This window comes from Lactuca serriola, chromosome 6, assembly GCF_051521515.1.
Source record: "Lactuca serriola cultivar US96UC23 chromosome 6, Lser_US96UC23_V15, whole genome shotgun sequence".
Lineage (NCBI taxonomy): Eukaryota > Viridiplantae > Streptophyta > Magnoliopsida > Asterales > Asteraceae > Lactuca > Lactuca serriola.
This window is the reverse complement of record NC_136413.1, coordinates 29,783,889-29,855,977: the sequence shown is the minus strand read 5'-3', so window position 1 is coordinate 29,855,977 and position 72,089 is coordinate 29,783,889. Positions and strand designations below refer to the sequence as shown.

Sequence of the window (72,089 nt, the reverse complement as noted above, 5' to 3'; positions counted from 1 at the left end):
GAAGTAAAAAAGGGGGAGAAATTTGAAATGGGCATTCAAAACTTTTTGGATATTCTTTTTCAAAGTGGATTTGAAGATTTATGTTACTTTGATTGGGAGTTGGTATTGATCACTTGGAGCTCATTTGGATATTGAAGTCGGGACATCCAATCCTAACTTTGAGAGTGAGAATGTTATGATGCAAAGTTTTTCTTGGATGTGACGTAGGATTAGCCTTTTAGATTGTGTAATGGGTTGAGGATTCCCTATAAATAGGAAGTAATGGGTTGAGGTTTTCCTATAAATAGGAAGTAAGTAGCTCTCACTTATGTAAGAACCCGTATGTGTGAGATTTAGTCTAGAGGGAGAAATCATTACAAGACCCATTTTATAAACATTTTCTAGTCTAATTGAGTTTAAACCGTTTTATTTACATTGTGTGTTCTTCCATTATGTTTGATTCACATTAATCATTACTATTCCTCATTCTTCATCATAATCGGGTCACTACAAATAAAAGTAGTCTAAAGAAGGCGTTTAGATTATTATATTGTTTTTGTTTGATTTTGAAAATTTTCCAGGATTTGGATTGAGATTAATTTTAAATATAGTATGTTTGATTGGAAAAATGTTGATCGTAGTAAAAAATCTATTGTTTTGTTTGGTTTGCAAATGATTTAGAATGTATTCATGCTAAAAGACACAAATACATTTTTTTAGTTTTCCTATAAAATAGTAAGTGAACCCGTGGTGAACCACGGGCCGGGTTTTTTTTTCCTATTTTGAATTGGACTTTGTTTTTAGGCTCGTATTATTATTGTTGATATTGGTAAATGTTCTATCATTTTTTTTCGGTTTTCTGTTGTCTGAAGCGAGTTGGGACATATTTAAAATTCTACTCCAAAAAGCGTGTATTGTTATTGTTGATGTTGGTAAATGTTCTTTTAGTTTTTAAAAGTTAGGCTTAGTAAGAAAAACTGCATCAAGTATTAAAGAGAAACAATCATATATATATATATATATATATATATATATATATATATATATATATATATATATATATATATATATATATATATATATATATATATATAGGCTTAGTTTATTCTATTCAAAGTAATTATTGTGTTATTGTATGCATAAATGTGGGTCAATCAATTTTACTTATTTTAAGCAAGTGATTATTACATATTATTGAATTAAATATAATTAAAAAAATACCATCTATTCTAACTAGAATGGTATTTTAGTCAATTAATATATATTTAATAAATGAAATTTGCATATTTTAAGGGATCATATATTCTATTAATTTTAAAAATCCGATTTTACGAATTATAAGGTTTTTAATTCGGATATTCTGACAGAATATGTTTGAGTGTGTTCAACATAAAAATATTCTTGAACATATTTCTTGATCATAACTTTAAAAATTTCTTGTAGAAAAACAAAAACTTTCGAACCATCAATTGAAGAATTAAAATAAAAATTACATTAATTCTTATGGAATACATGTCATAATTGCTAAGAATTACATCTATTTTTAAAGAATAAAACTAAAAAACTTTCAAATCGGGAAAAAAATATCATAATCTAACAAATACATTAATACATTCTAAAAGAATAATGTTGCTAAGAAATACTTTCAATTTTGTTGTTGGATCTTCAAGCATCAACTTCTTCAAGCTTCAACTTTTTCAAGCATCAACTTCTGTAAAAACAAATCCAATTGTAGTTTAGAATCCAATAACGCATTAGCAAATAATAAATAAAAAACTATATTCGTTTGGAAAAATATGTGGACTTGTTAATTGCACCAAAGTCAATAACCAAAAATTGTAGAACATGTATAATCAATGAGAAAATATCCATATTCCATTCAAATAGAATTAGAATTCGTGTTTCCATTCCGATAGAATTTGAATTCGTGATTCCTTTCCGATAGAATTGGAATTGTATAAATACACTAACCACTAGGGGATTACTAGAAGATTGATTTAGTACTTAGTAGTAGCAAATAGTTACATAATCGAATTAGTTACTCATGTGTTCTAACAAAAACATAGTATAACAACAAAAATGCCAACAAAAAAATTTCATAGAGTGTAAAGATTAAAAAATACATCACAATATATGGAACACATAATAAGAATTAAAAAAAATATATGTAGATATTTAGTAAGTAGGATAGTAGTACCAGGATCCGTTTACAGGTGGAGCTCCATAAGGCATCATGGGTGGTTGACCCGGTGCAACATACCCACCATTATTGATTTTAGCCAAACTAACTTAACATTGCATTCCATCTTTCGCATACTGATTCCAAACCATATGTTCTTGAACAAGCAAGTGTTGTTTCTTTTCAATTTCCGCCATTTAGACATAAGCAGGTAGTGGGACACTTAACGAAGCAGCAAACGAGTTACCACCCACGTGTTGAACTGGCCCGTCAGGAGCCAAGAGAGCCAACACCGGTGTGGCGGACGACTTCCCCGGTAAAGCCACACTACTTTCACTTCTGTCACTCAAATTAGTGGTACTCACATGTTTCCTCACTATTCCCTGGTCATACATTGCGTTCAACAACAACGGATCAATGGTGGATATTGTGCACACTAACAAGAAATCGAGAAAAAGAAAAAAGGGGAAATAGAGAGGGGCGATGTTGGTTTCTTTTTTTTTTTTGGGTGTTTCTTGAATTCTTGTTTCCTGATACATATTCTTGAATTAGGCTTAAGCTCGATAAAGCAAGATGATGAAGCTGAGACACCTGGTTCGAGGAAAAGGAAAAACCAGTATAGAGGAATCCATCAACGACCTTGGGGTATTGATTTGCCTCACTATTCCCTGGTTATACATTCTGTTCAAAAACCCTAGAAAGAAAAAGAGGAATTGAGGTGAATCAGAAGGGAACTCAATAAATGGACACAAAAGGGGAATTCATCAACTCCTTTCTTCTTCATTTATGCCTTCAATCTTCTCGGACCTCTCGCACTCGTTCTAGAATCTCCTGATGATCCATCTTTCGTTGCTGATTGGGACGAATTCGGCGAATCATAAGCCGATTGAGGGTGGAGATGTTTTACCGGCGGCCATAACAGTGAATGGCGGCTGGAGATCGGCGGCAACAACAAACAATGGTGTTGACGGCAATACCAAACGATGGTGGTGGCGATCTTCTGTGGGCATTGGTCGATGGAGTGACTTCAAGGTTTTATAAACCTGGAGAAATTAGGTTAAAACTCAATACCATGATTATAGGGATTAATTTTGGAAGTTACTAAACAAATTACTAAATTACCCTTATTTATTTATTTAATTATTTCATTTTTTATTTAATTTTGATTGGCCCACATTTATGCATACAATAACACAATAATTATTTTGAACACCTGAACCTATCTCTCTCTCTCTCTCTCTCTCTATATATATATATATATATATATATATATATATATATATATATATATATATATATATGTGTGTGTGTGTGTGTGTGTGTGTGTACTTATAAAGAAAGCATTTTTCCTTTCACCATATTCATTTGAAACTCCCATGTATTTTTCCTTTCACCACATTCATTTGAAACTCCCATGACTTTTCAATTTCTTTCTAATAATAATTATAATTTGGTTAATTAGGTTAAATAAATATCAATCCTAAAGTGTAATCATGTATAAACTAAATTTCAATATTAAAGTATTATAGTTACTTCTACTTATAAAATTATTTTTTTAACTTTTAACATATTATACTTAATTTATTAGTTTTAATATATTGTTAGATGTAAACTATTATCATTTTAAAGATAAATTTTGGAACAATTTGTATAAAATACTTAAATTATTAATTTAAACATAACATTACATGGTCAACTTAAATATAAATTTTAGTTTAAATCAAACAACCCAAATAATATTTTGTAAATAGTTAAAAGTGATAAATTGTAGCGTCTTTCTAATAATGATTATAAGTTAGTTAATAAGGTTAAAGAAATATCAAACCTAAAGTGTAATCATAAATAAATTAATTTTCAATTTTAAAATAATATATTTACTTCTACTTATAAAGTTATGTGTTTAACTTCTAACATATTATACTTAATTTATTAGATTTAATATGTCGTTATATGTAAACTATTGTCAATTTAAAGCTACAACTTTTGAACAGTTTTGACAAAATACTTAAATTATTAACTTAAATATAACATTACAATGTCAACTTAAATATAAATTTCAGTTCCCTTTAAAAACCAAAGAATATTTTGTAAATAGTTAAAATTGATAAATTGTAGTGATAAATGCAAAAAAGTAAAATGTAATCTCGATTTAACTAAAATATTTCCTAAATATATTTTTATAATCGTTAAAAATTTTTAAATAAGTAGCTTTAAATAACTTACAATAACAATAGTTAAAAATAACTCTATAATAAATGATTATATTGTTACCTTTAAAATTAAAAATTAATGTGTGATGCTTAATAAATTTTAATGTTAGAAATTAAAACATTAAGCAAATAAATTTTAAAAAACTAATTAATAATAACAACAACTATAAATAACATTAAATCATATATTATATTTAGTTTTATTCATGTGTAACTCGCGGGTAGAAGTCATTCAAACGATTGAGATTATGAAGTTATAATACATGTATATATTATCATATAATTCAAAATAATGAATATATTATATCAATTTAGTATAAAAATTATTATATCAAATTTAAAAACTATTGTTATATTAAAAAAAAAAAGACATATATGTGTAAAGACTTCAACTATATAGGTGTTTCTACGCAACGCGCGGGCATTCGCCTAGTATGTGTGTGTGTGTGTGTGTATATATATATATATATATATATATATATATATATATAGGGAGTGGTTCAATTGAGAACCATAAAAGATTAAGAACCCTAAAAACACCATTAGTTATTAAATATTTACATGATATTCTTATTAAACATGTGAAAATCCTATTTTTTTTCTCTTTTCAATACAAAAAGGGCAAAATTGTAATTTTTGCAGTATAATATTTTCATTCTTATATGATCTCATATTTGAACACAAAACTTATGTAAATTACAAGTTTATACAGTCCATTCATAGTTTAATTCCCAAAATTCACAGCTTAATACAAACCATTTTATAATAATTCACAAACTTTAAAAAAAAAAATCAAAGTTTCGAACTCTACTACTACCACCACCACACGTTTCCACCAACCACCTGCACCAGCATCGCAGCCATTATTTTCTTCTAAATTAGATCTGTAAACAAAGTCATGCATTAATAACATAAATACTACATTCATAGTCTAATAAAACCATTTATTTCACTCATTTTGAATTCAATGCAAAAATATAATTAAAACTAATGTATTCTTACATAGTTATACAATACAAAAAATAAATATATTCAGAAAAAAAATTAACAAAAAATACATAAATCATTCATATTTTAAATTGTGAATTTAATATATTAAGTGGTGAATAAAATTTACATTATTTCAAAAGAAAACAAAAAATATATATATAATAATCACAACTTAATGCCAATTCATTCACAACTTAATACAATCAACTCATAATTTAATACACAAAATTCACAGCTTAATATAGTCAATTCATAGTCTAGGAAGAAAATACACAGTTTAATGCTGTCAATTCACAGTTTAAAATACAAAATTCACAGTTTAATACACAAAAAGTATGCATCCATAACCATATTTTCAACTTAACACTCTTTATATAGTCAATTCAAAGTTTATGCACAAAATTCATAGCTTAATATAAGTAACTTCATAGTTTCATACACATAATTCACAACTTAATCTAGTCAATTTATAGTTTAAACAGAAAATTCACAGCTTAATACAGTCAATTCGTAGTTTAAAAAGAAAATTCAAAGCTTAATGCAATCAATTCACAGTTTAAAACACAAAAATGACAGCTTAGTACACTAAATTAACATTTTAATACACAAAAAGTAGTATTCACATCCATTAAACACTTATTACAATTAATACACAATTTAATATAGAAAATTCACAAACTAGTATAATAAATTTAAAGTTTAATTCAAAAAAATTATACATTCACAACTTAATAGCAGTTAAAACTAAGATTAACAAATTTATATGACAAATAAGAGATTAAAACATCAAATTCACACATTAACAGAAAAAAAACCAAAATATAATAGAGATCTACAACAAATGCAAGTAGAAAAACATATTATCAACTTAAAACTTTTAACTCATAGTTAAATACAGAAAATACACTGTTTAATACAAAAAAAAATATGCATTCAAAAGAATATTATCAACTTAAAATTTTAATACAATCAATTCACAGTTTAATACAATTAATTCATACTTAAATATACAAAACTCACGACTTAATATAGTCAATTTACAGTTTAAACAACAAATTCACAGCTTAATGCATTCAATTCGCAATTTTAAACACAAATATCACAGCTAAATACACAAACTTCATATTTTAATATACAAAAAATATGCATTCACAACTTAATAACTTACCAAATTTCATTGAGGCATTTCATCAAACACCTTGTGTGCATCTTTTTATCAGAACTTCCTTTTGTAAACACAATCAATGTAAACACCATACACACACCAGATCTAACCTGAAAATGGACAAAAACATCATATCAAATGTCAATTTGTTGGTGTTTTGACCAAAAATAAGAGAGACAGAGATGAAAACGAGTAATAGAGGGGAAGGAGGCGACACATAACAGATCTGGAGGTGTAAATCATAGATTTCTAAGCGAAAATCAGAGATATGTCGTCAAAGATCATAGATCTACAACTAGAGATCATAGATCTATAAAGAATCAACACAAATCTAATGAAAACGAAAGCTTTTGGAGGTCGAAGACACGTATCAATGGTAGGTGGAGGTGGTGGTGCACCAGATCTGAACAAATTTGGTGGTGTTTCAAGGAGATTGAGAAAAAAAGGCGGATGGAGATATGTAACCGGAGCAACGTCATAAGAGTGGTTGGGTTGCTGTGGTAGATGTTTCTTCCGCCGAAAGTAGGTGGTGACAGTGGTTAGTGGCGGCACCGGAGGTAGCAGGTGGTGGTGGAAAGTCACCGGAGGTAGGAGGGAGAGGAAGAGATGTTTGGTGAGAGAGAGGGAGAATGAGCTTTTTTTTCAGATCTGATGTTTTGATCTAGTATTTTAAATTTTAGATGAAATAATGTGTTTGTGACAAAAATACTCTTTATAAGTTAAAATTAGAGGTTCTTAGAGTTCTTATTATTTTTTTTGTTCTCATTTGAACCTTTACCTATATATATATATATATATATATATATATATATATATATATATATATATATATATATATATATATATATATATATATATATATATATATATATATATATATATATATATATATATATATATATATATATATATAGGTTGAACAAATTACTTATACCCTAATAAGTTTATCTTATCAACATAAAAAACTTATCCCTTGATGTTTCTTCAAACAGCCCCACAAAAGCAGATGGGTCGTAAGTTTCTACTTCGGCTGCACCTTCTCCATTTCCTCAAACTCTTGTTATTTTCTATTGAAACTTGAGATTTTGCAAGCTGTAAGAAGAAAAATCAAGTGTTAAATGCGACAAATAGAACATAATTTTTGTAATAGGTTGTTATTCTAATACTATAGTTTTTGTAATCACACTTAACATATTAATTTATTTAATAATTCCTAAAAAAATAGGTTATTACTTAAGGGCGTGTGGATTTTGACGAAGTTGGAATTAAATAATCCATCCCACAGAATCCTTTAAATTATGTGTTCGATGGATCTCAACATTCCTAAGGGAGGATGGAACAAGTCAAAATTCATGCATCCTTTCTATGAAAAAAATCAATATACACTAATTATATGTTATGATATTGTAAGCAAATATGTGGGTTCAACTTTAAATTTTTACCAAAGAGGGAAAAGAAAGTACTTTTAATAGAGAAAGTCTATTAATTTGGATGATGATTTACTGTATTTTGCCCCTTTTCTACACAATATCATTCCAAATTCATCACAAATCTTCCCAATAACATAGCATGTAAACAATATAAATGGCCTATCAATGAAGTGAAATTGTCGGTTGGTTTTTGAAATTATCTGTTTAATCAAGAAAAAATAAATAATAGAAAGAAAGAGATACATTATTGACATGAGAAATTACGAAGAAAACAAGAAATAAAGAATTTTTTAATCAATCATTACAATTTTTTTCAATTCTTGAGTTATTTTGATCCATGAAAGCTCTTGATCTTATGAAAGCAACACCCATATCCTTCATCAAAGACTAACTCCATGAATGAAGATCTTGTGTCCACTATAAACAACTGATCTCTTCTCACACCCTAACCACCATACACGACCTTGAAACTCCAAAATCTCCTTCATTTCTGCCATTTCATATACAAACTTAACAACCCTAAGAGCCCTAACTTCACGCCTTAACATTTTCTCTTCATCATACATCAAAATCTTCCAAATACACAAATAACACGTGTCCCCAACATCACCCTCAGAAAACCAACAACAAATATCAAGCTCAATATCTCTAATATTTCCAAAAAGATAATACAATAAAAGTGTGAACAAACATTTAGATGAATGTCCCAAAGATGTACTCACATTCTTCTGAAGAAGAAACTCGTCATTGATAGTGCATTTGTCGTGGAGATTAACCAATTTTCCATTGATTAGGTCTAAATTCTTTAGCAATTGGGTGAATTTGATTAGTTTTGGGAGGGCTTTTTGACGCCATTCGGAAGATTCAGGATCCAAGTGGGATTCAGTGTAGGATTGCTAAGAGATTGTGTTTAGATGCACAACGACAGTTAACTACTTGGTTCTGAGAGGACTTGGGACATGGAAATGGCTCTGTAAGTGTTTAAATGCCTTCATCGGAATACAAGGAGTTCACCGCATCACGTTAACTCTAGTTGGGTAATTTCATCGAACAGTTGGTGGGCATTTGGTTCGGAGTATGCTTCAGAACTTCAGGAAACAAGAATCTACCCACTTATCCCAGATCGACGTACGAAGATTAGTTTGGATATCAGATAATCCAACCTAAATTTATTTGGATTTGAGCAAGGAAAAATGGAACCGGTATCTTCAAATTATGATAGATTTAGAACAAGGTATCTGATTTTGTATTTTTTTTAAACAATTAAATTTATCTCCAATCAAATAAATATTTGTATTTTAGTATATTTTAACTAAAATAACATAAACCTTAAACTTAGGGGTGTCAATTGATGACATGGCACGACAAAAATACACGATACGAAATGAAATTGGAACGAAACTGAAATTTAAATTCGTGTCCGTGTCGTGTTCGTGTCAAGTGTAAAAAACACGACGTCGTGTCGTGTCGTGTTCGTGTTCAAAATTCGACACGAAATTGACACGATTTGTCATTTGTCTGTCGTGTTTTTCGTATTCGTCGTGTTATATATGATTAAGTATTAATTAACTAAACTAATTTTTATTTTATTTTATATTTTTCATGTCGTGTCGTGTTTGTCGTTTTTTAATCTGTTCGATTTCGTGTTAGTTAAAAAAACACGACATCGTGTCGTGTTCGTGTTACTTAAAACCTTGTCGTGTCGTGTCATGTCAGACAAAAACACAACACGATGGCCCGATTTGCCACCCCTACTTAAACTTTCTAGGCCAAATGGTGGACAACATCAAATTGGATGTTATCTAATCCGAAAATTCTTAACACCTCTACTTTAGTCGTTGGAGGTGTAATCACGACTTATTAAACAAAAACATAATTTGGTTTCTAAAACATTTATAACATATCATCAATTTATCAAAACATAGTCCCAAATAAAAATAAATTATGTTTGTTTCAAAAGATAACAACATAGGTGTTACGTATGATAAATAACAAAACCATAGTAAAGCAGAAAATATATACATATGAACTCTGTCTAACTTCTATCCTTTAAAATCATATTGTTCAAAGGCACAATCTTCTAACCATTTATACATTTATACATGAACTTGAGATACATGACATTTAAACAAAACACACATAAGACAAACATGTATCGTGAGTTACATGGTTTAGAATAAAAACATAATCATACATTTGATATAAATCTTTACTTTATGAAACTTCAACAAAACATTGACTATGTAATTCATGACCACACACAATGCATCTTATTATCGTTTTCCATGCTTACGATTACATACCGAATCATGGTTCCAAGTAGGACCAAGTGGCCTTGCGCGACCATTAACAATTTACGATATTATGAGAAAAAATCATCTTATCATAGTGTCATGCTTATATGCATTTATTTCGGGCGGGAAATACCATCCCAATAGAGTCTTGTTTATCCTCATGTGGGATATCGTGGGCTTGCCAATTATTTGGTTTATCTACTACACAATTTACTTTTAATATGCATGATCACCGTTTTTCTTCTCTTCACTTAATTATATACAAATGTTATGCTCTAAATAGAATAAAAAAATCAATTTGCTTACCATATCATAACATTAATAAGTTTAAAGTACGTTAAACATAGTTAAACATAAGCTTATTTCATACTTTGTCTTTTTAAATATGTGTAAAGAGTTTATTTCACACACTTACTTTGTAAGGTATGGATGTTAATGTTTTTCTTCAAAACTGTAACGGAAATTGGAGATATTATCCGTTCATTTAATAACCAAGTCAACATCGAGAAAAGCAATGCGAGCAAAGACATAATGGAGACGATAGGGAAGACGAATAGTATTTTCTTATATGTTATGGATGATTTTTTATGTAAGATATTATGGATTTATTGCATCGTTTGTGGATTAAAACGTTAAAACCGTACAATTATGGATTAGATTGTTTATTTAATGTAGTATATTTTGTGACATCTTCAAATTTCTTGGCCAGAAAAGACCGATTTAGTTTATGCTTTTAAAATAAAATCAAAGTAATCTTCCAAAAAGGTATTGCAAAATTTGTTCCCTAAACAAAATATAATAAAATTTTATCAAAGCATTTCTTAAAGAAATGTATTTTCATTATATAACAAAACTCAGGATGTCATGTTCCGATACAGACCAAAAACATAAACAGTCCATTATAAGCCTTATAACAGTTATTTACAACTACTAACCTATAATCCAAAAATCTCTCGTTATCATCCATCTATGCTCTGAGTCTACTACCTGTAATATAAAAAGTTGAGTAGGTCAGGCTTTGGAGTCTGGTGAGCATATAGGGTTTTTAACCGATAAATAATAAATTTATTAATTTCATCAACCATAATAAATTTATTTATTATGTTTAAACATCAAACAATCAACCCAATTTCCCACCCCCATTATCGTTTTTACTCTTAAGGATCCACCCTAAGAAATCAGCTATTCCTCGTTAATTCATTTCCTAAGGAGTAACCTAAGAAATAAGCACGAAGTCCATCTTTGCCTATGGCGCAGCTACCAATGTTATTTATTAGGCGCGGCTGCCAACAACATCATTTATTCTCTAATTGGCACAACTGTCAATGTTGTTTATTAGGCGCAGCTGCCAGCAACATCATTTATTCTTCATTAGGCACAGTTGTCAATATCATCTATTAGGCGCAACTGTCGATATTATCCTTTAGGCGCAGCTGCCAGGATTATGTTCTATCTATTAGGCACAGCTGCAAAAATTATCCATTAGGCGTAGCTGCCAAGATAGTTAGATTACAAGTGGTGAACACTTAAATCAAGAACACCTAAGGGTTATGGCACAGTTGTCAATATTCATCTATATCATCTTTCATCCCTCATTTTTTATCTACCCATGTTTTACCCAACATATTTGTATATATAAAATACATATACAGTTTAAAACCTGTATAAAACATTCTTTTAACATCCATCTCAAATAAACAAACAACATATTTACACATAACACGTATTTTATATAAAATACGTCATATCTATGTGTAAGATGAAAGTGACTATACACTCACTTGTTAAGACGATAATTGGGCACGACCTCATCTCTTAAAATAATCTTCTTCGATGAAACCGGGATGTTTTCCCAAAAACCGGGCTTCACATGGGTAGAGTTTCGACTCGAAAATTATTTTTCTCGGGATCTTCGGGCTCTCCGTGGTTTGCTTATGATGCTAGGATAATATAATAGGGTTAGGGGTAATTTTTGCAATATTGAAGAAAGTTTAGGGGTAAGAGGATGAAAGTTGTAACCTAAAATCGGATGGCATCGTGATCTATTTATAGGGGTTGAATACTGGAGTTACCCTGGGCATAACTCTTTGGTACGCGGGGCGTACTCCCTCTTCACACAGTACAATGGGCATACATAGAGTACGCTGGGCGTACATAGAGTATGCTTGGCGTACTAAGGGATAACTCCTGACGCGTCAAGGCTATGACATGTGTCCATCATGCGAAAGAGTAGGGCTACATGGCCAATCTCGAACCGTGAACACGAGTACACTGGGCGTACTCCGAATTTTCAAACTTCAAAAAGTCGTAACTTTCGCATACGAGCTCCATTTTTGACATTCATTATACCCACGCATAGGTGGGACTATGCTCTACAACTTTCGTTTAGACTCCATCGACTAATTTTGACTTTATTTTTAAAGTTATATTTTTAACAGACCGGTTTTGTCTATCTTTTAACCATTGAACTAATATCAACAAGATATTCGATTCTTGTTTAGGTTGTTTCAGCTAAAAATCACCCGATCTAAATTTCGAGTTTCAAGCTGCATACTGCTATGCCAAATCTTAGAAAATTCATAACTTCCTCATACGAAGTCAAATTTGGACATTCTTTTTATGCACGCTCTCGTTTTAACGAACACTACGACTTTCGTTTAGATCACTAATGTTAAAAAGCACTTTATCGTAAATTCACTTTTTACGTCATACATCGTTGTACCAGTTCTGTCGCGAAACTTCGATATGTTATAACTTCTTCGTTATAACTCGGATTTCGGTATTCTTTATATCTCCGGAATCCTAATTTCAACCACTACAACTTTCTTCATAGATATCGATTTTATCTAATATTTATTTTCGACGCTTATTTTTATCCTTAATTTATTAGATCATGATAATTAAGCAATAAACACATAATTCATTCTTAATACTTCAAAACGAGTTCCAATGGTTGACCTAGACTGTTACACCATCATTAATGTTTAGCCCAGAAACACAGGCGTTACATATTTTATTTTATGTTATTGGATGGTTTATGTAAAGAAGTTTTGTAGATTATAATTTCGGCATTTTTATTTATACAAGATATAAATTTTATATTAAAAAAATTGCATTAGTGTCGACATCATTTGCGACGACAAGCCACATTTGCGACGCATCATGACTCCGACAGCTTAGCCAGAAAAACTTTGATTGGTGTACCAGAAAACTAATAGCGATGTACCCTTTTGTGACGACAATTTCCTTTTAGCGACAACAAAAATTTGCAACTACACAACTAGGACGCTTTTTGAGCAATTAGACATGAACTAATAGCGATGATGAATTTGCGACGATTTCTAGTACCAATTGCGATGCTTTTTGTCGTTGCTAAAGTGAGTTTTTTTTTTTTTTTTTTTGTGAATGTTCTCTATTGAACATCAACCTAAGGCAAACAATTTCATATGCCAATATTTTAATTAATTTATTATGCAGAAAACTATGAAAACCAAGACTAATAAATTTGAAATAAGTAATGGCACAATCCAAGCTAAACAAAAGCAAATTTTTAACATTCACTTTAAAATGTCAACCTCTTCTCCCTTGGCAGTAATTTGTACACGGCCTATTTCCGACGTTGTATAGTTTATCTCTAGACCCTTCACAGTAGCCATTTATGCTAGCGTTACAGGCTAGCCGGTTCCTTGTTCCCATATGGCTAGTTGGGTGTGGGGGTGCCACCATTTTTGGTGGATTGTGTGATACAGGCGGGTTTGCATTTCGATAATTGGGAGCTGGTTCCCCATCTGATTAAGAGAGAATGTTATACATTTTATTTGATAAATGAAACATTATATGTATGTATGTATGTATGTTTACTTACATGGTGAGACCAATACGAAGAAAGAAATCAACATGAGAATCACCACACCTGTCTTCTTTCCCATATTTATGTTGGAGAATTTCCCAATTAATAACAATGAATAGTTATTTAATCTAGGAATCAAGAATTTTATAACCTTATATCGTCAACTATGGTAGCTTCTACTAAAATTCAAGAGTTCAAGTCTATGCAGTCTTTGCAAAATAACTCAAGCGACGACCAAGTCGTGGAGTATGATATACTCCCAAAAGACTAGATGAGGTTCATATATATGTATAGGCATAGCTAGCTAAAGCTGGGAAAGTACAAGCTACAATAGCACATATATATATTCCGGTTCGTTAATCTTTATGGAAGGCAAAATGTAGTTAGGTTAACTACTAAAAGTAAAAAATAAATATATATTATATACCGGTTCGTCACCATCCAAAAAAGGTAGTTGGCTTAGTTTGTTGTCGGTCTATCCAGAACGTCTATATAAAATTGTAATTATAAAAAATGTACATGTTTGTTGATACACTTTTGAGTTTCTTTTATTTTTCTAAATTGACTTAGACACGCACAGTGGCGAGTCTAGAACGTAAAACTACATGGTTAACAATTTAAATGAAATCGATAGAAAAAAAAAATCAAAAATCAAACAATACTAGTTGCGGGTTCGGGTCGAGTCGTATAAACCAAAAAAGATTTAAAGTTCTTACAATTGTATCCAACGAGGTCTTATATTTTGATATATTTTTAAAATTGTATCATTACTAATAACGGATGGGCGAGCGGCGACTGCCGACGTTGGCACCGACGCACCTGAGAGTGATGTGGATTCGCAGTTAAGATGGTTGATGGGCTAATGAGTGATGTCTGATGGTGATCACTCGACAATTGTCAGACGTGAATAGAAAATGTCATTTTGCCTTCGTACGATTATTATTTTAATTTTCTTTTTTAATTTAAGTTGTATTGGGCTATTTATATTGGATTTGGCTGTTAAAATATAAAGTATGGGCTATAAAAATACATGTATTTTAGTTGTCTAAAATACTAAGGCACATCACTAAAATTATTTAAGGTGGATCAATAATTTTAATTGTATATACATTTTATATATATATATATATATATATATATATATATATATATATATATATATATATATATATATATATATATATATATATATATATATATATTACCAAAATAGTTATGTGAGGCAATTCACTATTCATTCCACGTAACCTTAGTCATTTTTTAAGTTTTCATACTTGGGGTTCTTTTTACATTTTTCTACCTTTACTTTTATCTTTTTTTATATTTTGTACCCCGAACTAATTTTGATATAACAATTTTTATCTTTATAGTTTTAAAATTTATATATATTTATATTCTTTCTCCTTAATTAATTTTTATTTAACAGTTTTCACCCATTATAATTTTAAAGTTAAATTATTAGTATTTTATACATTATAATGTCAATTGTTTGTATCCATATTTTATTTTGATATTTTTGTGTTCCACTTTACATGATTTATTTATCTCAATGGTATATATGGTGTCAAACTACATTTTTTAACATATCGGATCTTCCGCAGCAACGCGCAGATGGTCTAAACTCTAGTTGTTATAAAATTAAAAAAATAGGTGGGTCCCACCAAACTTCAATATAGCATCCCCATTCGACACGTACCACTAATTTATATATTTCGCCGAACGGGGGGCTTCACCCCTAAACTTTTAGTTGAGAGCTATCTCACTCACTTTTAGTAGTACTTTTGAGTTATTCACACAAAATGGGCCATATTGAAGTTATATATATAACCATTTTTTTCTAAAGAGAAGAAAAAGACCATAAACTCCGTGATAAAATCTTGCCCAACTCGCGGATTTGTTTTTCTTACAAAATGAAACCAATAGGTATACTTCGAGATACAATCTGTTGCGAGGTTTTATTGTTTCCACTTTCCAATATAATTATTACAACTTCGGAAGCACTCTCGTCATACACATAGTCTTCATTTGATACGCGATGAGATTTTTTTAACAGTAGGTTAGTGGTTGGAAGTTAACATCACCAAGTTAGTAAAATTGTCAACTTCCGGATTAGAACCCAAGACCTCCGATCTAAATGGCAAAACATACTTTCTTCCTCATGCAACCATTACAGAAGTCGATGATCTCATTAAAGACTTTCAGTTGATGATCTCATTAAAGACTTTCAATCTTCCTGGCTAGTCATAATTGGCGAACCAACCTCTACTTAAGTTCTATTTATGTTATATTCGACTAGTTTATACTGAAAAAAGATAGTTAATACATTTCAAATCGCCATAAAATTTATTAAAAAGGGTATAAAATGATGTTTTATCTTTTCGTGTCCATACGCTTTCTTTGAGCGATAATTTGAGCATAATTTCACTATGTCAAAAGGACCAAATCAGCAAACATTCTATACCAAAAAGTCTTATACAAGGCATGTTCCTAAAAAGACTTCAACATGTTAGACAAAATTTGCTAGTTGCAAACTTGAATCTACAAGCATCTTCTTGTCTTCTTTCATTTAAATTGGATTATTTCTCAATATTCCAAATTCTAATTAGCATAAATTACACAAATCGTCTCTCGTGTACATGCCAAAAAACGTATTTAGTCCTAATTTTTAAAAATTAAGTCGGATCATCCTTCGTTTTGTTGGTAATTTAGTCCATACTAGATTTGAAATGACCATAATTCCCTTTATTTATTTATTTTCCAATTTTTTATTTATTTATTTAGTACTATTAATTATAAATTATATCTAGAAAAAATGGTCCTTCCCATTATTTATCTGTTCTCTCATTAAACCTTGCCCTTACACTCTAGTATCCCGACGACACATCAAATCCTTAGCCTCCAATATTCCGACGATATTTAGATCAACGATTTCCGACAGATGTCGAGGTGGTTTATGGCGTTCAAGTCAATGGAAAGGAGGAAGGTTCGGGTGTCTAGATCATCTTTTCCCACCTTCACACTCCATCTGGTGAACACTTCCAGCAACACCACGAACACACCAACACAATTTTATGTTTCCGATGAGAGGGGAAGAGGAGATCGGAGGAAACAGGTGAAGGTTTATTCTCCAACAGTTATCCTTCCTAATTACTTCACTGAGCAGCTTACCTCCAATCCCTCATTTGTCTTTCTCCATCCTTCCTAAATTGATTTTGATTTTGCATTTCAGGTTGGACAGGTTTGATTTTGTTTCGATGGATTCTTCTGGAAACACACACTTGTATTAGTTCAACCTTTAAGCAGATATGAGTTTACCAAATCTGGAAAAATCACCACCATGGACTTCCTTCTCCTGTTAAAGAACTCTGAATGGTTCATCACATCATATCGAGAATAAATTAAGGCTTGGTACAGATGAAATCTCAAAACTCAATTTTCTGTCATGCAATTTGGAAAATCAAATAGATCTATGGTTAGTTGGGTATATTCTTTTGTTGAAACTCTATGAAGAAAGCAACCCCAATAGGCATGACATTGACAAATCTGGAAAAATCACCACCATAGATGTCCCAATCGATTTTGATTTTGATTTTGTTTTGATGGATTCTTTGTAGGGTGGGTAATATGTGGAGAATATGGTGGCTATGTTCAAATCTTGTTGTGGGTTTTAAGGGTTAGAGATGATACTGATGATGGTAGAGTTGGTGAAGGTGGTAGCGATGGGGTTTTCGTTGGCGTCAGGATCAAGTGGGAAAGAAGGAGACGAAGGCAGAAGGAGTTGGGCAATGGAAGGAGGAAGGGTGGGGGTATTTATTTTATTTTTATTTTTTTAATAAAATAAATTTATATAAATAAAAAAAAATGAAAAAAAATTATTAAAGGCAAAATAGTCATTTTATATCAATAAGAATGAAACATACAAATTTTAAAAAATAAGGGACGGTCCGAAATAATTTAAAAAAAGAAACTAAAATAAAAACTAAACACACTTTTTGACATATTACTATGTGAAACTGCAATAAAGTCCCTATATATTGGCCTCATAATCGATTTAGTCTCTATATATTTTTTTTATTCAATTAAGTCCCGAATACCGGTAATCGTATTCAATTTAACCCTTTGACCCGGTTAACAGGTCATCCAACTTTCAAAAATTACATTTTTGGCCCAGATTTCATAATTTATTACAAATTTGGTCCAAATTTTACATTTTTGACCCAGATTTTAAGTTTTGTTACAAATTTGGTCAAAACTTTACCCTTTTTGTCCAAATTTTAGAATTTTATTATGAATTCATCATAAATTTAGTTTTTTTTACAAATTTTTTTCTCAAAAAATTGTTTCTAATATGTTTTTTCGTTATAAAATCATATTTATACAAAAAAAAACATATTTTCACATAAAAAATATTATATTTTCTATATAAAAACTTTTTTTAAAAAGTTTTTTATATATGAAATATTTAGTTATAAAAATATATATTTATTAAGTATATATATATATATATATATACACACACACACACACACAAACCCGTTTTTATAAAAAAAATTTATACAAAAACGTATTTTACAAAAAAAAATGTATACAAACACACAAGCACGTGTGTGTGTGTGTGTGTGTGTGTGTATATATATATATATATATATATATATATATATATAGGTGTGTATCTATATTTTTTATAAAAGCGTGTTTGTTTATATTTTTTTTTGTAAACAAGTTTTTGAATAATTTTTTATATAATACGTATTTGTATACATTTTTACAACTAGATATTTAAAAACTTTTTATAAAAAATTTTTATATAGAAAATATAATATTTTTAAGTGAAAATACGTTTTTTTTGTATAAATATGATTTTATAAAGAAACAACATATTAGAAACAATTCTTTGAGAAAAAAAAGTTGTAAAAAAAACTAAAGTTATGATGAATTCATAATAAAATTTTAAAATTTGGGTAAAAAGGATAAAGTTTTGGACCAAATTTGTAACAAAATTTAAAATTTGGGCCAAAAAGTGTAAAATCTAGACTAAATTTGTAATAAATTTTGAAATCTTGGCCAAAAATGTATTTTTTAAAAGTTGGATGACCTGTTGATCGGGTCAAAGGGTTAAATTGAATACGATTACCGGTATTTGGAACTTAGTTAAATAAAAAAAATACATAAAGACTAAATCGATTATGAATCTAATATGTAGGGACTTTATTGTAGTTTTTACTCTTATTATTTACTCTTATTATTTGTAATTATTTTTATCCAAACAACTCAAAAAAAGAAAAATATCATAGTTTTTGTTTTCGAGCACTTTATAAAATGTGGGCCGTATATCCTATAAACTGTCAGTCACTCAACGAATTCTAGCCGACAGATCATCTCATCATCTTAACGTCATCATTCTCTCCACGTGTCCCTTCCAGCTGCCTTTGGATTAACCCATACACATTGTGGCTCAGCAAGCTTCCACGTTCAAGTTTCCATCTCCGTCCGATCAATCATCATCCAACGATTACTATCCCTTCTCTCTCTTACTTTCTCTCTCTAACACCAATATCCTCCCGCCCTCGTCGTCTCCGCTTTCTGTGTCATCAATTTCACAAAGAAAAGTATCATCTTCTCTGGCGACTGGTGAAAATGCAGGAGCAAGCAGCAACGAGTTCCATGGCGGCGAGTCTACCTTCAAGTAGCGAGAGATCTTCAAGCTCTGCTCTACAAATTGAAATTAAAGAAGGTTGGTTTTCTTTTGAATCTCATCGGTTCTGTAGTACTTCTGTTCAATCGCTTTTAAGAGGTTTATTGTCGTAAACTGAATTAGGGACTGGATTTTTATTAAACGAAATGAATAAGCTCGAAAACAGTTGTTAATTCAATATATTCGGTAAATGGAGATCCAATCGTGTCAGATTTTACATGATTTTTAATATTGAAGATCGTGTGATCATTTACTTGTTGTTGGAGCTTGATCGGCGTGATTGTGTTTGTTCTATTTGTTGCGTAGTGATTTGAAAATCTTTAGGCAAAAAGTGAAAGGAATCTGAGTGTGGCATTTGAATCTATTGAGTGTGACAATTATGTTCAAAAATTAAATCTTCTTCAAATTCCTTAAACATTCTAAATAATCTGCGACATTTGATTTGGATTTACTTCAAACCTCATATTGCCGATCATCAAATATCAGTGTTTACAGGATTTCACAAACGATTGTTCTAGATTGTAAAATTGATTGATTGATGAGGATGAAATCATGAAATGCAATCTTTACTTTTGTTTTTTCCAATTTGCATAATTTTTTGTATTTTCTAAAACCCATTGCGATTAAACGCATTCTAATTTTATTTTCGAACAAAAGTAACAGTTTTTATGCAAAGTGCATGTAGTTATCAATTAAATATTCATAACTATTAAAATATATTTTTCGTTTGGATAAGAACTTCTCAAGTTAATCCATTTTTTAATAAAATCATTAAAATAATAGTTTGAGATGCTGACGTCTATTTCAAGAAAACTTAAAAAATTAATATCTGTCTTATTCGTAATGATTAGGAATGGAAAGTGATGACGAGATCAGAAGAGTGCCGGATATGGGCGGAGAAGCCGCCGGAGCATCAAGATCCGGCAGAGAAACCGGTTCAAATCAAAATAATCCAGACCGGGTTCAACACTCAGCTGAAGGAACAAAGAAAAGAGGGAAAACTCCTGCTGATAGAGAAAGCAAGCGATTAAAGAGGTAATATAATATAATATAATGTATGATTTTGTTTTGTAGTAGTTTATCTTCAAGTGGCAAATTGGTAATTACATTTTTTTATATGGGTAAAAAAATAAAAAGATTGTTGAGGAATAGAGTATCGGCTCAACAAGCAAGAGAGAGAAAGAAGGCGTACATGAACGAGTTGGAGAGCCGAGTTAAAGAGTTGGAGAAGAAGAACTCGGAGCTTGAAGAACGTTTGTCCACAATGCAAAATGAAAACCAGATGCTTAGACACGTAATAAATCATTTTTACATTTTATATATTTTTTAATATTGAAGTTTAGATTTTGGTTTTTTTTTAATAATGTGTGTTTGATTGAATTGTTGTTTATGCAGATCTTGAAGAACACAACGTCTGGGATGCAAGAAAGGAAATAGGTTAATATAGATTTAGAAGCAAAAGTGTATACGAATGAGTGATGTAGCGAGGAATTTCATAAGTTAAAAAGTTATTATTGTTTTTATTTAATGTGGTGATGATTGTTAATGGTGATAATTGTGTGATTGTAAAAGGGTTATTGTAAAACGAGATTGTGACTGCGGTGTGTGAATGTGTATTCCCGAAACTTGGTCTAGACCGGGCGTTGGACCATTTCAGTTAAATGGTCCGCCACAGACCGGGGTGACAGATCATTTCGGTGTATTGTAGTGGTCATATGACCAGTACAGTTAAGTCAAAACGAAAGTTTTGATCATTTTGGTCATTATAGGGAAGAAACTCAATCTTAAGTGGATTTTTATTTTCTTAAACCTAAATAATAATAATCGATAAAATGTAAAAGAAAACTAATCTTACCATGAATAAATGAAAATAATCATGTTCTTTTAAAACATATCAAAAAAAAAAAAAGAAGGGTGTGTGGGTTTAAAATAAATAAATTAAACTAAGATACGAAAAAAGAAATATTAAAAAAAAAAAAAAGAAGGGTGTGTGGGTTTAAAATAAATAAATTAAACTAAGATACGAAAAAGAAATATTAATTAAAATATTGATTGAAGTAATTATTGTATTAAAATAAGAACCAGAGGCATTTTCATCCGATCCATGGAGTGATTATGGTTGTCAACAAACTCTAATAATCTGTTTTATTACATTTAGTTAAGCACAAACGAAACACTAAACAACAATCAAACCTTGAATAATAATATTGATTATTATTTGTTACTTAAGCTAATTTAAAGGAGTGATGTCATAAAAAGGTAACCAACTATCTAAAATGTATAAAAATATTCAACTAAAAAACGTCATTAAATGGTAATGATCTATCCGTCTTGTTTTTTAAAACACCATTCTAACAATGGTAGAGGTATTTTAAAAAAACAAAACAATAGTTAGAATGGTATTTTATAAACCAAAACAATAGTTTGTTACCTTTTGATGACATATTTTTAGTTGGAAGATATTTTAAAACATTTTGAATAGTTACATTAACAAATAGTATTAGTTCATCATTTAATAGCATAACTGAGTTGTTAAAGTCAAACTAGTATTGCAAGTAATTGCAACAAAGACATCATGAAAGATGTGGATGACAATGTATTAAATCAAAACAACAATGTCACACAACGATCTAAAGCAAATCTAAATATCAAAGAGCCTGACATCGAAAAACATCTATAGCTAGGATCAATTATAATCCAACCAGTGCATGCTAAATGACTACCACATACTATAGCAGCATTCCGTGGTTTTGGCACTTGAGAAAAAGACAGTTTAATTTGTTTTCCAAACGACAAAAGATATATAAATGTATTTTTGATATCTTTTTTTTGGAAGATGAAAAAAATAGCTTCTAACTTGGAAGGATATTTTCTAAGTTCTAATCCTAACGTGATATATCTTTTTCCTCCACCACCATTGCCAACACTGCCGCCACCGCCACCACCACCCCCACCTCTGTCATCACCGCCACCCACCTACACTCCTACCTCTGCCACCACCCCTCTACCACCATTAACACCAACACCAACAAAACCATTCTTTTTTATAGAAGACTTTAAAAAACAAACAATTTTTTTATGAACACTAAAAAAAAAAAAAAAAAAAAAAAAAAAATCCCTTTTTGTCCGCATCTTATTTCGTAAACATGAAAAAGACATTTTACCTCTTTCAAAACAAAAAACACCACCTTCATGTTTTGCCCTTTCTGAATTGAATAATTGAATAATATAGTCATTAATTTGTCAATACAGTTGGGATTGCTACCACTATCTAGTAGGAGTTTTAGGTGTTTCTTTCCACTAATATATGTCACCCTTATTGTTTGGAAGGAATTTAGCCCTGATATTACATTCAAGGAAATATAGGCCAAGTCTATATTAATTTCAAACTCTTCCTCCACTTATGTTGACTTTCTACCTCCATCGACAAATAATTAAAATTGCAGTTCTTTCCTTTGCAGACAAGCCCTCTTTCAAAATTTTCATTGCAAAATAAGCATAAGTCAATCGATCTATTCTTAACAATTTTTGCATGAGATAAATTTCACCTGGTGGTGTGGGTTTCTCATCAAACATGTGACTTTTTTTTTCTAGTGTTTAGGTGTGTAGTTGTTGGTAACACATGTAATTATTGTTAATATTGAGATAGAGTGACTTCTATTTACTCACCAAGAAGGAAGATGTGAGATGCACACTCGGAATGATAAATATGAACTCAGGAATACAGGGTCCAGACGTAAAACCTCTGGGTACAGGGTTCCAAGCCCTGGCCCAGTCATGCAAATTTCTGCCAAAAATAGTTTCGGTTATGTCTAAATAATCATATTTATAACCATCATTTTGGTATCAAAATACATGTAACCACCATTAACCAACTTCCAAACTATTTTCTTACATCCATATAAGGATAATAAGTGTTCCAAAATCATGTTGATTATATATATACACAAAATTCATCATAAGAAGCAGTTCTCTATCTCATAAAGAACACAAAATAGCAAGGTTACTTTCTGTATTTCAGATTTAGAAGCGGACTGACTTCTAAATTGTCATTCTTGGATTATCCCAAATCTAACTTCATAATACCCTAAGCTATAAGGTCGAAATCACAGACTTTGGAAGTGATTGCAATCACAATCCTAAAAATTATCCAAATATATTGATATTCTCAAGGCCCCAAATCTAACAATAGTTGGGGTAAGTAGTAGAGGTGGTAAAAATTTTTATATTTATGTGACTATTTATGGATGTTTGATTAACTAATAGACTGATTATTGGGTTTCAAGGTGGGTTTGTTTTGTTTGATCTATGGGGTAGCCTCATCTAACTTGTTTAGGCAATATCCTATTTGATGGTAGCTTAAATCGAACATCCAGACATTATTTATAACTCATCTATAAACCACTAAGGATGTATTCCTTAAAGAGGTGAGTCTACTACTCACAATTGCGTCAAAGGAATCATGATATTCTTTATTAGGTTATCATGTGTATTTTAAGGAGACTAGAATGAAACACTTTTCTTCACGTACAACAACAACATTCCAACATTTTATTAACACATGGTTCCCATATATAGCTCCCAAAATGGATCAATACTCATTTGGTCTCTCTAACCTAACCTACCTTATCCAATCAATTATTGGCTCTACTTCAAGTATTACAGAAGAAATGTATCATATCAGTTTATAACACACAACAAATTCACCTTTCAAGATTTATTTCTAAACTTGTAACATATTTGCAATGTTATTGTCTCCTTGGAAAAACGGATGATAAATCCTTACTCCTTCTTGGTAAAACGGCGTTTGCATTTCTATCATACGCGACACCTACACAACCACCATCATCCTTAGCATCATCAAAATACATATGCATGTATGTATGTATGTATGTATGTATGTATGTATAGAAAGAGAGAGAGACATACAGCCCGACGAAAAGCAAACATTTCCTCTTTTCCAGAAAGCATGGAAATGATGCCAGCTGGCGCACCTCCTGAACCAATATTTCCCTCTGCTAAAACATCACGTCTTAGCTTTGAGCCTTCTGTCTCTGTTTCAAATTGGAAACTGCTTACAAAATAAAAACATTTCCAAATTTTTAATAAACACTAATGTTACATATATATATAAATTTTTTATATTTCTTATTTTATAACAACATAAAAAAAGACTTGCCTTTCTAAATCAAAAAGCGTTCCCTCTTCTGTTCCTTGAAATAGTTCATCAATGGAAGAAGCTGCCGAACAGTATAAACAGCAATGATGATTGTATAATTCATCAACCAGAATTATAAATCTCCGAGCCTGAAATTAATTAAATTACCTAAATAAACATTATACAAAAAAATAGAAAAATAATTAAATATTTTATTATTTTATGTTTTTAACCTTGTCACGAATCTGCATACTCATCATCGGAATGTCTGAGATGAAAACCGTATGATAATTCTTAGCCACAGCTATATAATCTGCTGCCCCTACCTAATTTCATTTTTATTATTCAATATTTATAAAATCAAAATGTAAATTTTCAAATAAATAAATAAATAATTATAAATTATACCGGACGACCACATAAATATTCAAATGTAAACTTGGCTACTCCATTACAGCTTTCAGGGACTTCAAGTTTTCTGTGTAAATTGCAATGATAATATCACTCATCAAGATTCAAGAACAATATATAAAAAAATAAAAATAAAAACAATTACCATTTTAAACTTTTTTAATTAATATTTACCTCCCAAACATTACTGATATGGTTTCAGATTTGACTTGTTGACCATAACTTTGTACAATTTCATTCCACATATTCTCATATTTCTCAGTTGCAATACTGTTTAAAGGATAAAAGTAGGTCACCTACATAAAAATAAAATACTTTTTTACCATTATATGTTATTAAAAGATAAAATAATATATATAAATATTAAATTCTCACCCGATTTATAGATCTTTGTGATATTAAACGACGATAATCAGTTTCACTTCCAATTAAAACAGTTTCACAATGTTGTTCCATTTTATCAAGAAGCTTCAAAAATATCTCCCATTGCATACCATCCTAAATAAAGATTAAAAAAATGGGATTTTAGTATTTTAAATATATAAATTAATAAATTATTAATTCTCACTTGATTCAAGTCACTAGGTGCTCTGTTACTAGTGGCAACAAGAACAGTTCCAGTGGTTAACAATCTACTTATGATTCCAGATAAAGCCACAATAGCAAACACATCAACGGTTTGGATTTCATCAAAGCATAGAATGCAAGATCCTTTTTGGTCAATGATTTGGTCAACGAGGAATTTATCTGCTACAGCTGGAAGAATGTTTTTCATTTGCATTTCTTCTTTGTAGCTTTCTTCTGAAGCTACCCATTCTTTAACTTTAGTGTCAAATGGAAGATTCATTATCCAATTAGCGATAGTTGACTGCATTGACTTTTCCTTTACTTGATTCTTCCATAATTTATGCATTCGCTCATTTATCTCTAACATAGCTTCATGAAAGTGAAATCTCCTTCTATGTGTGACAATTCCTTTGGTGGAATTATAAAACATGTCCATAAGCATTGTCTTTCCTATAAGAATACTAAAAGTAAGATTAAAATTGAAGTTAAAACTTGAAACTTGAAACATAGAAATATTAAGAAATTGAAAGATTAACAATATGAATATACCACTTCCGACATTTCCATAGATGTATAATCCTTTAGGAGCTTGAGGAACAGTGGGACACTTTCCAACTAATGAATCTAACTTTCTTTCTCGATTTAGATATGAAACCCATTTCCCAACTCCAGGTTCTACATTCACAGGTTTTTTCCTGAAATTTGGTTAAGAAAATGATTAAAGTTGTGATTTTTCATACTTTCTAATGATGACTACTACTTACCTATCGAGCCATTTGCCTAAAAATCTGTTGTGTGATTTGTCGAGCGATTCAGTTCTTTGTTGTTTGCTCTTGGCTTCTTTTAGTAAAAGCTTGCGCCTTTCATTCTCACGGTTTTCTTCCCAGTTGGATAGTTTGACCTAGATATGGTATGAAATAGATCATTACAGGAATTATAAATTGAAAGATGAAACAATGATATGGCCTTGGGATTTCGAATTACATGATATTCTTGCATTTCTTTCTCATACTGCTGTAATCTTTGGAGTAAGTTATCGAGTTCCAAAGCGACTTTTTCTTGATAAGGATCGAATTGTAGTTGTCCTTCTTTGACAAGATTTTTATACTGTGTAAGTGGGCCTGAATTCAAACGAAATTGTATAAAGATTAGAAATTGCAATATGATCAGGTCCCTGGCATTACAATCTACCCCTAAAATCACACTAGTGTATGATTATATGATTATACTTCCCCAATTGAAACAAACACATGTCAATTTGATTACAATTAGATATACCTGGATTCGGGGAAGTTGAAAATTGATGGTGATCGGAGTAGATGCGAAGAGCATTGATTCGAAAACAGGAGGTCCGGCGTCCAGCAGCAAACCCTAGAGAGCGAAATGATGAAATTAGGCGACTCATAATCGTTGGCGTCTTTATGTGAAGAAATGGGGTTTTGTTCTTGGATCATTCGGAAAGAAAGGGCGATCGCCATTGATGGGTTGATTTTATAGGTAGAGAAGAGGATGCAAGGTTCCACCATCTCTGAAAGAAATTTGCAGGGGACGTGGCCAATGGTCCGACCATCCAGTTCTTCCAATATGTTACGTCGCGAGAGCTCCTACTGCCTAACATCTACAACGGTACAACTTTTGATGCACAAAATATACATGACATATCATATGTGGTTTATTACTTAATTTTTCTCCATTTTTTTTTTTTTTAGTTTTTTTCGTTGTAATAATTTTCATCAAATAATATATAACACAAATAGAAAAAACTAAAATTAAAGTTAAACAATAAAGGTTTAAAAAATCAAAATTAGACAATAAATATAAAACGTAGCAACGGGCAAGTGTTATTTTGTATGGTTTTTTGCTTGAATCTAGAAAAAAACATGAACGAAATCGTAAATGAGCTAACAAAATCGCATATGAGGCCATGCATTCTATGATTTCGTTTTTCATTTTACCTTTTTTACTGCTAAGTTTTTTAGCATGCGAACAAAAGACTACATGTCAGGGTAACTATAAAAGTCCATTGTCACAAAATATGGAAACTACTTAGTCTTTTAAAATGTCTATGTGGTAAATTATTCGCAACGACTACATTCGGACATTGGTCGGAAGTACCGGTATTGGTAGGTGACCCAATTGATAATGAGTCAATTTCTTTATATGTCGATTGGGCTAATTTTGATTTTGTATGTATATTTTCTTTTTGACAAACATTAAACTAGTTTTACTTTAGAATTTCTAATATAATGTTCACAAAAGTATAGAATCATGCTTCCCATTTATTATAACAATAGTGAGCGTAGGTTATGAGTTACTTGCACTTGAAGACACTACATTAAATCCTCCGTAATAAATAAAGAATTTTTTGTTATATGTCATATATTTTTTTTTTCATTTTGGGAATATCGTATGCTAATGCCTAAGAATTAGGGGTGACAAATTGGACAACCGTGTCTTGTTTTTAGCTGACACGACATGAATCGACAATTTTTATATGACACAAACACGACACAGTATGATGTCATGTTTTCTTTTACTAGCATAAAAACGACCAAAATAAAACACGATAAAACAAACAACACGTCAACACATGAGAAAGATAAAGTAAAATAAACCTTTACTTTAATAATTCAAATTTAATCTTACAAAACATGTCAATCACATGTTAATATTTTAACAATTTCATGTCGAATCTTGAACACGAACACGACACAACATCGTGTTTGTTACACTTGACACAAACACAAAATTGAATTTGAATTTCATTTCGTGTCATGTATTTTTGTTATAACAGGTCATAGATTGCTACCCGTACTAAGAATATCTAGGCACGTCATGGACAATGAAGTTGATATATTTTTATTTTTTGTTTTTTTTTTAAAGAAAGTTATTTAAATATTGCAATATATGTTATATTATTTAACAACTAACTATACTTCCGACTACACGTCCCAAGATTGTAACAAATACATTGTTTTTCACGATCGGTAAAACCTTGTCTAATTCTAAATAACATCTTTTAAATGGTCTCCTTCAATCGTAAGTTTATCAACAACCTTAACGACACTATTTATCCATTTTCTGCAACTTTTGTTTCCTAATTCCTACTATTAGTGACCCATTTGATCCTTTATTTAATCTTTCCTAAGAGAGCCCCTACATGTTTATGGTGGTGCTATTTGAGTCCGTTTCTTGGTCTTCTTCAGTATCATCATAGCTTCAAAAATATAATCGGACATCATAGATGGAAATAGTCCACCAAGATAAAATTTCGGATCATTTGGGCCGACATCAAATAGTGGAATAAGAATATAACAATGACATTGTTTGTCTTCACAATGAAATAACTCATAATCGATGAATCCTTCAAATCATTTCCCTTTTGAGTTCATATTGAACGACCTAGGAGAAAAAAAGAATCAAAATTAAACTTCTTATATAGATCGAAAACTTATATGCAATTGTTAGCCCGGCTATAGTCGCAAACTTCGCAAGAATGTATTAGTTTTGAGAGCATCATTTGCATGCTTAAATGATTTGTGAGGCCATACATTTATTTGCGTTGTTTATAGATATTTTAAGTTGTTAAAATAGTAGAACAACAAATAATTGCAAATCAATTTATACTCGTTGGGTAATGTTTTATGGTAAAGTACAATTCATGCTCATTGGGTGGTGTTATCAATTTATACTCCGGAATTTAAGTCACTTATGGGATATAGGTGCAATTAGGATTAGTTTTAGAAGTAGATTATATGTAACATCCTAAAATTTACAAAAAGATGTTTCATTTTACAATAGATTAACCCAATTTAAAACTTTGTTTCAAAAACCATTGAATAATATTTTATTGAATTAAAACCATACATTATCATAGTTAAGTTCACAAAACCGGTGAAACGAATATCTTTAATGCGTGTGTACAGTCCCGTCAAGCTCTTCTCACGAACGACATGCAAAATGATTAATCCACAACTATAAGCATAAAGCTTAATGAGTTTCCCAATATACAACATATTCTACTATACATATAGTGCATCCACATACAATCCTCGACTCTAGTACTGAGCAACCAAAACTCCTAACCACATACATATATCATACATAACAAGCCCATCCCAAGAGTTCACGGGCCCAATCCAACTCACATAACGAGCCCCGCCCAACCATGCATAACGGGGCCCGCCCAACCATACATAATGGGCCATGCCCAATGAGTAAACAAGCCCAACCCAAACTACATTGTGAGGAGCTAGTTCTTGGCCTTCTGTGCTATTGCTAATGGCCAAATCCTGGTCTTCCATACAATGTCAAATCCATACATAGTCAGAATCAGATAAGACATTCGAATAGATGATCCACCCAAAAGCAATAAATCAAACAAAAACCATGCAGTCGGGCATTAGACCAGAAGTTCTCAGGCTATCCAACTTAACTGCATACAATCCCTTAGGGTAGACATTCAACAACCAGTCAATACTTACTTTACAAAGGGCTTCATTACACCAAAAGTAGACCAAAATGTCAAAATGTGACATTTAACTCATGCTTCAAGAGATGATCACCTTCCTTCAAGCACCCAAAATGGTACATTTCCATAAAATATGAAAGGAGGAGAAGGGAAAGAGAGAAGGGGCTATGTAACATCCCAAAAATACGGGCCAAAAATTTCATTTTAAATACGTTATTAGAAAACCAACAGTGTAATAAAACATCTGTAATATCATTTCATGTCAAAACCAAGTAGAAATAATCAAAACATGTTATCATAAAACAATATCAGAGTGTAATCCCAAAGATCTCATGTGCGGAAAACCATAGTGTGATGCGATTCAATCGAGCCGGCTCCTTACCTTTAAAAACGAGTACCTGAAACCAAAACTGTAAACCGTAAGCACAAAGCTTAGTGAGTTCCCCCATCATACCGCATACCATACAATCACATAACATACATATATTGTCAGGCATATCTGGGTGCCAGACCTACCCCTTCGGTCCTCTCGACTGGATACTGCCTAGCATATCTGGGTGTTGGCCTCCCCTTCGGTCCTGTCGACCGGATACTACCTAGCATATCTGGGTGTTGGCCTCCCCTCCGGTCCTGTTGACCGGATACTGCCTAGCATATATGGGTGTTGGCCTCCCCTTCGGTCCTGTCGACCGGATACTGGGGACTATTTCACCCCTCTACTACTACCACATAACATGTATCACATAATCATATTCTATCTAGCATGACTGGGTATGACTACCCCTTCGGCCCTGTCGACCGGTGATCTTGGGGACTATCTCCCCTACAGCTACTAGCATATACATATCATACTAGCACATAACGTATCAGGTAATAGCAAGCCTAGATGATATCACAAAGACAATCATCTAACATACGACTCCTACTGGTGGGCTGATATTGTGGCCTTAGACCCACCGCTACTGGAAGGTAACTCACCTCACACTGCTGAAGTCCCGAAGACACAATCCCACACTTGCTGAAGTCCCGCAGACTCGACTCAGCTACTGGCTGACAGATTCCCGAACTATCAACACCAAAATAACACCCAATTAATAATTGGGTCCCAATACATAACCATAAGTATATTCTTTGGGTAATTACTACATTACCCCTAACTTGGCTTATTCAAGCCCAAGGCCCAATCCGTAGGCCCAAAGTCAATTAGAAATCAAAGCCCAACACATGGCCCAATTTTCCAAATTGGGCCTAGGCCTATACATGGTCTCATTCTAAGGCCCAACATCATATAATCATTAAGGCCCAAACTATGTCCCATCTATGGCCTAATTTTCCAAATTGGGCCCAAACCCCTTACATGGGCCTTACCCTAGGCCCACTAAATTACTCTAGACCATTTGCTTGATCTTAGATAGTCTATTTAATAACCCAATCATCAAGGTGTAACGACCAAAATTTCAAAACAATTAAAACTTTTCAAAAACCACTCATTTTAATAACGTTGTTACAAAAAGGTTTTCAATACATTATTTAACAGAGTATTTTCCCAGGTTCATATCATAAAACATCAGCGCGAGGAACGGTACGATCACGCCTTTGCCTTGTCACAGACTCCTGAGAACCTGAAAACGTAAAACCACAACTGTAAGCCCGAAAGCTTAGTGAGATACCCCCAAAATACCAACCACATATACGCCTTTCCAGGCCACGACCTTCCGGTCCAAAACATATCGCCTTCCGGCCCATAACGCAATGCCTTCCGGCCCATAACATATTGCCTTCCGGCCCACAGCATAATAAGCATACATATCAGCATAAAAGCGTACATAACCTAACAGGACATAGAACGACCCTGCATACCGGGTCACACCCCAGGTCTAGCAATCATACGCATAACACATAATCATATAACAGTTCACAGTCAGCAATCGATCAACAGACCACATAACATAGCATTACTCTATTCAAGATACCGGCCTAGCCGGTCACTTAGCATAACATCACCCTACGAATCAGTCAACATACTAAATGCACACATACGCCTTTCCAGGCCATGACCTTCCGGTCCACATAGCAATGCCTTCCGGCCCACAACATGTAATGCCTTCCGGCCTGCAACATATAACGCCTTCCGGCCCATATCATAACAACTGACAACCACCCGAATTTCCATCCGATAAAAGGTTGGCCTTGGTGCCATAAACCCTAGCGATATAGTGAGGATAACTCACCTCGAAACTGCCGACTGAACAGATAGCTCAAGCTGCTCCGATCACTGATACGATCTCCACCTCTGGACAGCCACCAATGCACTGAACTCAAACAATAAACAACAATTACCAAAATACCCCTGGAACCACTGGTCAACCCTTGGTCAAAGACAAGGTCAAAGTCAACCCCTGACTGACCCTACTCGCCGAGTCAACCCTATGACTCGCCGAGTCCCCATACTCAGAACTTCACTCAATCCGCGATCTAACTCGCCGAGTCACCCCGAGACTCGCCGAGTTCAACAACTCTGAGTCCACTCGCCCTCAACTCACCGATTCTCTAAGATTCCCTTTCTACACGTCGAGTATCCCCCTTGACTCGACGAGTTCCTCCTGGAAGAATCGCGGGGCCACCCCGACTCAACTCGCCGAGTCTGAAGAACAACTCGGCGAGTCCCAGTTAATCTTCAAGCTACTCGCCGAGTCTGTTCATCGGACTCGGCGAGTCCATGCCATGCAACCGCTCAAACTGCTTTCTAAGGTCAGATCTGCTCCGACAATTCATAGGTCTGGCCTTCCTAGACTGGTTCATCACGTAAAGTCCTCATTTCGGTGCTCATAATACACCCCATGACTCATAATTTACATTTTGACCTAAGGCATAAGGATTCCAATCCAAAACCTCCATTGATTCCCGAAAAGCTCAGGCATGGGACATTCTGGACTTCCAAGGGTCCCAATATAGGGTTCCAATCGCTTGGGGGACTAAGGAAACACTCAATCTAGCCACAAAAGGGTTCAATAAACCCTAAATCCATATGCACATCAACATAGAAGGGAACAACTCGAAATATTACCTGAATAACGTTGCTCTGTGTCCCCAACCCTCAGAATATGGCTTCTCCTGTTGTTCCCTTAACCAAGCCTCCTCCTCCTTGCACAATAACACTTCCAAGATCAATAATGGTCTTCTACCTTGCTCCAGATGCTCACAATCGAATTAGGGTTTCTCTCAAAGGACTAGGGTGAACAATGACGGCCATAAGGCCCCTGATATATGTCCCAAACCTGGACGGTTAGGGTTTCGCTAAACAGCGCGGACTCGCCGAGTCCATATCCGGACTCGTCGAGTCCAGTTGCGAACCCGCGACCAGATCTGCGATCCTACTCGGCGAGTCTGAGCTCCAACTCGCCGAGTCCCCTCTTAAAACACCCAAAATCATAAATATAACAATACCTGGAATTCCGGGCTGTTACAACTCTCCCCCACTAGGACTAGACTTCGCCCTCGAAGTCTCACTCTGAAAATAGCTCCGGATGCTGCTCCCGCATCTCACGCTCCGGCTCCCAGGTCATTTCCGATCCCTTCCGGTGCTGCCACTGAACTAACACTAGAGGTATCTCCTTATTCCTCAGAACCTTGATCTTCCGATCTCTGATAGCCACTGGTCTCTTGGCATAATTCAGGCTCGCATCCACCTGAATGTCCTCTAATGGAACTACTGCCGTCTCATCGGCTATACACTTTCTCAATTGCGACACATGAAAAGTGTCGTGGATCTGTCTCAATTCCGTTGGCAACTCCAAACGGTAGGCCACCCGTCCTACCCTCGCAATCACACGAAAAAGGCCCAATATATCGGGGCCCCAACGTGCCCCTCTTCCTGAATCGAATCACTCCTTTCCAAGGAGAGACCTTCAGGAGTACGAAGTCGCCGACCTGAAACTCAAGCTCGGACCGGCGTCTGTCTGCATAACTTTTCTGTCGGCTCTGGGCGGCCATTAAGGACTTAATCCATTAAGTCTAATATTGCTTAGATTAATCTTTGCTAATGATTATTATTTAATATCTTAAGTTATTAAATAATTCTCGTGTGTGTGACCCGATTAATTCTTAAAGTTAGGATTTCATTGGCATTAGGGTTTTCCAATCAAAATATTAGCCCATTTATCAATTTGTTGGGCTTTTAGGTCAATTAGGGCTTTATTAGGCCTATTAAGCCCACTAAGACATTATTAAGCCCATTAGGGTTTTATTGGGTCCACTAGAGTCCATTAAGCTTCATTGGGCTCATTAGAGCTCCTTTGAGCCCATTAGGGCTTCTTTGGGCCCATTAGGGTTTCTGGCACCCCAAACGAATCAATCACAACACAATTAAGCACACCGCCACCCGACACAGCGGCCAGTGGTGGTTTTCAGTTTCTTTCCATTATTCAATTTCTAATTTACACTTTACAATGCCGACACTCAAAATAAACACATACACTAAACAACATAAACACACACACACAGCCACCTTGTGGTGGCCGGCGGCGGCAGAAACGGTGGCAGCCACCATGGTTGGCTGCCATGGTGGTTTCCGGCCAACAAGCACACCCTCCTATGTCCAGCAACACCAAAACACCCACTCTCTTGGGCTGAGCATGAAAAAGAACGCACCCATCAAGATCTTGCGATGGTGGCGGCGGCGACAAGCGACACCACGACGACAGTCAATGGCGGTAGCAACTTCTTGCAATAACAGCCACCACCTCATGGTGGTGACGGCGGTTCTTTCAATTCCTAGCCGGGAAACACACACCCACACATACATCGGCTGAGATACACACGGGAACTCCCCAACAGCCCCTTTGCGGTGGTGAACGGCGGCGACAACGGACTCCAACTGGCTGCGATCAAAGAAACGGGAGGAGGTGAATGGTGATGGAGGACGAACGTAACAGCAACCTCGTCCTCGACTGCTCTCCGGCGCACACAACTCCGACATCAGCGTTGTAGCGGCCGACGTGACTGAGGCAATGGCTGAAGATGAGGAACCGGCAACACCACATGCCCCGATGTGGTCTTCAGCTTCCTTGGCTTCATCGGAGGCAACAGATGGCGACGTCAGACTTGTAGGATCGGAGAATGGACGAAGAAAGAGGGGGGTGTCGGCTGAGAAGTCTCGCATGACGGCTGGAGGAGAATAATGCTAGGTTAGGGTTTCTTTTCTCCATGCGATGAGGGAAGGAATTCAAACTTATGCCCAAATTTACACTTCTGGTCCTTCCCCATCCATTCTTTTTCAAATGAACTCCAATAGTTACCATATAGCCCCCCCCCCCCCCCCCCCCCCCCCCCCGACAAATTTCTTTCCATCTAGGTACATAATTTACCATTTATACTCTGCCTTCTGAAACCCCTTTCAAATCAAGTCCAATAATTACCAAACACACCCTGACTTCTAAAAACTTTTCAAATTAAATCCAGAACTTACACTTTTAACCTCCAACTTCTAAATTGTGCCAATTAACTCCTCGAAACCAACATCCTGCATATATAATTATTTGTTTTAGGACTATGAGCCATTCATTAATTTATTTATTTATTTAATAAATAAACGGGGTTTTACAGGCTAAGGTTTATCAAAGGGGAAGATGGAGGCTGGAAGGAATACCCTAAACCTGGAGCTATAGTCTTTAAATATAGAAGAAGCCCTAATCTTCATGAGTTTGGGTTGCAGCTGTTGCCACGTCGTGGCATTCATCCAATTGTGTGTTCCTGAAATTGAGTTGTCACGTCGTGACACTGCATCCATCATATCGTGGCACAAAGTTTTTCCCAAAAACATTGTCTTTGATCTCTCTGAGCTGATCCACTCTAAAAAAGGATGTTACATTATATTTAGGTTTTTGGTTGATAGATATTCTTAAAATATGTTGATTTTAGTGAACTCCCAATAAACTATAACACCAAACTATGTTGGAAGTGTTGTACACCAAAATTGTTAGTAGTTGCCTTTATATCCTAATTCCTACACTCATCAAGGAGCTACAACCATGGGAGACTTTTCATGTGAACCAGGCAATGCCGCAATACTACAATCGTGTTAGACGAGTGCATATATTCATGCATATATTCATGAATTGAGTACAACAAATCAATGCATAGTTGCATACAGCCAATAACCATTACATTCAGGGAGCTAATTGTAAAGTGTGAACAATGAATCAAAAAATGGACAGAAAAATAAAAAAGTATATCAACTTTCCATAGAAATACATTAACAGATTTTCTACAGAGATGTATAACTTACGCAGTAAAAGTTGTACCTCAACTTCACTGCCTGTCCAACGTGCATACAAAAACAGCCAACCGCCGGACAATGTATCCTACTTCCGGCCAACAATGCGCCTTCAGATCACCGGAGCACAACAAATTGTACAATACAAGTTCCCGATGAATTCAATTTCCGTTAATCTTGTCATCGCAACCTGTGCTTTTCTCAAATTTCCCACTTCCAGAACCATATATGCTATCTTTGGGTGCTATGTACAGGTCATTGATGCATCTCTCTGCAACAAAGAACATGGCGCCGGAGAAACACCATTAACGAAACCAGATATGTGTTCACAGTTCCATTTCACCGTCGCCGGTAGACCCAACAAACTAACGTTTCTCATACATATTCCCCCAAAAGGAGCACCTTCGATCCCCAACAGCATAGGGGCTTTTCTCGAACCAAAACTCACCACATTCGTTATAAGTATACGATTTATCCTCGGAAGAGCTTTCCGATCCCAGCCGTCGTCAGGGTGGTCATCGGCGCCACGGCTGAACCTTAACGGGACCTTAACATTCTCCATTACAACATTCGTAATCGTGATGTTTTCGATATACCCACCTCTACCTTTATCTGTCTTGATTCGAATCCCAGCTGCTGAATTCCGAATGTGGAGATTCTCCACTGTGATGTTCGAAATCCCGCCGGACATTTCGCTTCCGATTCCAACTCCTGAGCACGTCGGAGTGGTGCCGGAGACTCGCCGGATAATGATATTGGAGCTTGGACGAGCCATGGAAATGCCGTATTGATCCCACCCGCTTTTCACAGCGACAAGATCATCTCCACTTTCAATGTAACAATCTTCGATGCAGACGTTTGTAGATGAATCTGGATCTATGCCATCGGTGTTCGGAGCATTTAGTGGAGCTAATATCGTCATGTCTTTAATTACAACATTACTGCAAATAAAAGGAAAAATTTTAAAGATCGAAACTTGAAAGCTTTGGTTTTGAAAAGTCAAAGAGGGTCAAACCTGCAGTAAACAGGGTGAATGGTCCAAAAGGGTGAATTGCGAAGGGTAAGATTGGAAATTAGAATGTTTCTTGAATTCATGATTTCAAGAAGGTGGCCTCTAGTGTGTTCCAAAGTTCTATTCCACCATAGGTCCCACCACATTTTACCACGTCCATCGATAGTTCCATTTTGCCCTTCAAAAAAAAAATCAACTTTTTGATTTTTTGTGGTCTATGAATCGAATTTAAGATTCAAATTTGATATGGGTTTACTTTAATTTTGTATAAAAAGAATAGTTTGTAGTTAAATCGAATAAACAAGAATATCAAGAAACAAATTCTTGATGAACATGATGAAAATACAAATCATGTCAAATTTTGTTTCTAAAAACTAAAATGATTCCTTTGATTGTAACCCTTTGATCTTGAACATGGGATTATTCTAGAATTGACATAATTATAAAAAAAAAATAATAATAAAATAGTAACCCAACGTAGACTGACTATCTGGGTTATTAGAACTTATTCGTTAATAAAATAGTATTTAAAAGCATATTGAATTATAGGTATGATTCTCTTTGTAGTGTGAGAGATAGGTATGATATGAATATTTTGGCCTAAAAAAAATCTTGTGATTCTCTTAATAAAGTAATGCTAAAGGTCATGATTTTCCACCACATATTAGTATTTAAATAATCAAAGAACCAAAGAAGTAATAATGACAATAGTTAATTAGTGGCAAGATTTGTCTATGGCAACGACAAGAAAAAGCTAACATAATCCTTAAAAATCAAATAATTCCTCATGATAACCAATAATACCGCAAAAAAAACATTATTAATTTAGTACACTCCATTTGTTCCACAAAGTATATGTGAAAGTAGAAATAAAATCATGCCAACTTTAGGTTCAAATATGAGAAATTTAATAATAATAATAATAATAATAATAATAATAATAATAATAATAATAAATCCAATGCACCACAAATCATTGATAGAATATAAAGATGTGCAAAAGGGGATCTGTGTTACCTGTAATGACAACATTTGTGAGACCATTACCATGAATGAGGCTTATATGTCTCCCTCCCAATCTTTCTCTCCCTCTTCCATAAGAAGGTAATGGCTCAATAATTGGCCATTCCTTTGGATCCTAAACCTCAAAGAAAACATCAAAATTAAAAAATTTATAATAAGTAAAAAGGTTAATACCACAACCGATTACAAAGAATATCATGTGACATGTAAAACAGATATACAGTTCGATTTTGTTTGCATAACGAAATGTGGTAAATATAATAGTGGAATTGTTGAAGTACAATCACTATTTATAAATTAAAATTAAAAAAAAAAAAAAAAAAAAAACCTTGCAAAATTGATAGTCTATTTTGGGAATAATTTACAAGATAGGCACTAATAGAAGTGATGATGGGCCATGTGAGTACAAAAAAGCAACTTTGCTATATTTAGGTGTACACATTTGACATTTCTAGCAAGACACTTTTAATAACTCTTAAATAATATTGAAATTAATAGTGCCTCTATCGCTAGCTAGTACAATTATTTGGCAACCAAAAAAGTATTAAGCATATTAAATTATCCAACCAAATTATATATAGAGAGTTACCCCCTTCTGATTTTTTGGACCAATTTGTAAGATTTTATGCATCTTTTTTAAAAAGGTGCCCATTAACCCACTATGCTTGCATGTATGGGCCCTACACAAAAGTCTTGTGAACTCCTTCATGCCTTAAAATTTGTAATAAGTAGTTTTTACTTTTTAGATCAAAATTAAAAGAATTTATGTTCGATTAAATAAGTATTTCTTGATCAAAATACCTTTTCCAACTTAAATCAAGTATTATATAAGATAATCTCAAGAACTTTGACTTGATTCAACATTGAAATTGCAACCAAAGAAGTATATGAAATAACATTCGATACCCTATTATTGTTCTAATCAAATTGTTATATAAAACATCATTAAGCAACTATTTATGACCCTTAAAAGTCAAAATTTTGACTTTTTTGAAATGACAAATAATAAAGTTCTACCAAGGAGATTAATTTCATGATGCTACAAGTTCCATGAGAGGTTGGAAGTAAAGTCGAAAGTCAGTAGAATGATTAAATTATTAATTTATTGTATAAACAGATGGCATGTGAAATTACCTCTGAACCCATGATGACAGCACCTTCTTCAAGAAACAATGTGAAATTACTCGTTAAATTGAAACTTCCGGTGACCCACCTCCCTCTAGGAACGTTCAACTGGGCCCCACCTTTCGCCTCAAAGCTCTTCATTTTCTTCATCGCTACCGAGAAAGCCGCCGTGTTCGACGTCACACCGTCACCGACGCCACCGAATTCGACAATCGACATCTTCAACTCCCTCGCCGGCAACGACCCATCACATGTATCCGACCCAGAAAAGTCAAGGGGGATACCGGGATCGGAAACGGGTCGTTCCGGGAATCCGGATTCGTTGGTGGTGATTTGAAGGCTGAGGATGACGACGAGGGTGAATAGAAGCAGCGGAAAAGCCCATGATGGTTTCTTCACGGCGGCGATTAGTTTATTGAGGATTGGGTATTCGCTCATGTCCATCATGATATTTGATGTGGATTGATTAATAAGACTTGCATGCGATGATCATGGCCGATTTAGGTGGATTTTGGGCGATGGATTCGGAGAAAAAGAAAGTGGGAATTTGGAGTTTTTGATTTGTTTTTGCTGTGTAATGAACGTGTGCGAATTGGGTTCATACAGAATAAGGACACAGAGAAGAGAGGCGGAAGGTGGGGATGGGTGATGAGCGAATTTTGTTTCGGTGACTCCGAAAGAAGACGAAAACGGTGCGTATAACGCATAGGCTTTTATGCACGGGAAAGAGACTACTAAGCTGCTCTACATTTTACTAATAATATTGAACTTATTATTCTAATAAGGATTAGAGTAAATTACATAAATGGTCCTTTGACTTGGTGTGATTAGTTACTTTTGTATTTTATATTTATTTTTCTTGCTCAACAAGTACTTATAATGTTTTTTATTACGATTTTAGTCCCTAGTAAACTAAAGATAGAAAGAATGATTTATCCTTAATTGAAATTTTTTAACAATTAACTTAATACTTACATTATTTATAAAATAAGAGGTCCACAAGTGCCTCTTCCCCTGTACCATATTTCAGCATCTGTCATAGTTACTCTATATTATTGTCATAACTAATGAAACTCCCCGAACAACCCATCAAACCATTATTTTTCAACAAATTTATATCAAAAACCAAAACAATTAGAAGCAAACATAGTCATTTAAATCAAAATCCACCTCTAAAGAACTTTAAGAACCCACAACAACCAAACAATTTAAAGAAATTACATATATGAACCTACAACATCTTATCCCACATCTACATACAAAATTAAATCAACAATCAGATATGGAATCAGAAAGCCACAAAGATATATGTGAAGAACATGATTCGAAAACGAAAAAAAAAATGTTAAATGATAATAATGCTTAGACTCACAACTTATGTGTTCTAGATATAACATTGGATCAAAGGCGAATTGGTTGATATAAGTTTAAATATATTTCAAATCGTTATGATAAATGATAAACCATTATACTCATTAGATTGAAAATAAAAAATTATGTTTCGTTAATATAGGCATACTTGCTTTCTTTAATTTTTGTTTGTTCATCTTTTTCTTTATACTATCACCATGCATCTTTTTAGAGTCAACCTACACATATTAGATCCCGAAATACAATAATCACCAAACAAATCAAAGGGAATATGAATTTCCAATTGAAAACAAATAAAAAAATAAACAAATGTTAAAATGTTTTTGAAATCCCAATTGAAAACGAATGATTAAATTATCATGAGTTTTCAATTCACTTAAAAAGAAATTTTCCTAGATCATGTTAACACCTTGTTTCGATTCGAATCATAATTCAGGGTCGTGGCCTAAGGATAATTATCATAAGGCTTTGGATCATGGGGAAAGAGAGGTGCAGACTCATTTGGATGTGAGAAATGTAGATTATGTGATCCAAGAGTTCGATTTGTGTTATGGAACCCAAGGGTTTAATGGTAAAGTGGTGGTTTGGTCCTTTTGTGAATTTAGGATTTAAGTTCGAAAGGTTTTAAGGCTAAGCAGAGTTGATAGGATTGTAGAGATTTTCATTACCTTTCCGTGGATATAAGGATCGTTGAAATCAGACATAGAACGAAGAAGTTATGGTCTTCAGAAGTTAGGTGGTTTTGGGGATAAGTCTAGTACGTTGGGCATACAGGGAGTACGCCGGGCGTATGTTAACATACTGTCGCGCATGTATTAAGCAAATAAATTTATCATTACTGGTTGCACTAAAAATATAGCACAATGAAGCAGGGTCGAATCCCCAGGGACACGCCCTAAAAGTCAATGCCTTTTTGCATCAAGCACACTCTAGTCAAAACATAAATTATTAATAAGGGCAATTTAAATTAAACTAAAAACTAAAAAAATGTGTTGATATTAAATTAAACGAAAATCAACGGTTTTAGCTCTGCTACGACTTTCCTAATCATGCAACTAATTCATATATGATTATTTGAGATACGTTCTATCTAAGATGGTAATGAGAAAAACTAACAAGCTCTAGTATAATTTTTTTATTTATCTAAATTAGTTAATAAAAAACAAGCTCTTTGAATTAACCATAACTTTTTACTATTCAATTAAACAAGCTCTTAATTAAATCATAAAAATTCCATCAAGTTCTTTGCAAAATTCTCAGCAATACCCAAAACTTTTCACAAGCTCGGAAGCGTAGATGTATGATTTTTACAGTTTATATCAGAGTTAAATCCCAAAACGAAACCAATCTGATAATTGTTACTTCTTACCAGTTGACGAGAACAATTACGGATTATGTTAACTGATTAACTGGAATGATAAAACCCTAGTTAGGTGATCAGACTAACAAGAATTAAAATCAAACATTCATTAAGCTCAAAACTGAAAAATATAAATAGAAACACAAAATTAACAAAAATCAGATCTGAAACTAATCACATGAAAAATACTAATCAAGGTTGTAAAAATCGTTCGATGGTAACTTGACGCTCGACTGACGATAAACAATTAATCGGACTAGGTGGGGATTAATCGGGGACCCTTAATTATTAATAAAATTATTTAAAAAAATAATATTTCCTAAAAAAATAAGTATTTGAAAATTTAAAATTTTGAAAATTTTAATTTAATATTTTAAATTTTGGAATTTTATTTTAATATTTTAAAATTTGAAAGCTTAAAATTTTGAAAATTTAAAATTTTGGTGTAATGTTTGAAAATTAAAATTTTTTGAATTTTTAAAAAAATCCCGCCTATGACCGCCAAGCAATTAATCGGCCGCCAAGGCCGATTTCTATAACACTGGTACTAGTCTATACAAAACTGAAAACTAAAATTTAGCTATACATTGCCAAAAACGAAATCAAACTAGATAAAAGAAACATTTACTGATCAATCTTCTAAACTAAACAGATAAGATGATTCACAGTCTTCAGATCTTCAAAAGTCGCCAAAAGAATTCAAAAAGCGCCTTATGAAGTGGTTTTCTTCGTCTGGAATCGTCCAACCCTTACAACTGATTATGAGGGTTGCATTTATACTCAAGGTGGAAGCTTTCGAAACAAGAATATGCAAACATGCGATCACATGTATTGAGACTACGATCACAGCTTCTAAAGATAACGCATCTCGGGCCTTTTTAATGAATCTGGATGCTTTTCTGTAGTTTTTGGCAAAGTTGTGATCACATATGGCAAAGTTGCAATCGTATGTTTTGAGTTTTTACTCCCAGATGAATTTTTGGCACTAAAAAACTTCGAAGAAAAGTTACGAGCAAAGTTGTGATCGCATAAAGGCTCCATGCAACATCTCGTCAATCGGAGTTACAGTTCATGAGATATGGTTAAAATATTAACAGGGGGTCAAAGCTACCAACAACATCCTCTAGCGTCAGATTGTAGAATCTTTCTTCGTGTAATCAGTTCGATCGAATGTTTTTTGACCAAAACAACTTCCAAGCATCCCTCAGAATCCTTTATAAGTTCCAATCTCCATTTAGGCTCCAAACATGCATCTAACTGCTCTCAAAGTACTGCTTCACTTGAGCTATCTAATATTGACATAAAAAATGCTAACAGTACGGAATTCTAATAAAATACATGATCTGAACATTATTCAATTAAATGACATGAAAATATACAAAATATGATGCTAAATGATAATAAAAACTACCCTAAAAGATTCATAAAATGGCATCTAACAACGTACTAGGTTGGGTGATCGCGAATGGTCCATGGAATATTCTAGGCGTACTCCAGTCAGGTGCAAACCCTAATATTGAGCCTTAGAACCTATTTAAGCATCATTAACCCTTGGAACCCTCCCCATATTCAACCTCCATTCCCCTTAACCTATAATCTCGAATCCCTAGCCTTCCTTTGAGTATTCTTGATCCTTTTTAGTGATTTGGAATGTTCTTGGTGCACATTGAAGATAAAGGAGCTCTTTTGAGAAGTGTTGGTTAGCTTGGAACTTGTAGATCTAAACTTTGTTCATCTTGATCTATCTTCTAGATGTATAAATTTTTAATTTTGATGACTTTCTCTTATAGATCTAGTTTGGGTGGTAATTGCCATTTTTTGGTCCTGTGGTTGTGGTTCTTATGAGTAGAAGTTACTCCAAAACCTTTGAGCCTCATATTTGGTCATTGTTGAGGTCATTAAATCATAAAGTTTGGATCTTGAGGAGTATTATTCTTTCATGAAAGAATTAGTGACCTTTCATATGAAGTTATAAAGCTTGGAGTGTGGGTTGAGTCCCATTAAGACATGCAAAGGAGTAAAGTTGGCAACTTTATAGATCAAGACCTTATTTAGAGGTTAGACATGAGTTTGGACGTTTTGGTCTTAAGCATTAAGTTCTTAATGTGAAGTTTTGGTCCCCTGGTGAGTATGTTGGGCGTACATATGTGTACGCTCAGTGTAATACATAGATTCCCCGGTATTTATGTTGTGACAAGTTGTACTTTTGGCATCATTAGGCAGTACACGGGGCGTACTCATAAGATTTCCTTTATGGGCCTTTTGGGGCCTTGGGTCTTTTAGGAATTGGGCCATGAGATGTTAGGTAAGTTGTGGGAAGGGTAAAATGGTCCTTTACCCACTGGAAGGATAGAATATAGATTGTACCTTGAATTGGGAAATTACCATAATTATTGATTAGGGATAATTTGGTTTACGTTCAGTGTGAGGATTCTGGTGTCAGCAACTCGTGTGTTCGGTTATCCCGGATTGAAGCGAGTCTCCTCACTGTGTTTGGCGGGTCGAAGGCACCAATGGCGGCCCATGGATTATTGTTGTTAGTATGCTAGCTGTTTATGTGACTCTTGCATGGGTTGTGTATTTGTATGTATACTGGGCGGGGCTCGATGCCAGGCGGGCTCTATCGCATGTCATTGACATATCTGTATTGAGCGGGCCTCGATGCATGGGGTGTCGGGCGGGGCCCGATGGATGCCAAGAAAGGCCCATTGTATGTATGATATGTGGTATTTTTGGGAACACACTAAGTTTTGTGCTTACGGTTTATGTTTATGGTTTCAGGTACTCCCGGTTTGAAAGGGAAGGATTTGACTTGATCGCAGCGCATCCACCCATTTCCGCACTTTATGATTTTGGGATTATACTCTGATAACTATTTTTAATTGTATGCTTTTGAATTGAAAATGATAAATTGTATTTATGGTTGAATTAAAAATGAAAATTTTACCTTATGATTTTGGGATGTTACACATATGTTTATGTTTTGTTTCATAACACTTCTGTCACTTGGTGTGTTATCGTCGAAAATACAATGGAATAGTAGCAAATAATGTATTGGTGGTATGCTCGACAAGGGCTTGGGTTTATCAAAAAAATATTTACTGAAAGACCACAAATACTCAAAAAACATTTTCTATGCTTCACACCTCATCGAGTCGGGAGATCGAAGCTGAAAGGTTTTCAGATTTTCACCTACTGTCTCAACGACCTGTACCATACACAACTAATGATATACCGGTTCGACAAATGTAAGAACCGAAATCGACACCGATACTAATATGCCTCCAAAGGTATGGTGCCAAAGCTATGGTGTACACTCCATATTTTCCCAATTGATCGGTCAAATTTTTCATCCTCCATGAGACATTAGGGGGAGTGACAATGGAGAGTAGGTGTAAATAAATAATTGAAAAATCAATAAATATATATATATATATATATATATATATATATATATATATATATATATATATATAATTTTATATGGATTAGAGACTAAATAGCAATAAAAAAAATACAAAGGCGCCATCCAAACGAAATATTTTTTTAAAATCAAAACTTAAACATTAAATCAAATTAGATGGACGATTTATGTAATTTACTCTAAAGACAATAATATCGAATTACTTTTGTAAATATTGTATTCATTTATTTTTCAATCCAAAAATAAAAACATTTAATCATGAAAATAGTTCAATTATAATATTTGATTATTAATAGTGTTATTAAAATATCTTTTACTAAAAACAAAATATTTCTTACCAAAAAGTTGCCGACATTCTATAAAGATTATTAACAGATCACAGACCGAGATTGGGTTTTAATTAACGATTTAACCGCAAACTGCAGATAAAAACAAAACATACGAGGAGGAGTTTTACAGTTCAAAAAAAAAAAAAAACTAATAAAACTAATAAAACTTACTAAAACTAATAGTAACTAGTACTATTTCTTTTGTAATTTACCATTTAATTATCATTTAGAAACATAAAAAATTAATTTATTTAAAAAGAATAAATTAACAAAGTCGTACTTTTATTTTAAAGCAAACAGAACATGCAATAGTAATGAAATAGAAAGGTGTGTGACAACTTTTTATACCATTAAAGTATAGTTTTTCCATAATCATGGTATTCATAGGTTAATTATGTATGTGACAATACACAGGGAATGGTCGGTTTTTTTATTAACAAAATAGAAAAGAGGCGCAAGTTAGCAGGTCACGGGGTTGAAAGGGAAAAAGGAAAGGCAAAGAGGAGCTTATGATAGACTGAAAGCGATTCAATTTGTACGGTGCGCAAAGCTCACGGGATTCTATGATGGATGTAATTGTACGCCACCACACTATATTAGGCAGTGGGGCTCATATAAGTGTTTCTGGTCAAATAATATATTTTTTTGAGTAAATTATAGATTTGGTCTCCTAATACTATTTAAAATAATAGTGTTTTAGTTCGAACTATTAAAGTCGTCTATATATATATATATATTTTTTTTTGCAATTTTCTTATCAATGTTAATATGAGTGGACAACTATATAATTATCCTTGAGTGTTATCAAATATAAATATATTAATTTTTTTTTTTAAATCTTTGTAGTCCATAAAAGAGACGTTTTTAAACCTTTTCGTCTGTAAATTAGAAGTCGATTTAATAGAAGGTGATAACTAGTAATAAAGTTACGATTTTATCCTATATTTTTATTTTTTATTGTTATTTATATCATTGTTATATCACACAAACTTTTGTAATGTATTGTTGAAATGATTATTCGGTGTGCTGTATAATAATCATGTAAATAATGGCTCCTTGGTATAGCGTAATGAGGCTTCCCAGGCAGTTAGCTGTCAGGTTGATGCCCATCTAAGCGACCAAGCCTTTTGAAATTTAAGGCTCCTACGTATGTATATATTTTGTTAGCTAATAGTCAATTGAGAGGTTTATATAAAAAACCATTCTTGGGAGATCTATACATTTAATTGTTTATGTGTTATCAGGTCTCTCTCTCTCTCTCTCTCTCTCTCTCTCTCTCTCTCTCTCTCTCTCTCTCTCTCTCTCTCTCTCTCTCTCTCTCTCTCTCTCTCTCTCTCTCTCTCTCTCTCTCAAAATATTATAAATTAAATTTGCCACCATTTGAAGCCTTGGAGCATTCTTTGGAATATATATGCACTTGTGATCTTGGTACCAACTCAAAACTGCCATGTGAAGGAAAAACAATTGTTTTTGGTGGAGATTTTAAACAAATTCTACATGTTATTTCTAACAGAAGCAGGCAAGACATTGTCAATGCTTCTTTATATTCCTCTTACATTTAGTCAAATTGCAAAGTCTTAATATTAACAAAAAAAACATGAGGTTAATGAAGTGTTCTCACATCCGATATTCAACAAACGACAACTTTTGCAAAATGGATTTTGGATATAGGAGAAAGAAAGGTTGGTGGTTTAAATGATGGCGAAACAATTATTGATATTCCTGATGATCTTCTTATTGTTGATTCGACTGATCCTATTGATTCATTAATTCAATTTGTCTATCCTTTTATCATTGAAAATGTCAGGAATCCGATTTATTTTCAAGAGAGAGAAACCATTGCACCGAAGAATGAAGTCTTTCAAGAGATTAACGAACGTTTATTAAAATTATTTTTAGGAGCTTAACATGAGTATTTAAGTTCAAATAGTCTTTCACATGCAGATTTTTTCACGATGATTTTGATGAAACTTTATATTCCTCTGATGTTCTAAATGGTCTTACACCTTCAGGTATGCGAATTCATAAGTTTGTATTAAAAGTTGGTGTTCCGGTTATGTTACTAAAAAATATTGATTCGAAATCCGAATTATGCAATGAAACACGGCTATGGGTTATTGTCTTGGGCAAACGTGTTATATAAGCTGAGATAATATCTGGAAGTAATATCGGAAACCATATGTTTATTACAAGAATGTCTTTGATGCCTACAGATAAAAAGATTCATTTCATATTTCAAAGACGACAACTCCTACTAACTGTATGTTTTACGATGATAATAAATAAAAGTCAATGATAGTCACTATCGAAGGTGGTGTCGACAATTGTATGTTACATTGTCGACAGTGAAGAGTAAAGATGTATTAAAAATGTTAATTTTAGATAAATATTGTAAACTTATCAATACAACATCTAATGTTGTATTCAAAGAAGTCTTTGAAAATTTGTAATTCATAAAAATAAGTCTTAATATTTCAATGACTGTTTTTATTATTATACATTATCATACCTACTTATTCATCATTTTGTTTTTATATATTTAGCAAGTTTTATTTAATTAATGATTAATGTATACAACATTATTGTCATCATCATTTTATAAATATGTATGTTTTTATTTTATTTCTTTATATATCGAAATAGTTAATTTATTCTTTATATACTTTTGTCTTTATGTAAAATTATTACTAAAAACATGTAATACTTAAAAAAAATATATTAATTTAAAAAAAAACATATATATTACATGGGTCTCACACTTAGTCCACCCTAATAAATAAAAATAATTTGTCACATGTCATCTTCTCCAAGCATTTGCCGCATGTAATTTTCTAAATTTTTATGCATTTTTTTATTTTCCACTTGATATTTTCTATTTTTATTTTCTGAAAATTAAAATCAATAGTTGACCGGATGTTTATATAAGGTAGCGTATTAATCTATATATAATGTATTTGATTCTATTAAAATCTCACATTAATTGCTATACAAACATTTATTTCCTTCATTTTTAAATCTCTGATATCATTCATATATTATTCCAATTTCAAATAATCTTCTATAATTATTCCAAATTTATTAAATTTTGAATGAAAGGAATTCAATATAATGTGTTATCAATCATTTATGTAGTGTTATCTTTTTCCCAAATATCATTCAAAATGATGTATATATACGATTTCATACTTATTGTAATGTTATTCTTTGTATCCAAAATTATTTGGTTGTTTTTCAAAAGCAACGTAATCATAATCGATTGCATCACCATCTACACAAGGTTAGCAAATTAATTTTGTGAAATAGGAAATATTTTATTGAATGTTATTGTATGTTATACATGCATTTTTGTAAATCAGCTGAGTATTTAATTATGCAAAGTCTATGTATTTTTCTTCTTTTTTTATTGGCCCCTGTTGAGGTATACTATTCGAAGACTTTTGGATGTTGGAATGCATATATGATGTTCGATAGAATGTCTTAAATAAAGAATTGTCTACACCAAAGACATTTTAATTATTTGATTTGGTTATCTTTTGGATGCATTGGTCCATGTTGACAGAAAATTTTAACTTGACTCTTTTTGTTATACATTAGTTGGATTGATCACTCTCTTATTGGTAGTCTGATCACTTTAGTCTTTTGGCTGCATTTAGTTACAATGTTCATAATATCTCTATAACAAATATTTTATAAACACGGTAATATAATAAAACATGACAGATGTGTGGCTAGCTTTAATCAGCCCCAACCTAACTGAAACTCGATTTTGAAAAAGAGAAGTCACATTAAACATCAACATTTACATGCTCTCGTGAGTTAATTACTTAATTGTTTAATTTATGATGTTGGGCTTCTGTGAATGAATAATTTTTATCAAGTTATCCTTCCAATGAATAATGGTATGGGTACATTTATACCGATTATAGAGTACTACGTTTCTCTGAGTTATATTTTTTTCCAATCATGGTGCTTGTTTATCCGCAACGTCTATCTAAATTTTTTGTATGCATTTGGTAATGAAATATGAATATCTAATCTTTAAAAAAAATCATGGTTTTATGTAAAATTAAAAACTACAAAATTTTATTTCATCTTACTTCAACTTTTATTTTTATTTTTATGTATATAAGATTATTTCTTTGCATATAGTAGACTAACGGTTGATTAATCAAATTAATTTATTGAAAAACTCCATTTGTAATGGTGTGTTTGATAAGCTACCACTAGATTTGTTTCTCTACCAAGCACCAGTTCAAGGAGACTATAGGAGGTGTCCATGGATAACATTGCTACCCACAAAAAGATGCTCCTCAACCTTCCCTCAATCCACAACTATCAAAGTAACCTTACTTCTTTGTCATATTCTTATAAGTATTTATTTATTGATTCCCAAATATTAAAGTACTTATTTTATATATAACTTGGATATCGGTTAATTTCACTCAACTTCTTCATATTTTTGTATAATTATAATTGTTAATTTTTTTATTTCCATGGTTGTTGTAGAACGTAGGAAACAAGAAAGGGCCTACGAATAGTTTGTTGCCCGTTTGCCTTCAATCGATATGTATTGAACTTTCATGTAGGAATGAGAGTTGTAAATTTAAATACTAAATATAAGAAATGAACTGTTTACCGACGGGTAACAGGTAGACTTTGATCGTTTTTTTGTCCTAAAAAACACTAGTTTGGACTTTCGCTTACACCTGATGATTAAAGATAGATTAAAAGAAGGAAAAGGGTAAGAATGACTTGGTTTTATTTGTTAAGATCCTCATACTTAAGTAAATATGGTTTAAATTAGGATGATACTTCATCTTTTGTTGTAAAATGAGTTTTTTTTTTTTTTTTTTTTTTTTTAAATTAAAGTTTCTTGAAGTATGGTTTGAGTGTAAGGGCATTTATGTCTTTTTAGTCACCCTTGATACCATTTTCTTTGTTCTTTAAGCTTTCAGCATGCATAACAAAAGAATTTATTTGGAGTCACGTGGTTTGATTGGAACAACTTCACGATAAATGATGGTCCTTAGCAACATAGTCCACACAACCACCACCCACCCACCTAAGAAACGGTACCCGAGATGCAAGTGGGGTGGGGGAGCCGAAAAAATGACCCACAAAGGGAGAGCACAAAGGAAAGGGAAAGCGGTTGCGGTGGAGAAATCGGAAGACAAACCTCCAACATGGTGGACTGCGGGGGACGAATATGCGTTGGCGGTGGCTTGGTGCGGGACATCAAAAAATTCAACACAATGACATGATATGAGAAAAATTGCTTTTCGGGAAGCTGCGATCGGGAAATTTCAGACCATTTTGAAGAAGGATGAAAAGTATCGCAATCACGACATGTTGAATATCAAATGAACTCAAATAAGCAAGAAGTGCACCAAGTTCAATTCTGTCTACAACAAAATTTCCTCGCACAAGCAAAGGGGTGCAACCGATTTTGACGTTTATAGAACGGCGAGGGACCAATATCATGTCGAGACCGGTCACGTTTTCGAGCACGAAAAGATTTGGGAGATTGTCAAGGAAGACCCAAAGTGGAATAAAGCAGACACATTTACCGAACAACAATCGAAGAGGTCTCTGTAACATCCCAAAATTCAAGTCCAAAAAATATTCATTTTTAATTAATTAACTCATAAAACATTCACTAGAAAATATTGTATAAACACGTCATCTCATAAAATCAAGTATCATGGCTTATAAAAGCCCTAAATCACCTCAAAGAGGGATCTAACAAATGAATGAGCAAGGTTTAGACTTTATATCTTCTGTAGACTGCAAATGATGAACCAAAATCGAATCCTTCAGTCTCCTCTTGATCCTTCTATGCTCTTCCTTCTTCCTTGAGGTCAAAACTTACAAGAATCAGTCAAAAGCCTTAGATTTTCTCAAGAACGGCTAGGGTTTCCAAGGCCAAAAATGCACCAATTCATAAATAAAATACGTACCAGGAACCAGGTGCTATAAATCTCCCCCACTTATTTTAGACTTCGTCCTCGAAGTCTGCTGCTCTACCCTGAAACAGCTCTGGGTAGTGCTTCATCATCTCGTCCATTGGCTCCCAAGTCCATTCCGAGCCCTTCCAGTGCTGCCATTGCACCTTCACGAGTTCCACTTTCTTGTTTCTCAGATCCATTGACTTCCGGTCGAGGATCGCCACAGGCCGCTCGATGTAATTCGGGCTGTCATCGACCTGAATATCCTCTAATGGCACCACTGCCGAGTCGTCCACCAAACATTTCCGTAATTGGGAGACGTGAAAAGTGCTATGAATATGACTGAGTTCGGCTGGCAGATCCAGCCTATATGCCACTTTGCCCACCTGGGCTATAACCCTGAAAGGTCCAATATACCTGGGACCCAACTTGCCCCGTTTCCTGAATCGAATGACGCCCTTCCAAGGCGACACCTTCAGGAGAACCATATCCCCGACCTGAAACTTCAGGTCCGATCGGCGCTTGTCGGCATAGCTTTTCTGCCGACTCTGAGCGGTCTGAAGTCTGCTCCGAACCTGCTGAATCCTCTTTGTCGTCTTTAACACTACTTCGATGCTCCCCATGACCCTCTGGTCAACCTCACCCTAACATATCGGTGTCCTGCACTTTCTCCCGTATAACATCTCGAAAGGAGGACGGTCAATACTCACATGATAGCTATTATTATACGAGAACTCCGCCAACGGAAGGTAGGTATCCCAGCTACCTCCGAAGTCTAACACACATACCCGTATCATATCCTCTAATGTCTGGATGGTTCGCTCGCTCTGACCATCCATCTACGGGTGAAAGGCGGTGCTAAAATGCAGACGAGTGCCCAGCTTGTCATGAAACTTCCTCCAAAACCTGGAGGTGAACCGCACATCCCTGTCCGAAATCACCGATACTGGCACTCCGTGCCGCGCCACTACCTACCGAATATAAATATCGGCCAACCTTTCAGCTGAAATACTCTCCTAAATCGGGATAAAATGGGCGCTCTTGGTCAATCGATCAACGATGACCCAAATCGAATCCACTCCCCGCACAGTCCTGGGAAGTTTTGTGATAAAATCCATTGTAATGTCTTCCCATTTCCACAGCGGGATGTCCAACGGCTGCATCTTGCCGTGTGGCCTCTAGTGCTCGGCCTTGACCTTCCTACAGGTCAAGCACCGCTCCACGTACCATGCTACATCCCGTTTCATGCAGTGCCACCAATAGTCCAGACGAAGATCCCTATACATCTTCGTTGCCCTGGGATGAATGGAGAATCGAGATTTGTGTGCCTCCTCCATCAGAACATGGCGCACACCCCCGTGATACGGCACCCACACCATACGGTGTAGTGTCAACAACCCTTGGCTATCATAATCGAAGGAGGAAACCTGCCCCACAATCCGCTCGCTCTTCCGATGTTCCTCCTTCATGGCCTCCTGCTGGGCCTCCCGGATCCGTTCCAGAAGTGGAGTCACCACTGTCATCCTCAGACAGATATACCCGATCGGCGCTGCCTTGCGGCTAAGTGCATCGGCCACGACATTGGCCTTCCCCGGATGGTAGAGGATCTCACAATTATAATCCTTTACCACATCAAGCCACCGACGCTGCCTCATATTCAGATTTGGCTAGTTCATGAGATACCTCAAACTCTTGTGGTCCGTGTAAATCGTACAACGAACCCCATAGAGGTAATGACGCCAAATCTTGAGGGCGAATACCACAGCCCCCAACTCCAAATCGTGCGCCGGGTAATTCGCCTCGTGAGGCTTCAGCTGCCTCGAAGCGTAAGCAATGACATGCCCACTCTGCATCAATACTGCGCCCAAAACCGAGATGGATGCATCACAGTATACGACGAAATCCTCCATGCCCCCTTTGGCAGGGCTAAGATTGGCGCTTCGCACAATCTCTGTCTTAGTGTCTCGAATGCGGCCTGCTGGTCAGGCCCCCAACGAAAGACCACGACTTTCCTCGTCAGCCTGGTCAGGGGAACGACTATCTTGGAGAAATACTTAATGAATCTCCGATAGTAGCCTGCCAATCCCAGAAAGCTCTGAATCTCATATGGAGACCTCAGAACCTCCCAACTCATCACGGCCTCCAGTTTGGCCGGATCTACCGAAATCCCGTTTTGGTTGACAAGGTGCCCAAGAAACTGCACCTCGCGCAACCAGAACTCACACTTGTAGAACTTAGCATACAAGTTCTCCCTCCTCAAAGTCTCAAGAACCTCCCGCAGATGCTCCTTATGCTGCTCTCACGTCTTGGAGTAAACCAAGATATCATCAATAAATACTATCACAGACCTGTCTAACATCGGTCTACACACGCGGTTCATGAGGTCCATGAACGCGGCAGGAGCATTGGTGAGCCTGAAAGGCATCACCACAAACTCATAGTAGCCATAACGCGTCCGAAACGCAGTCTTCTGCACATCCTCCTCTCTGACTCTCATCTGATGATACCCTGAACGCAAATCAATCTTGGAGAACCAAGATGCTCCCTGAAGCTGGTCAAAGAGGTCATCAATCCTTGGGAGTGGGTAGCGGTTCTTCACCGTTACCTTATTCAACTCCCGATAATCTATACACATCCGATGCGACCCGTCCTTCTTCTTTACAAACAGAATCGGGGCTCCCCATGGTGAACTGCTCGGTCTAATGAAACCCTTGTCTAACAGCTCCTGCAGCTGTGTAGACAACTCCTGCATCTCAGGAGGAGCCAACCGATACGGTGCCTTGGCTATCGGAGCCACACCAGGGACTAGGTCGATCCTGAACTCCACCTGTCGCTCCGGAGGTATCTCAGGCAACTCCTCGGGGAATACATCCGCGAACTCTCGTACTACGGGCACATCGCCCACCGTCGCCCTACCCGTTTCCCGGGTATCCATAACATACATAACATAACCTGCACAACCCTGCTGCAGGTAACGTCTAGCTCTTGCTGCCGAACATAAAGTTGTTCCTCGCTGCGGCCTCTCGCCCTGAATCACAGCTCTCCCCCACTTGGGGTCCTGATTCGTACCAACTGCTGCGCGCAGTCAATCACTGCCTCATTGGGGCTTAGCCAATCCATACCAATAATAACCTTGTTCCCTCGCAAAGGTATGGGAACCAGATCCACCAGGTAGCGCTCCTCGAATAATCTCAGCACACAATCTCGGAATATCGTCGATGCTCGCACCAATCGGTCGTCTGCAATCTCTACCTCTAGAGGGCAATCCAACATGCCCGAAGACTCGGAAAATCTCTTGCTGAGCACAAGAGACACAAACGATCGGGTAGCGCCCGAATCAAACAACACCTGAACTGGGATGCCGTTCACATGGAACGATCCTAAACAGAGCACATATCAATAACATAAGCATCATAAAAATAAATCAGAGGGAAAGAATCATACCCGTCACCACCTCAGGTGCAGCACGTGCCTCCTCGGCTTTCAGCTGAAATGCTCGGCTCCGCACCACTGGAGCCTCTGCCTTGACCTTCCGGCCATTTGTAACCCGCGCCGCTGCTGGCGCTGCTTTTGACACTGCTGTCAATCTCGGGCAATTGGCCCCTATGATTGCAATGGAAGCATATCAGGTCTGTCATCTGTACCGCAGGGGCGGGGGCAGTATAATCCCTGCCAAAATGCCCCACCTTGCCACACTTATAGCAGCCCGAACCCGACCCAGTGCGAAAAGCTCCCTCGTGTGACCAACCGCATTTCCCACAGCGGTCCCGTCCTGCCTGGCCTTTCGGCCTACCATCAGATCCCTTGGGCTTCTTCCCGGAAGCCCTAGTCTTCATCCCCTCCACTTCCTTCCTCTTCTGGACGTGCTCCAGATCAATCTCCCTCTCCCTATCCCTGGCAATCATGGAATCCAAGTTAGGGCAAGCCGAAAAACTAACATGCTCCCGAATGTCATCATGTAGCATGTCGTGGTAGTGGGTCCTCCTCATCTCCTGCATACTGGGGCTCCAGAAATGCCCTCTCCCGGAACTTGGCGGTGATCTCTGCCACAGTCTCCGTAGTCTGCCTCATATCCAAGAACTCCCTAGCCAGCCGTTGAAGCTCCACAGCCGGCGTAAACTCCGCCTTGAATCTGGTCACAAAGTCTGACCATGTCATAGCCTCAACAGCCGAGGCTCCCAATGAGTCACCAACAGACTCCCACCAATCTCTAGCCCTGTCTCGCAAGCATCCTGCTGCATATCTCACCTTCGACCCCTCCGGGCAGAAGCTCGTCAACTGCACAGACTCAATGTCTGTGATCCATCTCCTAGCGGCGATGGGGTCTTTCACCCCATGGAAATCTGACGCACCACTCCCTCGAAAGTCCTTAAAGGACAGTGTGCACGTACCCACCCAGCTAGACGCCATATCACTCCTGAATGCTCGGAGGCGGTCCTCCATCAGCTCAACAATCCCTTCCTTGATCGACCCGAAAATGATAGGGGTCGACTCAAGGATGCCTCTCGTGATCTCATACGCGATGAACTCGCGCAGCCCGTCATCAACCTGCTCGGATCCCGCACCCGAGCCTGATCCTGATCCTGATCTGCAACCCCCTGCTCCATGTCGTGTAGTCACCATGCTGAAAATACACGCATAAATGTCAGGATCATACATATACTCGAGAGATCTAACACACTCTCCAAGGTTCCCGGTTTCATCTAGGCCCTCCTTGATTTGAGTACGGGTCCTCTGCTTTGAGTAGTACGGGCCCATACTACCTTCCACATCTACCTGTACTTTCCTCAAGGATTGCTTCGACTTCACCAAGTCCCTTTTACCGATACCTTTTCCACTGACCCCATCCTAGGCTTCCCTAGGGCGCTCTCCGACCTACCTTCCGCCATCAACTGCACTAGGAGCCCCTACTACTTCCCCCTAACTAACTTGCAGGTACTAATACCTATCCGCTCCTTAGTTAGTTGGAAATAGCCAGAACCCCCATAGCACAAAGCAAGCATCATTCGTGCATCGAGTAACCAAATCAGGCATAACCTATATAGGCCATCCTACTGCTGACTAAACAGTCCTAACATACAACTCATACAACAGGCATATAAGGCATCCTCCTAGATCCTTAGCCCTAACTAGCATGCATTTCACAGAATCATATATCAGGCACACAAGGCATCCTGCTAGATCCTTAGTCCTATTCTAGCATGCAATCCTGAATCAAAGCCATATAGCATAACATAACAAGTATGGGTATCTTGGGGAAAACTTACTTGAGCCCGGCCGGTCGCATGCATCACACACCTTGTCTTTCTTAAAATCCTTCCTTTTAGATTTTTAGAAACCATTTTACTGTAAAAATCTTTTAGCCCCTCAGTTTGAGTCCAGACACCCCCGAGGGTGTGTCCGAATCCCTCAAACCAGGGCTCTGATACCAACTTGTAACATCACAAAATTTAAGTCCAAAAAATTTCATTTTTAATTAATTAACTCCTAAAACATTCACTAGAAAATATTGTATAAACACGCATCTCATAAAATCAAGTATCATGTTTGAAACCCACAACATAAACGATTATCATATCAGAGTACAATCGGATGTGCGTGTGATGCCATGCGGAAAATCAGATGTGCGTGTGATGCCATGCTACGCCGCCGACTCTTTCCCCTTAGACGAAGAGGTACCTGAAACCAAAAACTAAAACCGTAAGCACAAAGCTTAGTGAGTTCCCCCATCATACCACATACCATACAATACCATCGGTATCTTTTAACCGGTAATCATCATCGGTATCTTTCAACCGGTAACTGGGGACTATTCCACTAGCATACAATAACAAGATATCCTAACTGGGGACTATCATCATCGGTACTGATTACCACTAGCATACAATAACAAGATATAAGCATACAGTCAGGCATATCCGGGTACTGATCTACCCGTTGGACCTAAGGACCACTATCAGGGAAACTATCCCTATCATGCACGTAGCATATCATACAGATATAACTCATAACCAAACACATACCAGACCAAGATAATTATCACAAAGACAATCATATCCTAAATACTCCTCATTGGTAGGCTGGCATTGTGGCCTTATACCCACCCCTACTGGAAGGTAACTCACCTCGTACAAGTAGCTGCTGATAATCAGTACGGGAAACCTCCGTCCGCTGCTGCTCCAGAAATCCTCCGGCTACAAACCCCACAAAACTCAGTTAGTTCTATACTCTTAGGGTAAAATGACCATTTTACCCCCTACCAAGTCAAGTCAAAGTCAAAGTCAACTTCCAGTTGACCCGACTCGCCGAGTTAGGACAACAACTCGCCGAGTCCCACGCTCTCTACTCGTCCTCATCCGCGACCCAACTCGTCGAGTTGGGTCGTCAACTCGACGAGTTCTTCTCTCATCCGAACGCCCCATGAAAACTCATCCGACTCGCCGAGTTGATGAACAACTCATCGAGTTGGCCTTCATCTGATGAACCAGATCTGTCCTCAACTCGCCGAGTTCTAAGGAGATTGCCTTGGACTCGCCGAGTTCGTTCATGCACTCGCCGAGTGCCATGAATTTCCAGAATAATTTTCTTAGTCTAGAACGTTGGGTCACTCCCCAAGACTCCCTAAAACCTTTCCACACTCAACTAGTCCTTTTGACCCTCACTGATATGGGACAGAACTCTTGGACTCACCGAGTCCAAGAATGGACTCGCCGAGTTGGTCACATCCCCTCCTTAAAACTTCGATTTCTGATGTACAACACTTATCCAAATGATAGATCCAAGCCCCTAAACTCGATCTAGCACGTAAAGTTACAAACTTTACGTGCATGCATGGGACTTTTGAGCTTAAAAAGGCTCTAAAATGGTTCTTTTGTTGCATGGGGCCTTCCTTGGGTGCAAAAGCAACCCAAATCTGTCTTGTGACTCCAATAATGACATGATCCAGAAGCTCAAACCCCCAACCATGTTTGCAAACATGGTTGGCCACCAAAAATGGCTTATAAAAGCCCTAAATCACCTCAAAGAGGGATCTAACAAATGAATGAGCAAGGTTTAGACTTTATACCTTCTGTAGACTGCAAATGATGAGCCAAACTCGAATCCTTCAGTCTCCTCTTGATCCTTCTATGCTCTTCCTTCTTCCTTGAGGTCAAAACTTACAAGAATCACTCACAAGCCTTAGATTTTCTCAAGAACGGCTAGGGTTTGCTATGAGGGGTTTCTGGAAGCATAAAGGGGTGATGGAGGCCGCATAAGGTTGTTTAAATAGGGTGCAAACCCTCAGATTAGGGTTTTTGTCAACAGAGGCTACTCGCCGAGTCCATCATTTAAACCCTGCGTCTCGTCCTGCTTCTACTCGGCGAGTTGGTCCTTCAACTCGCCGAGTCCAAGACCAAATATGCACCAATTCATAAATAAAATACATACCAGGAACCAGGTGCTACGGTCTCGCAGCTCGGGTTCGGTCGACGTTTCAGACGCACACACGAACATCGACCTCAATGCGGATACGGATGAGATATCAGATGACTTCAAAAACATTGAAGAGATCTACCCGCCTCGACGACCGATAGGCCGCGGCCAGGGCCGACCCAACACATAGGCGAATTGGGCCAAGGCCCAGGGCATCAAAAAACTAGGGGCACACATTTTATTCAATATGTATTAATATGTATTATGTTGGCCCAATATTAAGTCCAGTTGTCCAAGAAGAAATCAAAGTTTGGGGCATAATTTCAATGAAAGCATCCAAAATAATCTATGATCTTGAGAATTGCAATCGTCAAAATCGGTATACAATAACACCCTTGTAAATTGAAAATCGTTAAGCGGTATGTGGAGATCGAGGAGTCGAGTTCTAAATCAGTAAACCGGTATATAATTTCTATTCTCAATTTCACATTCTAAATCAAATAGATATCTGATTTCTTTTCTCTCCGTCTCTCTAAACCTGCTGTAGATTCAATCGATCATCACATGGTGTCATAGTTTGGTTTTTTTCAAGTTTCAATCTCGCAATCTGAGTTCTGACTCCCGAGTTCCAATTAGGCATTACAACCTGAAGCATGAGGACAACGAAAGAATTAAAGAAAGGACCTGTTACCTATCAGATTTTTCCAATTTCTGAATGACCGAGCCTCTTCACTCTTCATATCTTCAGTGAGTTCTTTTTTAGTTTTTCTTTACTTCGTTTTTTCTTATTTATTTCTGATTTTTGTTTTCTTTTCATTAATTTGGATGAATTTTTTTATCTTTACATGTTGAATTCGAGTTTAGTTGAAATTTGTTAAAGTCTCAAAGATTATATGATCAATTTAAGTCAAAATCTATTGCTGCTTTGTATCTGATTCCTCTTTTTGAGCTCCAATTTCTAACTCAAAGTGATTATGCTTCGTATCTGATTCAGGTAAAAAATTGGGTGCATTCTCCTTGTTTTTTATTTTTTAATTTGTCTTCTAAACCTTTTTGTTATTGTTTTTTTCATGTGAATCAGGAGGCATAAAAACATCGAGTTATCTATTGAACTTCTTAGTTCCGATTTATGTTTTTTTTTAACTTTCTTGACTGACTTTTAGAGGCAGTAGAAAGGTAATTTCTCCTCAGTTTGAATCAAAATATGAGTTTTGACTTTTTTTTTTGTTTTTTTTTTAATAACTATGGACTTTTGGAGGAAGTAAAATGGTATAAACTTATTCCATTGTTGTTATAGTATAGTAGTTCTGAAAAATAGATTCTTATTTCTTATTGTATGATTTATTTTCAGATCTCTTAGACATTTTGAAAGTGGACATTGGATATTGTTGATTGTGCTGATTACGATTGGTTTCGCAGAAAAAAGTTTTTTGAAAATTGAAGCTCTTTAAATCGCACCTTTGAAGTACCATTACTCGTGAAAGAATGAATGAATTATCAATTTTAAGTATCAAAAGTGATTTTTATACAAAATATTGATTATTTTCAAATAAAAGAGGTTTTTGCTTCAAAAAAAATGCATGAGAACATCGTTTTAGGAGATTTTGTAGGGTTTTGCTTGTATTATTTGTTTGATTGTAAAATTTGATGTATTTTTTATTTTATAAATCTTTTACACACACGTTTTCTCTATTGTATGGTATATATAAGGGCATAAAATACTTATCTCGCCTTGTGTATGTAACGACCCAAAAATCACGACTAAAAAAAATTTCTTTTAAAACATTACTAAAACTGGATTTATAAAACGTATCATAAGTCAAACATAACTTTCGAGTATTAAATTCAAAACATAGCATCATTATCAGAGTCAAACATTTCCAGGCTAGCTGACTATGGTGTGTGCTCTGCAATCTTCCCGAGCTCCTCTGTTGAAAACCGAGTACCTGAAACCAAAACTGAAAACCATAAGCACGAAGCTTAGTGAGCTCCCCCAATCTACCACATATCACACAAAACATATAAAGCACATATTGGGCCTTGCCCACTGCATCGGACCGAAGTCCGGACATCGAACCGAAGTCCGAAGCTGATATCGGACCGAAGTCCGAAGCTAATTGACTGGGGCCTTGCCCCCTCTATCGGACCGAAGTCCGAAGCTGACTATCTAGGACCTTGTCCCCTCTATCGGACCGAAGTCCGAAGCTGACATCGGACCGAAGTCCGAAGCTAACTGACTGGGGCCTTGCCCCCTCCATCGGACCGAAGTCCGAAGCTGACTATCTGGGACCTTGTCCCCTCCATCGGACCGAAGTCCGAAGCTGACTATCTGGGACCTTGTCCCCTCCATCGGACCGAAGTCCGAAGCTGACATCGGACCGAAGTCCGAAGCTAACTGACTGGGGCCTTGCCCCCTCCATCGGACCGAAGTCCGAAGCTGACTATCTGGGACCTTGTCCCCTCCATCGGACCGAAGTCCGAAGCTGACATCGGGCCGAAGTCCGAAGCTAACTGAACACAGCATATCATAACATATCAACTGGCACAAACTCACATATACTGCATACTACATCGGGCCGTAGCCCGGAACACATAACACATACATCATGTTTGAGCCACGAAGGCATCAAACATACTAACTACTGTATCAAATCAACATCCGAAACTACTGCTAGCTAAACGGGCTGGCATTGTGGCCTTAGACCCGTTCCTACTGGAAGGAAACTCACCTGAACTGCTGAGCCCTGCTGATAAACCTCTGGCTGCTACTCGACAATCCCCTGAACCGCTGCTCCTCTAGCTCTCCGAGCTATCAATATACATATAACACTTAGTCTGACAGTCAACTAAGTCAACTCTGGTCAAAGTCAACCTTCCAGGTCAACCCTACTCGCCGAGTCTTCCTAAAGACTCGCCGAGTTCATAAGCTCAGGGTCTTTCTTATTCGCGACCCGACTCGCCGAGTCAGTCCATGACCCGCCGAGTCCAACTAGCTCCAAGTCCTGTCCTGTCCAACTCACTGAGTCACCACCCGACTCACTGATTCGAGTCTCAACTCGAAGGGTTTGAGGTTTCACGATCTGACTCGCCGAGTCCACTAATAGACTCGCCGAGTCCAAGGCAATCTTCAACCAACTCGTCGAGTTGTTCATCCAACTCGTCGAGTTCCTCCTCATCTTCAAGCTACTCGCCGAGTCCACTCGAAGGACTCGCCGAGTCTATCCAGTCCTCAATCCATGCAGTGGCTTTTCGAGCCAAACAGAACTTCCAACTCATAGATCCATACTTCTAGGGTCTATTCCCCACGTAAAGTGGCAAACTTTACGTGTAGATTGAGAGATCTATGCTCAAAACACACTAAACTAGGGTTTATAGAAAACATGCTTCTTCAACATACCAAGGGCTGATACTTTAGGGGATTCAAGACCAAAACCAACATGGATCTGAGGTAGCAACCTCAGATCTGAACCTACAACTCGAATTGGTTACAAATCATACCAATAATGACCAAAACTCACACTTAAGAATAGATCTAGATGCAAAGGGAGTCCAATCAACATCTTATTACCTCCAATTGATCAGAAATGCCTTCTCAATCTCGGATCTACAGTCCCTTCTTGCACTTCCAAGGCTTTTCTTCCTTCTCCAAGCTTATAGTGCTCTCTTCAATGCAAGATCTAGCTCAAAAACGGATATGGCGGCTAGGGTTGATGTTCTGGGGGTAAAGAGGCACTAAAGGAACCCTAAGAAAGAGAATGAGACGCTTAAATAGGCTCCAAGTCCCGGATTTAGGGTTTTCCTCGTTCAGACCCAACTCGCCGAGTCTCCTTGGCCGACTCGCCGAGTCGGTCGCTAACACCTCAACCCGGATCCCGCTCGGACTCGCCGAGTCCCTCCATGGACTCGCCGAGTCTCCCCTAAACTTGAGGTTTTCTTTCTTTTCTTGGCTTTCCAAACTTTGGGGTGTTACAACTCTCCCCCACTTAAACTAAACTTCGTCCTCGAAGTTTGCTATGATCAACTGCCTGCGAACTGCCTCCAACTCTCTGTCTGGAAAATCTAACACCCTTTTTGCCCGACACTCCAGCCACTCACCATGCTGATCATTACCGATGGAACATACTGGATCCTTCTCTTTTCCATAATTTCCTCAACGTTACATCCTTCGACTGAAAATCCTGCTGTCTCCCATCCGCCTACCGGATGCACTGAGACTATTCTGATCTAACCAATCTCCCTAAATCTGAGTTACCGGACTCCCACCGGTCACTACACTCCATCGCAAACTCCTAGTCTCTTCCAGCGACTCCTGAAGATACTTTGATTATCTATAACTGTTCTATCCATCCTGCCGCTCATACCGAAACGATGCTGCTGGAACCCGCTTGCTTTTATCCCACCTGATTACTCATCTCCTACTAACTCGAACCTTCCCTCCTGAATGAAAAGCTACCTGCCTAGCTATTCTTACAGATCACTTATACTCGGCAAAAGGCTCAACTGATCCTGCTGAGAGGGACTTGCCATTTCCAAATCAATCAACTATATCGTCAGCACTTGCATTCCAACGCAAATACAATACTGACCCAAAACCCTGAAACTTTCCAAACACTGAACTACCTGCAATACTGAACATGCCTGAAACACTAAACTGCCTGAAACGCTGAACCGACTGAAATGCTGAACGGCCTGAAACACTGAACTGGCTGAAACACTAAGCTGCCTGAAACACTGAACTGGCTGAAACACTGAGCTGCCTGAAACACTGAACTGGCTGAAACACAGAGCTGCCTGAATCACTGAGCTGCCTGACACACTGAACTGGCTGAAACACTGAGCTGCCTGAAACACTGAACTGGCTGAAACACTGAGCTGCCTGAAACACTGAACTGGCTGAAACACAGAGCTGCCTGAAACACTGAGCTGCCTGACACACTGAACTGGCTGAAACACTGAGCTCCAACCCAACTGTGGAGTCAAGGGACTCCTCACTTAGTCGCTTCCACGACTTCTGAACGAAATCTTCCTCTAGGACTAGTTTCCACTAGTTATCCTGCCACTGTGGCTCTAGCAACCTTCCGATCCAACAGATCGGGTCCATACGTCACATCCTGACATCATCAATTCCACGACTAACAACATGATGGCCCCCAGACTGACGGTAGCCCGCAACATACCCGAACCCCAACGGTCCACTGCTACTCTGATCTCATAACTGATGTGACGATCTATAGCCCAAATTGCTGGCTTAGCCAAAACTGATCCATTTGGGAAATCCGAAATCTAACCCGTGGATTCCCATATCCTCACTGCTGCACCCGAACTGGTGGGTACAACTGCTTTCCCGCGTCTAACACGCGCTCATGCTACCTACCAATCTGATAAAAGGCTGCGACTACGCTCGCGGACTTACAACTCTATAATACTATCTGGCTGCTAGTGGATGCTACGGCTACCCCCGCAGACTTACAACACCACTACTACTATCTGACTGCTAGTGAATGCTACGGCTACCCCCGCAGACTTACAACACTACTACTGTCTCGCGAACATCCTGACTATCCCTAATCCTGCTAGTGATTCCTCATTCCGATTTCTAAAAAAAAAAACAGCCCTTAGTCTTCGAATACTGTATCAACCTCAACATTTTATATCCTTGATATTCTTAGCGCTTCGTCGAGGAATTCTTCGGCTTGGTTCCCAAACCAACCGTCTACTAATCCGGATACAAGAAGCTATTGTTGGGAAGTTTCCAACCTCCCAACTCCTGAATCTACGCAACCTGCATGCTGCCTCAGACACTGGCTACTAATACGAAAACATCTCTTGTTACCCGCTCTCAGGATCTTCATTCCGACTCTCATGCGTCCGACAAGTGGTCCTCCAATCTTGGATTCCCAACCAGCTTCTAACCATCTCGATTACATGAACTAACTGCTGGGAAAAGTTCTCGAACTCCTCATTCTGAACTTCTCAATCCACCCATCACTGTGCTACTACCATTTCTTCTTAGAAGCCGCGCGCTCATTCTGAGTCTACGAGACTCTTATCCATATATACCCGGAGGGTTCTCCCCCACTTCGTTCCTGCTTACCCTTTGCTGCTTCACACTCAAAAGAGATCCTGATCTTCACTACCATTCCAAAACATCTACTGGGGAACCCAAGCCCGCCAGGTAGGAATTTGACCAATCCATCCAAATCACTAACCCCTCCGAACTAGCGAAACGAACCAAATCTCTCCCAACCATGCTACAGTTACTGCATCCTCCGAAACCTTCTCCACACGAGCACATCCCCTAACTTCATTACTCAGTGCTGCTCGAATCTCTTATTTATGTATTTATTTTTTATATATTTAAAAAATTAATATACCCCACATATCTATATCTCCTCACCGTAAACCTGAAACATTTGAGAAATTTAATTTGGGTCTTACTGGTCACCATCTCATCTCTCATCTTCCCCAACTTCTATTTCTTTTCTATCTTTAGTAACATCGACGTCTTCACCATTCTTCTTTTTTTGGTACTTTAACTATGGCGAACCAACACCATAACCTACTGTCTCTTCACCTTTAGTGGGTTGTGGTGTTGACTCGACGGATTTGAAGGACCGAAAAAAGAAGTGATAATGAAGACGTCGATATCACTAAAGATGGAAAATAAATAGAAGTTGAGAAGGATGAGAGATGGGATGGTGAGAAGATACAGATATGTGGGGTCTACTAATTTTTTTTAAATATATAAAGCATAAATACATAAACAAGAAAATTAATTAAAAAAATAAATTAATAAGGGCACAATAGTCTTTTTAGATAAGACAGAGACCAAGCAAGTAACAAAATTAAACAGTAGAGACCATACGAGTTAAAAAAAAATTAATTAAAAAATAAACAGTAGGGATCATCCGAGGAGATACAAATATGTGTGGTCTATTAATTTTTTTAAATATGTAAAAAAATAAATACATAAATAAGAAAATTAATTAAAAAATAAATTAATAAGGGCACAATAGTCTTTTTAGGTAAGACAGAGACCAAACGTGCAACAAAAATAAACAGTAGGGACCATCCAAGTTAAAAAAATAAATTAGGGACCAAAAACATGAATTCCCCCAAACCACAGGGACCATTCGTGTAATTTAATTTTTTACTTTTCGTTTTGTTCATATTTGGGTAACTATTTTTTTTTGTACACATCTAGATAACGAACTTGCTGAAAGCGTTCACATCTAGGATTTAACCTGCTATAGTATGTCATAATGGTCATATGTGAACACTTCCAACAAGTTTGTTACCTAGATATGTACAAAAGAAAGATAGTTACCTAGATGTAAACATACTGAAAAATTAATTACCTTCATAAGTCGTATTCCCTATAGTATTTGTTGTTTATTTCTATACCAAGTATAACCAGAACGATGAGACAATGTGATAACATATCTCCGATAGCCTATAAACCACCTTTAGTAAATTTAGAGTTTACTCTTATTTTTTATTTTCTTTTGCCATCTCATCATCTTTTTCCTATGAATGAATGGTGGATATGTCTCCAACCAAAATCACATAAAGGCCACACATACTAAATCACACATTATAACAAATAAGATTTCTGGAAGCAGAGGAAAGAAGGAAAGCAAGCAGAAATCGTTCAACAATGGCTACCATCTCATCATCTTTTCTACAAACTCTGAATCAACCATCCCCCATCTCATTTAAACCCAACCAAATCTCCAAAAACAGGGCTGTCTCCTTCAAGATTCAAGCTGCCAAGATTCCTGCTGGTGTATGCACCTTCTTTTCCTTACAATTACACCAATACAACATGTACCCTAATGGATTAAACTTCTTTAAATCGATCTAAAGATCCTTATTGAGTTCAATTGTTGATAATCAGGTGGAAATGCCAAAATCACAGCCAACATTTAAAGCCCCTTTTCTTGGATTCACGAAAACTGCTGAGATATGGAACTCAAGAGCTTGTATGATTGGTCTCATCGGTACTTTTATCGTTGAACTGGTACTCAATCTCTCAATTTTTTTTGTCTCTATGTATATATGATTCAAAACTTATGATATTGTATGCGTTAATCGACTCTGTTTTTACCAGATCTTGAACAAAGGCGTACTTGAGATGATTGGAGTGGAGATTGGAAAAGGACTTGATATTCCCCTTTGAGAAGACTATTAATTTCCATTGTTTAGATTTTTTTTTCTTTTACTGAAAATACCTCTGAGATATAGAACTCAAGAGCTTGTATACTAAAAGTTATGTATCCATCTTTACAAAAATATTTGTGTTTTAGGCTCAGTTTAATGAGTCAATCTTGCATTTTCAAATGCTTTCATTTGGGTGTGAGGGATGGACATCATTTTTAGCTATAATAGCCTAAATATGGTACAAATATCAACAGTTTTTGACTTAGCTCTATGATGCGATGTTGTCCAAGGATAAAAGTTGAAGTCCCTTAACAAAATAGAGTTTGTGTGGATCACCATTCAAAAAAAAAGTACACCATATATTACAACCTCTTTATTTAAAAAAAATATTACAAATATATTATTATATTTTTGGGCAAATTACACCATTTGTCCATCGTGCACATGTCAGAAAACGTGTTTAGTCCCTATTTACAAAAATTAACTAAGATTGTTCCTCGTTTGGTTAATAATTGCAGGCTTCATCCCTCGTTAGTTTAAATTTGCAAGCTTCATTCCTTGCGAAACCTAAAATGACTATTATGCCCTTTTATATTTCTTTTCCATTTTATTTAATGTTATAATTAGTATTTTTAATTTAAAAATAAAAGAAAAAACAATATGGCCCCACTTCATACCCCCACCCCAACAGATCATCAGATGAACACCACCTGCATCTCTCAAACACCATACTTCCATCGCCACCTTTCCATTTCCACCCTTCTTCCTCAATCATATATCTTATACCACCTTAAAACCCACCACCAGCTTCCTACATCCTCCTTTGCCGGGTTACACCACCATCGAAACACCCTTGTTGCACCCCTGTTCGTCATCACAAACCGCAACCAACACCCACTTTAAACCTTACCTTCAAAATCAGAAAACCCACCTCAGTCGGAACCACCTTCGTACAACCTGCACCATTCGAACATCATCAGTTCATTGCCTCCAAACAACAACTACCACCTGCCTTATACCACCCTCGAAGCCAACCATCTATATCCCCCCAGTTTCTGAACTTTATCTTTACCAAAACCGCCTAGACAACAACCAAATCATCCGATGAAAACCATCTTAAACACCGCCCGGAATGTGATCACCTTTCCGTCTCCATTGTCGATGGAGAATATTTGGGTTCGATCTGAACCCGCTTCTCTGATATGAATCTCCATCATCTTCGATTTATAAGTCTAGGGTTTAGTTTGGTTTCATTTGTAGGTTTAGGGTTCATTTTTTAAGGTTTGAGTAATGATTGGTGGTGGTTGCAGGAGGTGTTTGCGGTCTATGAGACAGAGTGAGAGAGATGATCGATTGAATTCAAAGAAGAAGAAGAAAGAAAATTGGGGAAAGGATAAATCACAACTTACTTCTCTCTTTTCGATCTTCTGATTTGCTGCAAATCAAGAACAACAAAAACGAGAGGCAACTTAGGGTTGAGTGGAGATATGAGATGGTGGTGGTGATTGTGGTGTTGTTAATGATTCCACTGGCGATGGTGGTGCTGTTGATGATTCCATGTACAGTTCCTTATTGAGTTCTAGGGTTTGATCGAGGTGATTGGAGGATGATGAAGATCGATTGGTCTAATTTTGGTTTATCGCTTTGGGGTGAAGGTGAAGGCGGGGGTGATGGGGCTTTGCCGGCGTCAAGAGTGGCTGAAAATGGGGGGGGGGGGGAGAGAGAGAGAGAGAGAGAGAGAGAGAGAGAGAGAGAGAGAGAGAGAGAGAGAGAGAAAGGTAGAGGAATACGTAGGAGGGGGAAGCGGGGAGGGGTGGGTTCATGTATGTATATTTATTGTTTTTTTCTTTTTTTTTTAATCTAAAAATAATAAACAAATAAAAAGAAAATTAAAAAAAAAATAAATAAGGGCAAAATAGTCTTTTTATGTCCAAATGGACTAAACGTGCAAGTTTTAAATGAACGTGTAATGATCCAAAATTTTACTAAAAATTTAAAACTTTTAAAAACCAATTCGAGTAATCAAAATTATCCAAACATCAATATAGTTCACAAATTGTTTCAAATGAGTTCATATCAGAGTTCCTAGAAATCCAAAATCATAAAAATGTGAGGATGTGTGCGTCATGCCTTCGCCTTGCCATGGTCACCTGAAGTACCTGAAACAAAATCGATAAATGTAAGCTCGAAAGCTTAGTGAGTTACCCCCAAAATACCAACATATACTACACAACAAATAATAACAAACAACATGTAAAATGAGCCTTCAGTATGACTGGACCACCTCCTCAGGGCCTACAGCCTATCTGGACCGCTCTCGAGCCTTCGGCATGACTGGACCGCCTCCTTAGGGCCTACAGCCTATCCGGACCGCTCGTCGGGCCTTCGGTCTGACTAGACCGCCTCCTCAGGGCCTACAACCTATCCGGACCGCCCCGAGTATGTTGGCCTATAACACGAAGCATGACCGCCTCAACCCAACCCCCAAACAAACAATCATGTGCACATGGATAACATATAAGCAATAACATGCGAATAACAGTCAACCGATCTAGCAGATCATAAACATGGTAAGGATCCTATAACCAGGACACCGGCCTAACCAGGTCACTAAGCATAAGCATACCACCATCCTAACTACCAGGATGTAATCGATAAACATATCATGCCATATTCCAGATACAAATATATATAAAGGGCCGACCTTGGTGCCTTAGACCCTTTGATAAAGTGAGGATAACTCACCTCGCAAGTAGTGCAGAACTGAACTGGGAGTCTCCCGCCGCTATATCACCGACCATTCTGACTGCCTAAAATGGTGAACACTAAGTTAATAAGTGGGCCCTCCCAAAATTACCAAAGGGCCCACATAGTCCATTTTTCCTAATTTGGGCATAAGGCCCAAGATCAATACACTTAACCCAAGTCCATATACACAAGCCCAATAATGACCCAATTTTCCTAATTGGGCCTCACCGCGGGACCCTTTATCAAAATTTGGCCTACTTCAAATATTCAGGCCTAACAAGGCCCAAGTCCAAAAGTCTAACATCGGCCCAACCAAAAGCCCACAAGTCAAAAGTCCAAACAGAGGACGTTGGGGCATACTCCTCCAGTACGCTGGGCGTACGCCTGCCCTATGTTGACCACCATCGGGGTGATTGACCCCGTACGCTGGGCGTACAGAAACTACGTGGGGCGTACGCGGGGTTTCACTAAAACCCTCATAAGTGCTTAATGGATTAAGCACTTAAGCCCAACTTCCATATCCATCGACCAAAAGTGCCTTTGAACCATAAAGTTTCTTACTTTATCACTTTGGACGTCCAAAAAGTCCTTAACACATGGTCTTAATCCATTAAGACCTTCCTACTTCACGCGTGAGACAAATCTAACTATCAGGACCTCATTTTTATCACTTAGGACATCTTCTAGGGTCTAAAGGACAACCCATTTCGTCCAAGACATCACATGCACCATTTTGGGACTTTTGGGACAAAAAAGATTCCATGAGAAAAAAATAACTAGATCTATAACACACAAGCATAAAGTTCCAAGCTTTTTACCTTCTGGAGCTTCTTGGACACATCACAACTTCAGATCTATAGCCTTTCCCTCTTTCTCCAACTCCTTTGAGTAATGAATTCACCTCCAAAGGTTCAAAATGCACACCAACTCACACTTCTCACACAAACTAGGGTTTGGAACGTTTTCTGGGATATGGAGGCTGAGGATAAACAGAGGAATGAGTTATAAGGTTGTTTATATAGTCCCCAACCCTAAATATTAGGGTTTTCTCCTGATATGAGTACGCCCAACAAACATGAGTGTACGCCCAACGTACTAGGGCGTGCCTAATACGCTCAGCATACCCTTATTTACGCTCAACGTACTCCTTCCTAACTCAAAGTGGCAACTTTAGTCCTCGTACTTCTCATGGCTCAACTCAGTAACTCCAGGGACCTCAATTGTTACTTATAGAAGAGGAGGGATTCAAATATACATGCGAAAATTCGGGATGTTACAGAACGAGGGACGGTTCGGGTTAATTTTTGAAAATAGGGACTAAACATGTTTTCTGGCATGTGTACAAGGGATGAATGATGTAATTTACCCTATATTTTTCTATATTATTTAGACTTATTAAATTAACTTTTGTATTTATTAGCTTTTTTTTAACAAAAATCTTGATATGACTCTAAAATAAACAAAGTAGTATAGACATAGATTTGAATTTCACATTATAAAAATTAA

The 72,089-nt window shown here is 36.1% G+C and overlaps 4 protein-coding genes and 1 long non-coding RNA gene across 5 annotated transcripts; 2 read left to right on the top strand and 3 right to left on the bottom strand.

The window, feature by feature from the left end:
* Positions 1-13,744: 13,744 nt before the first annotated feature.
* LOC145058707 (uncharacterized) lies at positions 13,745-14,254 on the bottom strand. Its single transcript, XR_013686479.1, has 2 exons — positions 14,113-14,254; positions 13,745-14,035 (listed from the first exon to the last, which is right to left on the bottom strand). It is a non-coding gene; the product is annotated as an uncharacterized LOC145058707 (long non-coding RNA).
* Positions 14,255-19,674: 5,420 nt separating this feature from the next.
* Positions 19,675-21,320, top strand: LOC145057356 (transcription factor HY5-like). Its single transcript, XM_079005172.1, has 4 exons — positions 19,675-19,831; positions 20,644-20,827; positions 20,930-21,086; positions 21,188-21,320. The coding sequence occupies exons 1-4, from the start codon at positions 19,735-19,737 to the stop codon at positions 21,227-21,229; spliced, it is 480 nt and encodes a 159-aa protein (XP_078861298.1). The 5' UTR covers positions 19,675-19,734; the 3' UTR covers positions 21,230-21,320.
* Positions 21,321-24,320: 3,000 nt separating this feature from the next.
* Positions 24,321-27,549, bottom strand: LOC145057355 (AFG1-like ATPase family protein). The gene is made up of 12 exons (XM_079005171.1): positions 27,207-27,549; positions 26,913-27,049; positions 26,693-26,829; positions 26,478-26,623; positions 25,930-26,378; positions 25,737-25,859; positions 25,536-25,657; positions 25,359-25,428; positions 25,184-25,276; positions 24,972-25,099; positions 24,722-24,863; positions 24,321-24,623 (listed from the first exon to the last, which is right to left on the bottom strand). Exons 1-12 carry the CDS (start codon positions 27,331-27,333, stop codon positions 24,516-24,518), a joined length of 1,782 nt encoding a protein of 593 aa, XP_078861297.1. The 5' UTR covers positions 27,334-27,549; the 3' UTR covers positions 24,321-24,515.
* Positions 27,550-36,465: 8,916 nt separating this feature from the next.
* Positions 36,466-40,563, bottom strand: LOC145057348 (Pectin lyase-like superfamily protein). The gene is made up of 4 exons (XM_079005163.1): positions 39,843-40,563; positions 38,703-38,823; positions 37,689-37,863; positions 36,466-37,614 (listed from the first exon to the last, which is right to left on the bottom strand). Exons 1-4 carry the CDS (start codon positions 40,278-40,280, stop codon positions 36,918-36,920), a joined length of 1,431 nt encoding a protein of 476 aa, XP_078861289.1. The 5' UTR covers positions 40,281-40,563; the 3' UTR covers positions 36,466-36,917.
* Positions 40,564-67,251: 26,688 nt separating this feature from the next.
* Positions 67,252-68,015, top strand: OHP (one helix protein). The gene is made up of 3 exons (XM_079006816.1): positions 67,252-67,461; positions 67,573-67,695; positions 67,786-68,015. Exons 1-3 carry the CDS (start codon positions 67,333-67,335, stop codon positions 67,852-67,854), a joined length of 321 nt encoding a protein of 106 aa, XP_078862942.1. The 5' UTR covers positions 67,252-67,332; the 3' UTR covers positions 67,855-68,015.
* The last annotated feature ends 4,074 nt before the right edge of the window (positions 68,016-72,089 follow it).

Excerpts from the sequence above, each read along its gene's own strand:
- LOC145057356 (XM_079005172.1), top strand. The coding sequence starts at position 19,735 with ATGCAGGAGCAAGCAGCAACGAGTTCCATGGCGGCGAGTCTACCTTCA. Across the intron at positions 20,828-20,929 it reads GAAAGCAAGCGATTAAAGAG|ATTGTTGAGGAATAGAGTAT; the intron begins GTAATATAATAT and ends AAAAATAAAAAG. Across the intron at positions 21,087-21,187 it reads AAAACCAGATGCTTAGACAC|ATCTTGAAGAACACAACGTC; the intron begins GTAATAAATCAT and ends TTGTTTATGCAG.
- LOC145057355 (XM_079005171.1), bottom strand. The coding sequence starts at position 27,333 with ATGAGTCGCCTAATTTCATCATTTCGCTCTCTAGGGTTTGCTGCTGGA. Across the intron at positions 25,429-25,535 it reads ATATCAGTAATGTTTGGGAG|AAAACTTGAAGTCCCTGAAA; the intron begins GTAAATATTAAT and ends CAATTTACACAG. Across the intron at positions 24,864-24,971 it reads ACGCTTTTTGATTTAGAAAG|TTTCCAATTTGAAACAGAGA; the intron begins GCAAGTCTTTTT and ends TTTTGTAAGCAG.
- LOC145057348 (XM_079005163.1), bottom strand. The coding sequence starts at position 40,280 with ATGATGGACATGAGCGAATACCCAATCCTCAATAAACTAATCGCCGCC. Across the intron at positions 38,824-39,842 it reads CTGTCATCATGGGTTCAGAG|GATCCAAAGGAATGGCCAAT; the intron begins GTAATTTCACAT and ends TTTGAGGTTTAG. Across the intron at positions 37,615-37,688 it reads ATTCACCCTGTTTACTGCAG|TAATGTTGTAATTAAAGACA; the intron begins GTTTGACCCTCT and ends TTTTATTTGCAG.
- OHP (XM_079006816.1), top strand. The coding sequence starts at position 67,333 with ATGGCTACCATCTCATCATCTTTTCTACAAACTCTGAATCAACCATCC. Across the intron at positions 67,462-67,572 it reads CTGCCAAGATTCCTGCTGGT|GTGGAAATGCCAAAATCACA; the intron begins GTATGCACCTTC and ends GTTGATAATCAG. Across the intron at positions 67,696-67,785 it reads GTACTTTTATCGTTGAACTG|ATCTTGAACAAAGGCGTACT; the intron begins GTACTCAATCTC and ends TGTTTTTACCAG.